At 41.4% G+C, this 72,089-nt stretch overlaps 1 protein-coding gene and 1 pseudogene across 5 annotated transcripts; both read left to right on the top strand.

Moving 5' to 3' along the window:
• Nucleotides 1-9,041: 9,041 nt before the first annotated feature.
• On the top strand, nt 9,042-12,817 carry LOC127755710 (indole-2-monooxygenase-like; annotated as a pseudogene).
• Nucleotides 12,818-51,130: 38,313 nt separating this feature from the next.
• LOC127755429 (glycine-rich cell wall structural protein 1.8-like) lies at nt 51,131-53,665 on the top strand. Of its 5 annotated transcripts, none has more exons than XM_052281106.1 (3): nt 51,131-51,967; nt 52,925-52,977; nt 53,289-53,665. In XM_052281106.1, exons 1-3 carry the CDS (start codon nt 51,541-51,543, stop codon nt 53,409-53,411), a joined length of 603 nt encoding a protein of 200 aa, XP_052137066.1. In that variant the 5' UTR covers nt 51,131-51,540; the 3' UTR covers nt 53,412-53,665. The 5 variants fall into 5 exon arrangements, 3 of the variants coding, with proteins under 3 accessions (XP_052137066.1, XP_052137067.1, XP_052137068.1); XM_052281107.1 differs by having other exon boundaries at nt 53,080-53,665; XR_008013011.1 differs by lacking the exon at nt 51,131-51,967 and adding an exon at nt 52,229-52,804.
• The last annotated feature ends 18,424 nt before the right edge of the window (nt 53,666-72,089 follow it).

Below are 72,089 nucleotides of genomic sequence, written 5' to 3'. Positions count from 1 at the left end.
AGGAGGAGTGGGTTGCATCTCGTTCCTTTGGAGCCAAGCTCTCTAATTTTCTGAAATCTATTTGCCATCTTCTGGTTGTAGCTAATATGCACCAACTTGTTCAACCTATTGTGTTCTAATCAGTTCCTCTTTTTGATATGGATCTGCACATGAAAGATAAAACAAAGGAAAAGTCACATTGGTGGATGCAGTTAGTGACAAAATGCAAACTTTAGCTAGTACTAGTAGTAGTTGCACTTATATGGGCAAATGCACTTCAGTTGCACTCACATCCAGAAGCTGAACATCAAAGACAAATAATCCATTTTGCAAAACTCTGGAGCTCAAGTGCTCAGCCACCATACCGCCAGGGTTTCATTTCTTGGCTTTTCGGAAGTTTGATAATCTTTGTAATCTTCTTGGCGCTAGGACCACCAATGAAACTTTCCCTCACGGTTAGCAGCCAAGAAATCTGGATTTCCACGTCACTCTAGAATTGGCAGTTGGCCGCCAAGATATATTGCCTTGGCAGTTTTCAGGCTATCCTTGGGTGATTTTTGGCCGCAAAGAAAATTACGGATTCTTGTAGTGACCCCACCAAAGAACTGAAATGCAATAAAGCGAAGTGAGCGTAGTTCAACTGGTTAGGTTCCTTGTGGTGGAACAAGCACACTAGGTTCAAACCCTATATTTGACACAGGTGCTCGCATTTACGGCTAATTATTCATTCAATGGTAGGCGACGTACCCATCGACAGTGAGGCACCCGTGGTGACTCCATCAATCTTGAGATATACTAACCTAGTCCTTCGGAGGTGTTCATAGGGGTAGGGTGCGTGTGCGTGCGTTCCACAGCAAAGGATGCACACAACCATGCTCACAATATTATCTGGATATGGCACTCCTTTCCTGACGATATGATCCACTCTGTAAATCTAGGATTTTACTTTATTTTTAATGTTGACCAGTGGCGAATCTATAACAAAATTATAGGGGTTGCTCTTTCGTATTGTGTTATGATCAAAGACATAACACTACAAAGGTACAGCCACAAATTCAATAAAACAAAATTGTTCTTAACTGTTGCATTACTTTGTGACCGAAAACCACTCGACTTGTATAACCCCAAGATCGTTTCGTCCATCGATGTAGAGAAATAAACCAAAAACTAATAACTTAATAAGTAAGGGCTAGTGACTAATCAGTCCACTTAATCACCCATGGACCACTACATGTTGTCTTTGTTTGTTCCTTCTTCCATGTTTCATTGTCGGGTTTTATAATCATCCAGTACTGATTGTTCGACGACACATCAGTGTCGGTTAGTGCCAAGACCCGACACTGATGAGTAACACATCACTGATGAATCTTACCATTTGGAGTGAGATGACTAGACTTATGGTGCGAAAAGATATCAATGCCATTTCTTTATAATGCCTGGCACGGATGCCGATCACATCAGTGCCAGGGCCGAGTCATTAGAATACCCGGCACTGATGACCCTAACCATATTAGTGCTAATTTTGGATATATGAACTTAACTTTTTCATACGAACTTGGATTGCGACAAAGTTTATACAAAAATTGTAGCTCTCGACAAGATCTATGATTTATTAGTTGAAAACTTTTTCATTTGAGTTCTTTTAGATGCTAAAATTCAAGATTCAAATCCCTTTGCTAACAAGATTGATGTATAGATGAGTTGGTAAGAAAAGGTGTATGTGAGGTAGAGGTCTGAGTTTGAATCCTTGCAATGGCAAAAATTATATGCACTTTGCGAAAATAGATATTAATGGTTGGGCTTTGTATATAAATGAGTAAGGATGGTATGAGTATTAAAAAATAGTTTTTTTAGCCTAAATTTTGAATTTGGATCCGTATTATCAGTGCCGTGTTTAGCCCACACCCAGTACAGATAAACCCATATCAATGTCGGTTCTACACAATACCCGACACAGATGAGCCCATATAATTGCTGGGTTTAGAGAATACATGACACAGATGAGTCTATAAAGATTCTGCATAGGTGCTTCTAGGCACATCTATTCTTGATCGGGACCTGACACTGATGAAATGGGTCATCAGTGGGGTCATCAATGCTGAAAGTTTTGTGTCGAATGTATTTCCGACACTGATGCTAGTTACGAAGTAGCACTGATGTCATTTTTTGTAGTAGTGCCCCTTCATTGCTACTAGTGTCTGCTTGCCTATTTGCTGACTTGTCTTGCTGGCCTGGCCTGCTCCTTGCTGGCTGTTGCCACTATGGTGATAGATGGACCGGGACAAGGAAGGTCGGAAGGTGAAGGAAGCAATGTCGCAGATGGACATCGGCGTGGTCATGTCCATGGTTCCGGTTCGCATTCAACGGTGAAGCCTAGTAACATAAGATGATATGTCTTCTGATTTATTTATCAATATTTAAAGATATCTATCATGTATCAACTATGTTTTATGAATTGACTTATATTTGCAAATTGACATGTTTACTATTATCTTTGGTGTATGATGAATTATCTATGACGCAAGGATTATTGTCTTATTTAAAAACAAAGAGACGATATTAAATGCTTGTGTTTGACTTAATTTATTGATTATACTATATTTTTGTGCGATTGTAGTATAAATATGGTATGTGTTATGATTAGTTGTCCTTACGAAGTTAGCATCTTAGCCCCATCTTCTTTTTAATCATGCATCCGCCACTGTGGTTGTTCTGGACTTCTGCTACACGCTACTCCTCACCTAAAGCTGTGCGGTTGCTGCTCTGCATGCAGGGCAGGGGGTTCTGCCGGGATGGAGCTGGGGCTCATGCCCCAACAAGACCCAAAGGTTAATCTGCCCTTGATGTTGATTTCTGATTGTATGCCTGTAAATTTGGATATATAGGATACATAATAATTGTTCGACAACAGGATGATCATAAAAGGCATTGTGATAAAATGTGGCTTTGTAAGGGGGAGAGACAGATTGGATCGATGACTGAACCGAAATGGCCAATTCTTTGTGCACTTACTCTATACTGCCTCAAATATATGGTCTATTTCAAAAATTAAAAGGATCTCCTGAAACTTAAAGTATTTTTCTGGTTATTGTTGAGAAACAAGGTAATGACATCGATATGTGCCTTGTGGTGGATTGTGACAATTCAATGTTGACATATCTTTTAAATGTCGAGTCAAGAGACATGTACTATAAACCTAATGAAAAGGTTAGAACATGATAACTAAGCAATTCTAATATAGATATGTTTTGGAGATGCATAAGTTCATAGCATCTGAAAAGGTCCCATCTTCCTTGTTTGTCTTCCTTAGCAGCTCAAGGATCTTTTTGCTTGTTTTCTCTTTTCAATATTATGAAGAATTTCCTGTACTGTCTTCCCCTTTCTTTCTGTCCATATGTCTGTGCAAGATACTTTCTACTTTATTGTTTGCAGGGTGAGGATATGTCTTTTTAAAAATGCAGTGGGAAAAAAATGGGTGTTACAAGTGGGACAAACCCATTTGTAGGCCAGGCCAATTAAGTAGGCTGGCCCATAAGTCACCCACTTAATTTGCCTATAAGTGGGTTCACGCCTTCACGGGCTCTTGAGCTACAAGCAAAATTATCGAGAAAATAGGATGCAACATTATGTATACTAAAATATTTTTTTATACTTTGAACACATATGTTTAAACCATGGCATTAGCATTGGAGAAACATCAAGATTTTAAATAGTGATGATAATATATGAAATTATTTTTAAAACTCTGTAATTATGTTGTCTTTGGCTCAAAACATTTCAGTTTAAATTACAATTGGACAAAGAGATTCAAGAAAGAAAGATGCTCTTAAGCAATAAAGTAAATTATTTTCAATAGTTCAGGGGTAAAATGAGCCTAAAAATGGTTTAGAGGACTAAGAGAGTAAATAAACTTTTTTCCTTGTAGTTTAATGAACTTATACCATTTCGTTTGAGGTGAATTTTTCGTAATTCAATGAAATTTCTAGTGGCTAGGGACATCAAGTCACAATTTTGGATATTTTTTACTAATATAGCATTTTGAATTTTGAGCATTGTTTTTTTCTTAAAATCCTTTTCTTTTTTCCAAGATAGTGATTTGGTATCTGGAATAGTTCAAATAGTTCAAGGGAGTAAAATGAACTTTGTTCATTGCAATTTGATGAACCTCAAAATTTCATACTAACTCATATACAATTTCCTTTGAGGTGACTCATTTGTCAGAACATCCAATATTTTTTTGTAATTCAAGGGAACTACTAGTTTCTAGGCACATGAAGTCACAAAAATTTGCACTTTTTCCTAACGTAGCATGTTGAATTTTGAGCCTTATATTTCTGTTGTTAAAAGCATTATCTTTTTCTTTTCTCAAAGGTAGCGATTTGCCATGTCGATTTGAAGATTTGTTGTACTGTACAACAAGAAGATCAAGTTTTTGGTTGGCTTTTATTTCTGGACATAGTTAATACGAGGGATCTTTTGGATTGAAAGCATTGTTTCCCAGCTCATGCGACTGTCCTTTGTTCTAGCTACCATTTAAATGTTAGGGAAACTCGATAGCATCTCATCTTCTCATGCGATTTCTGCTCCCTTTGTTGGAGTCAGCTGGGGTGGAATTGGGTTACTGCACAGAATTTTCATCAAATCATTCAATCCCAGCGTGCTTATTTTCCCTATCATTGCTTCATGGAACTTTTGCTCTTGGCAGCTTGGAATATTTGGAATGAGAGAAATTGATGACGCTCTCTCTCTCATGACCCGATCTTCTGGTGAGGGGTAACTCTTACTTTGATCGAGTGCGACGTTTGTGACGTGGCTACCAACTAGAACAAGTCCATGATGCCGTACAATCGCTACACCACAAACGATGTTGTACCAACCGTGATGCGCGGTTGATGATCCCTGCAATACAAACGAGATAACACTGCAAGAACAAGATAAGATGCAATCTAAATATTGCGAATAGGTGATTAAGCACAAGAAATAGTTGCGATTGAAGTGGTAGATCTAATCGACCCGGCAAATCAACACACCAACTATTGGGGGCTCTGAATCTATATACGCCAACTAATCGAGCGAGGACTAGAGACAAGGTGATTTGCACTTGGCAAAATTCAACTAAACAAAACCCGATTGTTCTAGAGGGTGTACACATACATTTATAGATAAAAATAGATCTAGGTTTTAAGTGCTAATTCGTGGAGCTGGAGGGAGACACTTTCGAGATGGGCCTAGTCTATTACAAGGCCCGAATTCGGTTTCAGTAACAACGCTGCCTTATTTTGACGATTTCCGTTGACTCAGAACGAATTTGGATATGAGACTGAATGCGTTTAAAATGTAGTGAGATAAGCTTTCCATCAAGTTCAAGATCACCCAGATCAGAATTGGCATGAAGACACTAGGTCCGTTTGAAGTCAGTGCTATCTCTGGAGGCCGAACTGGATTCCAAAACTTATTGGACTTTAATATCTTGTAGATACTCTATTCATCCGATGTTTTCTTTGACAATGTTTTATATTTCTCATATTTGGTTGTATGCATATACTTGATGGTCACATCATCAATAATTTGATTTTTAATGATGTCCAACCTGTTGTTCTCTCTTGGAAGAGAAACTTAAAGATAGATTTGAGTCTACATTTACCTACACTCATGGAAATTCATCGACCTTTGGTGCAATCATGGATTGACCATCTGTAATTTGATTTGTTTTTGGTTTTGTTTGTTTCTGGTTTTGTTTGTTTCTCTCTCTTCTTTTTTTTACATAAACCTTATTTTTAATATTTATACCATGGAGGCCTCCTCCACTGTACTTTCTTAAAAAAGTAACACTCCAAACAATCCAAGAAATGAAAATACCTACATGACTATGTTATTATTTCCTATATTTTACGAATGCATATATATTTAAAGTTGTAATAATATTATGGGTATACTTTATGCAAAACTCGCAAATTAACGCCACTGAAACCTGGCGATGCAATCTCAGGCTCTCAGCCCAAGGGGGGAGGGTCACTCATGTTCAGTTCATCTGCATGGAAGGTTACAAATCGTAGATCTTGCAGATAATTCAGTACAGGGAGTGGTGGCATGCTTTGGTGATGAGTACCATGGCAATGTGTGGGCAACATTTTGTTTTTCTTAGAGGAATCTGTAATTTTGTTTTGGAACTGTTGCACCAACACCTGCATGAGATTGATGGGAAGTGTCCAGGAAGATGAGCAGAAATCAAACTGGTGCAAGTTGAATGAATCTATCACCACTATAATTGCTCCCATAGCAGCCTGGCACTAATTCCAAGTGAGCACTGGAGCGAGACGTTTACATTCTCGACATTGGTCAATTCTTAGTTTGCCTTTCTACTGTCCCTATCATATTATAGCTAACTAAATATCATGTTTATTTTTTTAGATAATAGAATATAACATCCCGGCTTTTGCTCAAGAGAGCTACAGCCAATTATTACATAGTAGTACTCAAATAAGAGTGTAGTTCAATAAATCATTGAAAACACCCAATCAACAAAATAAGTAACGAAACTAAAATAAGGAGAACACATTATTGAAGTCTATTAGTGAATCTCCAACCATAATTGACAAAATTGCATAATTGTCATCTCAAGCTTGCAACATGCAACTTTTATAAACTCTCCGTCTTCTTCAAACTTTTGTAGTTGCGCCCAGTATCGGAGCCAATATGTTGCCCTGAAAATTACCTGCATATAAGAGATGGATGGTGATTTATCAAAAACCAAATTATTCCTACTCAACCACAGAGCCCAACATATTGCAGAAGCTCCTTTTCTTATCCACCCCCAAAAGCCAACCATAAAAAATGTGGGTTATGCTACTAGGAAGGTATAAACCAAAAGAGAATTGGACTGCTCTCCATAAAAACTTTGCATAATGATAATCAATAAAAAGATGTTGGATAGATTCATTTTTCACGCAGAAACAACATCTCAAACTACCATTCCAATTCCGTCTTGCCAAATTGTCTTTAGTTAATACGACACCTTTAAGCAAATACCACATAAAGATCTTAATCTTAAGCGGCATCTTGAGCTTTCAAATTATCTTGTTTCTCTCAATATAGCCATTATTAATTAAAGCAAGAAACATTGACCTTACCGTGAACATACCATTCTGATTAAAGTTCCATTTAAAACAATCAGATGAGTGATTCAACTGGATATGAACAATAGAAGCACACAAATCATGCTAAGAAACAAGATTCTGATCCACTAATGCTCTCCTAAAAGATACATTAAGAGAAACAGAATTCATAACACTAGCAATTGAAGAACATTTCCTTCGGACAATGGTATACAAGGAAGGATACTTATCTTTAAAAGGCAAGTTACCTAACAATTTATCTTCCCAAAATCTTATTTGTTCCTATTATTCAGAATCCAAGAACCCATATTCAAGAAAGTATCTTTAACTTTCATTAGATCGGACCAAAAATGGGAATCACCATGTTTCCTATTAACTTGGGTTATAGACTTTGTTTCCTATCAACTTGGGTTATAGACTTATTATAAAGATATTTTCTCTTCAACAAGTCTTGCCAAACCCCTTCCTCATTTATTAACTTAAATAACCATTTACTCAACAAGCATTTGTTTTGAATTTCCTTGGGCTGGCAAATAATATCCCATCTAGTAAGTCTGTACCTTTTCTTATGATCATCCCCTTGCCAAAAGAAGCGTGATCTATAATAATCTATTTTTTGAAGAACCCCTTTGGGAACATCAAAAAAGAAATCATAAACATAGCTAAACTTGAAAGTACAGAATTAATTAACACTAATCTACCCCCAACAGACATATGCTTACCTTTTCAACTACTAAGTTTTTTCTCTATTCTTTGTTCAATAACTTTCCAGTCTTTGTTACTAAGCTTTTTAAAATGCATAGGAATACCAAGATATTTTACAGGAAAAGCACCTAGCTTACAACCAAAGATATTAGAGTATTGATCATAATAATCATTTGCTTGACCAAAACAAAATAATTCACTTTTGTGAAAATTTATTTCCAAGCCAGATAGCTTTTCAAACACAGATAAAATCAGTTTCAAATTATTTGCTTGCTGTAAATCATGCTCCAGAAAAATGATAGTGTCATCCGCATATTGCAAAATAGATAAACCATCATCCACCAAATGAGGAATCACCCCATTTATAAAACCAACATCTTTAGCTCTCTTAATATCATTTTTATACATTTATCTTAGTTTGTCTGACGCAAGAGAGCATGTAACCTTTCGGTTACAGTGCTCAAGTAGCACATAGAACCTAGATTTAATTTCATATCGGAGAGAATTTCAGATCTAGTTGAAAAGAATTCACTCGTTAGACCCACATACAAACACATGTTAAGATCAACCTACGGAGGGTAAGCCCTCGTGTAGGGGGCACAGAACTTAAAGCACGGCTTAAGGAACCAGGGTTCATGGCTTTTCTCGGTTGGTTTGGATGAGACTTTTTCTTTTTAATGAAAAGTTGTGTAGACGGTCATTTCCCATTGGTCATGTTTTTTAAGTTTGGCTGACAACCGTATCGTCAACTGCATCAAGATTTAGATTTAATTAAGGTTCTGCTTGTCACGCGGATAACGAGTGTATATAATTTCTTAATTACCACTATTAACTGTGTGATTCAACAAGATTATCCCATTCATTACTAGCATGCATCTTCAGCGTGATCAACAAAACAAATGAAAAAAAAGGAACAAAAAGCTTAATTATCCTATAGCCACTGATAATGACTGCAGATGAGAAAGTCGATTGAATATCTGTGCTTTGTGCTCTGGTTAAGTGACACCGTAGCACCTGCTGATTTTTACGACTAAACTTTGACGGATACGAATCGTTCCAACTATCCAACGGAAGTGATGGATATGCTTTTGTCTTTTTTCTACAATCCGTCTACTAAAAAGCGAGAGACAAACAGATTAGCATATTGCTTTCTTGCCTCTCCATTCATGCTCCATATAACACATCACCAAAAATCATTTCCAAAATCTGTCATGCATGTCTGAACGATTGTATGACTTGACCATGATCATCGAGACGGCTCCAAGAACATGGCTTCTCTTGCTACTGTCCCCTATCTTCCTCCACTACAACAAAAACCTTATATAGAGGCTTTTTGGTAGAGACAATTTTTAAAATGCCTGTAAGTTTTGAAACTCTATAGTCTAGAGACACTTTTTAGAGGCACTTTTAAAATCGCCTAAAATATTTTTACTCTACAGACACATTAGAGACATTTTTAGTATACTTTATTAAATTTATCTTGTAGAGACATATTTTCGGCACTTTAAAATTTGCCTCATATGTAAAGGCATTTTTTAAGGCATTTTAAACGATGTAAAGGCACTTTTTCAAACATTAATATATATCAAGTAACTAGATATAAGTAACACAAATCACTTATTTACATGTAACTAAATGAGGTTGAAATGGTTAGTACATTGAAGATAAAAAAGGTCAACTCAAGAGGTTATGAGTTCAAGGACAATACACCAAAAGACACTTATGAGACACTATTCAAAATGTCTCTATAACACTGTAAAGGCATTTTATAAATGTCTATATAGTATTAGGAAAATGTCTCTACAAGATATATTTGTTGTAGTGCTCCTCCTACTCCTATACTATGCTCTGGCCACATTCACCGCGAGCCGAGCAAGGAAGAACAATAAGGATCGCCTTCCACCTTCGCCTCTAGCGCAAAAGGCACTTATGAGACACTATTCAAAATGTCTCTATAGCACTGTAAAGGCATTTTATAAATGTCTCTATAGTATTAGAAAAATGTCTCTACAAGATATATTTGTTGTAGTGCTCCTCCTACTCCTACACTATGCTCTGGCCACATTCACCGCGAGCCGAGCAAGGAAGAACAATAAGGATCGCCTTCCACCTTCGCCTCTGGCGCTACCGGTCATCGGGCACCTCCTCCACCTCGTGGACTCGCTCCCGCACACGTCTCCCTCCGCCGCCTCGCCGCACGGCACGGGCCCGACCTGCTCCTCCGGCTTGGCGCCGTGCCAATGCTCGTCGCGTCGTCGCCACGTGCCGGCCGCCGAGGCCATCCTGCGCACGCACGATCACGTGTTCGCTTCACGGCCTCGCACGGTGCTGCTGGCTGATATCGTGTTCTATCGCTCCCGCGACGTCAGGTTCGCGCCCTACGGCGACCACTGGCGGCAGGCTAGGAAGCTCGTCACCACGCACCTGCTCAGTGCGAAGAAGGTGCAGTCGTTACGGCTTGCGCGTGAGGAGGAGGTAAACTAGTTAGCTACAATACATGCCAACTTGGCATGTACTCCCTCCCTCAATTCCAAAACATATGTCGTTGTTGACTCTTCGTACAATGTTTGATCATTCGTCTTATTAAAAAGTTATATAGATATTATTTTATTATAAGTTATTTTATCATGAAACAAAATATAATCTTAATTTAATAAGACAAATGGTCAAACATTGTATGAAAAGTCAACGGTGTTATACATTTTGAGAAAGGAGGTAGTCATAATATTTCCCTACTTGTGGTAGACCATGTTTCAGTCACTGTATTATATGTCTTATATCTCATAATTACAACTTGTAAAGATCATTCTCCTGACCAACATCTTTTGCTGAACCCCTGTAATATTGTATAGTTTATCCACCATCTATTATAGTATTAAACTAGAATGAAAACAAAGAGAATCTGCCTTCACTTGCAAAGCCTACAAATTACCTTATTAATTGAAGAAGAAAAAAATCTACAAGATATATAACTAGATGTGTGGTGGGTTGAAAAGAATCTGGTACCACCCTCATGTTTGATAATTGACTTTTCCATTCCAAATTACAAACACTATTTCTTATTCTTGAGGCCACCTATCATGACATTTATGTATATTGGAAGGTGAAATATAAAATGCAGTAAATTTGTGCACAATTTTAGAAGTTTATTGTAGCCTTTTCTACACCAAGTCCAATTAAAAATAGAAATTGTAAAAATGTATTTTACACATTACATTCTTCGATAAAATGCTTATTTTCTCCCAACTTGACCCATTCCCTTATTGCTTGCTCCACATTTTCATTGACATGCGTACATGCCTACATGGGGCTAACATGTCACAGTGCGACAATAGGAATAAATAAGGGATTGTGCAAATATGTTTGGAGAATTAGGAATCCTATATTCTGTGAACTTATTATGATAGACAATTAATGTTTCAAAATAATTAGATTGGTCGCAGAGAAATTGCATAGTAGACATATGGCAAAAGAATTTTATTTAGTCTGCAAACTTGAAAGCTGCGACCACTCTCCGAGTTTTAATAAAGTTGATCTTGTAGACATTTTATATTGGTCTCTAGCCTATAATTGCCCAATGTTAAAACTGTTTCACACAATGTTCTAGGTTAGCTTGGTCATGACCAAGATTAGCAAGGCGGCAACAGCAAGCGCAGTGGTGGATATAGGCCAGATTCTCAGGTCATTTACAAATGACATGATATGCCGTACAGTGTCAGGGAAGTGCCCCCGTGACGACAGACAGAAGAGGATTTTCCAAGAGTTGGCCAATGAGACATCGCTTCTGCTCGGTGGCTTCGACATCGAGGAGTACTTCCCTGTCGTAGCTCGGGTCGGATTGGTTGGGAAGATGATGTGCGTGAAAGCTGAGAGATTGAAGAAGAGGTGGGACGAGCTGCTGGAAGAACTGATCAATGACCATGAGAACGATGATCACAGTTGCAATCTTATCTCTGACCAGAATGACGAGGACTTTGTGGACATTCTGCTCACTGTCAGACAGGAGTATGGTTTCACCAGAGAGCACGTCAAAGCTATTCTTCAGGTAAGTATTCGAAACACAGTTCTTTAAGTAGTAGCTTCCGTTATCTTTAAGAAGATGAGATATAAGTACGTAATGTGAATGGACAACTGGCAACCTTTTCCATACTATTTTAATCAGCAAATGCATAGTTTTTCAATCATACTTTTTCAATACGACCTTGAGGTTAGCAACAAATTCACAAAGCACATACCTTCGAATTCCTATCTAAGATCGATTCCATTTGCCATGTCTCATATATCAATTTACGCTCTCTATTGAAGCCCATAACTAAACTGTACACAAAACTATCGGTTGGATAAATATATAAGAATAGGGAAGGCTGATCGATTATCACCTTGTTATAAATCCTCAAGATGTCTTTTTTGGGGGAATAGACACATCAGCTTTGATCCTTGAATTCACCATCGCAGAGCTCATGCAGAGGCCACGCTTGTTGAAGAAGCTGCAAGATGAGGTGAGGGCATGCATCCCAAAAGGGCAAAAAATTGTTAGCGAAGTTGACATAAACAACATGGCTTACCTACGAGCGGTCATTAAAGAAGGGATTAGATTGCACCCGGTGGCGCCTGTCCTTGCGCCACACATCTCCATGGATGACTGTAACATCGATGGGTATATGATCCCTTCAGGGACACGAGTCTTGGTTAATGTTTGGGCCATTGGTAGGGATCCACGCTTCTGGGAGGACGCGGAGGAGTTCGTGCCTAAGAGGTTCATTGACAGCATCAGTGGTGCTGCTGCAAATGTCAACTTCAGGGGGAATGATTATCAGTACTTGCCATTTGGTTCTGGCCGGAGGATGTGCCCTGGGATGAACTTTGGCATCGCTGTTGTTGAGATCATGTTAGCAAATCTTATGTGGAAATTCGATTGGACGCTTCCACCAGGAACGGAGATTGATATGTCTGAGGTGTTTGGGCTGTCGGTGCACAGGAAAGAGAAGCTTCTATTGGTCCCAAAACAACATGAGTAGCTGTTAGCTACTTCCCAAATCATGAGTGTAGCATGTAATAAATGTTGAATGCTTGTTCATGCTGAACTGTTTGTTTGCATACTTTGTTTGTGCGTGATATGATGTGAATGTATGGATTGATTAATGTTCCAGCCATTTGTAATGTTTACTTCCTGGCTAATATGTGGTAGAAGATCGATAAATTACATAATGCAGTTGATATATATCTTGATCTCAGTGTGAGTAGTATAATTAATATTTTCCATCTTGTAGAAAAAGGAATCATAAGTTACACTAATAGGAAAAGCATTATCGCAAGCTGCCAAAAACTGTCTTCGCAGGCGGGGCGGCCATCCGCCTGTAAGCAAACGACTGTGAAGATCGCCGATCTTCACAGGCAGGGCGGCCATCCGCCTGCGAAGATAATTTTCGTAGGCGGACGTTGGCTAGTCCGGTCCGCCTGCGAAAATAGGAAGCGGCCGCCTGCAAAAAAAAAAACATCCGCCTGCAAAGATAGGTAGAAAATTTTGAAATTTGATACAATAATAATTTGCCCATAAATTAATTTTTAATTATTTAATAGAGATTCTTGCAGGTAGATTATTATGTACATATATTGGAAGATTATCAAGCATTTGGTACTGAGAAATCTACATATATTGCATAACTCAAAAGTGTTGCCAAAATATATATATTACAATATTTTTTTACATTATCACTTCAAATACGCCATTTAGTTATGTTATGGCATAACGGTGTTCCACTCCCGAAGATTCTTGAATTCATCACTTGTCGCTAGGACACCCTCTGGGTCGAAGAAATCTCCTTTGACATGACAGTACTCATGGTGGATGAAGTGGCACAGATCACGTTGGACATTTGTGATGCCTGTATCGTCAAAGCTTGTTCGACGTTCTAATCTTAGCAACTGCATGCATTGAAGATAAACAATATATTAGTATCATAAATATGTGAAGCTATCTAGTATATAGTATAGAGACTTACATCCTCTGCGTTAACCCTGTACCTCCCATTAACCCTAAGGAATTCGTACGCGTAATACCCGCAAATGACAGTTCCTCTAGGTTGCTTGTGACACTTCAAGACATATCATAGAAAAAAATAGTTAAATTTTGCAATTAATGAAACAATTGGAATACATTAAGTGAGTGGAGTATTACCGGCCAATAGGTACGTACTAGCAGCTTCTCCCTTGTTCGGATCTGTTCTCGACCCTTGAACTTGTAGTATTGGTACGCACTGTATGGATGTCGTACCGTTTCACATTAAGGAGGATATTTAATTATAATACATTCATATAAAAACGCAAGAGCAAGAATCATTTACTATTGTAAGATTGTTAGAAATTCTTTGTATCACTGGTGTCTGTAATCGAGAGGGTCCAAGACTACCACGGTTCCGTGTTTAGGATGGATGAGTAAACAGATATAATGATCACTACATATTAACAACAGCATTGTTTGTTACTACCAGCTAAAATAAGACATATGTGTAAAAGATAAATGTACCGAACTTACTCAAAATTATAAGCGGCCATGACAAGTCTCTTATTTTGAAAGTGCAAGAAGGCTCGTCCAATATACTGTGCGACAATAATCAAATTCTCCTTGTGCAAGCCCTTCTTGTATTCAGCTATCTCTTTTGGAGTCTTACTCTTCAGCTGGTTTGACCCTGGTGCTAGCCTCACGGTATGCTGTGTTTGACAGATCCGAGTTGGATCCAAGAAGCTGATAGGTTCTTTTTTCTTCTTAGCATCCATGTATTGCATCCTACAGAAGAAGTTTGTTAGTAACAATCACATGGATTTGTATTGTACATATTTTTCATGTAATTAATTAAAACTCATGCTCACATGCACCAAACACCGACATAGTTGGCGTCCATCTTATCCTGACGATATATGGCGTGGAGATCTGAGAAATCTAGCCATACATAACCTTCGGCGCCGAAACAATCTGCCGGTGATCGAGCTGTTATATTGCCCAAGCCTTTCTTGCTAGCATCCATGTAGAAGGTATCTAACCTTCTCTTCTCCCATGGTCCTTCGTTTAGTGCCTACTTCGGCAAGAGTACTTTCCCATGTTCGTACTTTTCCGGGCAATCATCAGTTGGCAAGTATGTTGGCCCGGCTAGTGCAGCGGCCTTCTGGGGGTCATCATCTCTGAGTTTGGCTCCTTACCCCCTTTGAAGACGGTTACCATGAACTTCTCCTTGTTCTCATCTTTGAACTTGGAGTCGTGGCTCCTAAGCACTCTAGGCACCTCATAACTGGTAGTGGCCTTCTCAGGGACGGGGTCTCTTGCACCTCAGGGTCTTTCGCAGGAGAAGGGTCTTCAAATATTTCTGGCTCTGTACCGTCCCATTCCAATCCTGGTACTTCTCCTATATCTGTCCCGTCTGATGCCACAAATTGCACCTCTAGTTCTGCCACTGTAATCTCCATTTGGACATTCGGCACTGCAATCTCCATGGGCACCTCTGGCACTGCGATCTCTGGTGGCACTTCCGGCACTGGATTTTCCTTATGCATCTCGGGTTCCTCCGCCTTATCAGTCACCTTCCTCTTAGGTGGTCTCGGAGGTTTTCCCAACCCCGGTTTTGGCACGATAGGTTTTCGCGTGGCGTCGGTGCCAAATCCAAAGGATATGTCATTCTTGTGCCAGAGAATTACAAGATCGACCGCATCCCCAAGTATGGATACACCATCTTGAGTAGGGAAGTCTATTTCGTAGGACTCAAACCCTTCGTGGACCACTTGCGGCTGCACTTTGGCATACACATCGTCTATAAACTCTTCATTATATGTTCTCCCAGGGATAGCAATGGCTGTAGCGGCCTCAAGAGATTTCCCGGAGCGTCCAATGGGAATGTGCAATATGTGGGGTGTATTCTCCTTGAGGTCATCGAAGGGGTAATCAGGCTCAGGTTCTTTGGTTTCGGGGGGAGGCAAAAGCATGTGCTTGACGCATAAATCCATCATTTGCCTTTCAAAATCCGCAGCCCCTTCGTCCCTATGTTTATCCTTGTACGCTTCACGCGTCTTGTGGGGGTCATGTTTAAATCCTTCCTTCCAACTCATCTTGGACGACACACCTCGAACCCTACCCTCATGCTCAGGAGTACCAAGCGCCGTACTTAGCACATCTTTCTCCCTCTTAGGCTTACAAGCTCCTTTCTTCTGTGCACTGGATAAATTCTCTATTGTATCGGCCACCACCTGTAGCTCCGGATCTTCAAACGAAACTTTGCCTTTATCCGTGATCTTAGGAGTTCTAGCTCTTACCTAGTTCCTTGATCTCTGTGTCCATTCCTCCATTTGTACTGGAAGCCCCGCCTTCCTCATTTCCTCCACCTCTTTCGTCCACTGCTCCACCTTTGGTGCATATACCGCGAAGCCTAAGCGATGAGGAAATTTGTTCTTCTTGGCCAACTCTGAAAACTTTTTGCTCCTTTCAAGTTCTTCCGGGGAGTTCTAGAACGTCAGAAAGTCGTCCCACTGCTTCGGGGTTATGTTGGCATACGTCGAAAACGGTGTACATACTGTCTTCACGAATTTCTTGTTCAAGGTGGTTTTCCAACCACGCCAAGACTTATCCACTGTTTACAGTGCACAATTCCTCACTGCTGCCTCTGATCCATCCGGGAACTGGAAGATTTTCTTCAACTCTTTCCATAGGTCTTCCTTATCTCCATTCGATACATGATCCCAGTCCTTGACCGTGATGGGGATCTTTTCCCTTACTATTATGCCACACTGTGAACTGAATTTCGCACGTGCCGTCTTAGGGGCGAGCGGCTCTCCTTGTGGCGAAACATGGGTAACATCATGAAACCCTTCGTCCTTTCTATTCACGCTTGTCTCGCCCCTTCTTTTCTTCGCCTTTGCTGACCGTTCGCTTTTCTTTGAACCAGTTGTGTTAGCTGGGACCTCATCGTCTTTCGACCGATCTTTTTTCTTCGGCTGCCATTTTGATCGCCGTGGCGCCATTTCCTACGAGAATGTATATACCAAATTTAATATTAGCTCGGGCTAATAGTTATCATGGTGAACAGTTTACATATTAAGTTTACTCACCCCTTCTTTAGGGGGAATGCAGTCCTTGTCGCCTTCTTCACCGTCGCCCTTTTTTCTTCTCTTCGGGTTTAGGCTTGGACAAGGATCGCTTGGCGACGAGTACTCATCGTCCTCGTCAGCTACGTCGCTGTCGGAACTATCTTCCGGTGGTACCATTGGTTCCGGAGCATCGACAATAGGAAGGGACAGTTCTTCCTCCCCTAAACCCTTCTCTTCAGTCCCTTTAGTATTATCGACCATCGTTTCAAACTTCTAACATAAAAAAATGAACTGTATATGAACACTGCGAAACTATATATTAAAAACTTGTGTACATAATTGCAAAATGTTATAATAAAAAACTGTGTACATAATTGTAAAATGTTATAAAATAGTACAAACTAATTTGCTAAATTAGTACAAACTAATATTGTTACAATCTAATTTGCTAAATTAGTACAAACAAATTTGCTAAATTAGTACAAACTAATATTATTACAATCTAATTTGCTAAATTAGTACAAACTAATTTGCTAAAAAAATAATAAGGTGACCATATCCTCCACATGTTATAAAAAAATTGAACATACCCTCCCAAATGTTATTAAAAAAATTTGACAAATTCACATATCCTGCAAAATTGAACATACCCTCCCAATTTCATTCACATATCACCCACATTCCCAAATTCACATTCACAATCAACATATAACCCCTCATTCACATATCACCCACCCCTCATTCCCATTCACACCCACATGCACACACCTATAAACCCCCTCACAGCCACATGCACACACATATAAAAAACAAACACCCATATGCACACACGGGCGTGGACGACGAACGGCCGAGGATGAGGTTCTCCCGTGGACGACGACCGGCCGAAGACGTCGTTCGGCCGAGCACGTCTTCGCTCGTGGATGACGACCGGCCGATGAAGCCGTTCGGCCGCGAGACCGCTACTGCGAGCGAGAGAGAGAGAGAGAGAGAGAGAGAGGTGGCGGCGGTGGCTATGGAGGGGCCGGCGACGAAGCGGCCGACGGCGGTGGAGCGGGCGGCAGTGTGGAGCTCACGCGCGCGGCGGCGGAGCAGTGGAGCGGCGAGGAGGCGGTCGGTGGAGCTCGGCGGTGGAGCGGCCGACGGTGGAGCTTGATCGACGGCCGGCGCGGTGGAGTGGCCGGCGCGAGCTCGAAGGTCGGCGGCGTGCGGAGGACGATGGTCGGCGGCGGGGAGGACGACGGACGGAGGGTGAAGGTCACAGGCGGGCGGCGGCGGAGGACGGCGGAGGTGTGCGCGGCAAAAAAATTTGGCAGCCTAACGGCGCCAAAATTTCTAGGGTTCCCGCCTGGACTTAGAAATTTTGGCACCGCGGGCTTGCCCTTATATAGGGAAACGATCTTCGCAGGCGGGCGGTCCGCCTGCGAAGATGTAAACCCTACTTGGCATAACAATGTTCGCAGGCGCACCGCCCGCCTGCGAAGATTTTTATAGACTTGAGTATTTTTATTTCAAAAAAAAAAATTAATTCATTTTTGTAATTTCAAAATGTCTACAGTACTTGTAATAGAAATGGTAATTGTACATACAAATATTATTAATTTTCAAATGTAAATCTTACTTAAATGTTTGAAACCTTAATATTACTACTTTAAATTTTTTGAAAAGTTTTCAAACAATGGTAAGTGCACATAAAAAATTGCTACAAAATTTTGAGACCTCTTTTAAAAAAACTTTTATAATATAATATTAGTACAAACTAATATGCAAAATGTTAAGTACAATTGTTCGTCAATTATAACATGCAAATTTGCAATATGAGCACACATATCCCCACTTACATACCATCATTACATAACTAATAACTTCTTAGATGCTTACATGTCACTGAACAATCATTACCCTTTAACATTTTTGCCCACACTGTCCGTGCGCATGTAAGGCTTCATGGTCTTCTGATTAGATGCCCCGACCTGCTTAATCTTTTGTACAAACTGATTATAAAGTGGCATACTATCGTATTGATTGTAATCTTCGACATGTTCAACCCCATCCACTCCCAATATCTTTTGTTTTCCTGGTAGCATTGTATCTTTCTTCAAATTTGAAGGGTCTTTCACATAAAACACTTGTGCCACGCGATTGGCGAGTACCCAAGGGTCATCCTTGTGACCCACATTCGCAAGGTCAACAACAGTAAGACCAATCTTATCAACATTGACCCCGTTCGGGTATTTTACCCACTGGCACTTAAATATGGGGAATTGCATTGTGTGTCCATAGTCGATTTCCCATATTTCTTCAATAAACCCGAAGTATGATTGTTTTTCCCCCGCTTCATCAATTGCCTCCACACGGACACCGCTGTTTTGCGTACATGTCTTACTATCTCAGGCTCTTGTACTAAATGAGTATCCATTGATGTCATATCCCTGCCAAGAATTTACTGCAGTTGATGCACCACGAGCCAACCGCTTCATAGTTATTTCATCGGTAGTTTGTCCCTCAGGTAAGTCTAGGTCTTGCAACCAATCTATGAAGAGACGCTTGTGTTCTTTCATTATCCACTCGGTGGTGCGACCCTTATTGTTAGCTCGTAGTAGTTCGATATGTTGATCGATGTAAGGCTCAACGATAGCAAACTGATGAAGCACGCTGAAGTGAGCTTCCACGAGCCAACTGCTTCATAGTTATTTCATCGGTAGTTTGTCCCTCAGGTAAGTCTAGGTCTCGCAACCAATCTATGAAGAGACGCTTGTGTTCTTTCATTATCCACTCGGTGGTGCGACCCTTATTGTTAGCTCATAGTAGTTCGATATGTTGATCGATGAAAGGCTCAACGATAGCAAACTGATGAAGCACGCTGAAGTGAGCTTCTTAAAATGATTTGTGATCATGGGTGATGAATCTCTTCTTTCCTATGGTTCCCCTGCCACTCAATCTGCCCTCGTGTTGGGGCACAGGTACTCCAATTACATATCCATCTTTGAGGTAATCGATACAGCACTCGACAACCTCTTCAGTACTATAACCCTCAACCATTGATCCCTCTGGATGTGCACGATTTCGGACGTAACCCTTCAAAACCGCCATGTAACACTCGTATGACCACATTTGATAAAGGTACAATGGACCAAGCGCAACCATCTGCGGCACTATGTGAACAATGAGGTTGATAACGATCCGGCCCAGGTGGGGTTGGCCGAGGCCCAATAACTTAAGGTTGTCCGGACCCCAACAGTTCATAGGCACACCCACTCGGGGAAAAGCCCAATCTCCCTAAAAGACTAGTCCAATAGGGGAAAGGTGGCTCTCCCTTTTAAGGTGGCTTCCTCCTCCCAAGCTAAGCAAGGTGAGATTATTCAGAGGCTCACACGGTCTCCGCCCGACTTTTGCGTCTTTGCCAGTGGGTAATAGTGGAGGATGTCCTCATCATTCCCACCTCCTTAACAAGGGCCCAGCTCTGATACCAACTGATGAGGGATGTTAGGTCCTGACCTTCGGATAGGTATTGATAAACAGTCGATTTGGGCGGAGTCGTGACACAACTCGATCCGGCTTCTGAACGAACATGCTACTGAGCCCCGCAATCGAAGCACCACGTCTCCTCTGGTTATCAACCGTACCGAAACCCGGTTGACCTCGCCGAGAAGGCTAATCCCTGCGTGCGAATCGAAGAACACAAGCAAGAACAAGATAGATTGCAACCAAATTGCATATGAATGATTGAGCACACGAATTTAGGGTTCTACAAACCGATCTAGCGGCGAAACTTTTCTTGACAGAATAATCTAAGCAAACCCAACTCTAAACGATGACGGCTATTGAATTAATATGATTAGGGACGTCCTAGGGTTGCCCTAAGGCGCACACTCCCTTGGGCTAAGCCCACGACACAATTGCAAGGCACAAAACACAAATCAGATTTGGACTGGATGAGATATGTGGCTTGTTTTGCAGATTCCTGGCATCTCGGTACGAATTTTGACATGGGACCAAAACCATCTGAAAGTATACTCCATAAGCTTTCCTACAAGTACTTATGAGCCCCAAAATTCCTTCTAGATCAGTGGCTAGATCCGTTTGAAGTTGATTCTGTCAGGAGGCCCGAATCCGAATCCAAAACGTGTAGAACTTTATCTCTTCTCTTCTATGGACCAAAAGTGACGTGGTGAGATGAAAGAAGACTTGGAGAAGTTCTTGGTTTGGTCCCCAATCAGCTTCTTCAATCATCCATACATTCCTTATGCTCGGTCTCTTTTCTTTCGCCCAAGCAAGTACCTCTGCAAACAAAAACACACGAAACTCATTGTATAGCAGCGTTTGTTCAAATATATAACAAGTATATCTAATGTAGAACATATGCACATTTGGTTGATTAATACATAAGGTAATCATGGTTATATCCGAGCTATTTGTGTCCTCATCAGAGGTGCTCCATCATATCACAAAATGATGGAGGGAAACACATCTCAAGTTGGCACTGTGTCTCATTTGCGAATGTACGGAGATTTGCTAACTCTTCGAGACTAATGACCTTCTATGACACTGCGTTGAAAAAGTAGCACAACATTGTGATAGCAACCTTTAAATGCTCCAGTTTTATGGCCCTTATTGCAATTGCAAGAAACACGGTGAGCAAGACATGACAGTCGTGTGAATTATAACCAGATACCGACAAATCTTTCATGGAAACTAGTCGACTGATGTTTGATGAGAAACCTATGGGCACTCTGACATCGCGGAGTGATTTGCAAAATGACTTCTTCTCCTCAGGTGTCAGTGTGAAATAGGCTGGTGGAAGATATACTTTGCCATTCTTCTCTCCTTCTTGATGGTGTAACTCTTTCCTGATTCCCATCTCGACTAGGTCCATCCATGATTGCAGACCATCTTTAGTCTTCTTCGGCATGTCCAACAATGTTCCAACTATGTTGTCAAACACATTCTTCTCTAGATGCATGACGTCTATGGCATGCTGAACCTCCAGATCTTTCCAGTACGGGAGGTACTTAAAGAATATGGAATGCTTCTTGAATGGGGGAGAGAGTTTATCATCTGGCTTCGTACTAATGTCTTGATTCATACTATCCTCTAGTTTCTTAGTCTTCTCGGGTTTCTTGCGTTTTGTCCCCCTTGATGGTTTCTTAGTCACTTTTCCGAATTCGCAAACAATTTTCTCTGTCATTGCATACACTTTTTCCCCCGATGTAGGTTTTGGTGCAGGATTAGTCTCTTCAGTGCCATCGAACTCCGTCTTCATCTTGCGGTACTTGTGATTTGTGCGTAGGAACCGCCGGTGCCGCATGTACACAAGCTTGTTGGAACCCGGGAGATACCTATAGTACGTTCCATTCAAGTAGATCACACATCTTGTTTTACCTTTAATTTGACCTGAAACTGAAAACATTGCTGGATAATCGTTAATGGTCACGAAGATGATGGCTTTCACTTTGAAGTATTCTCTTAAGTACTCGTCCCACACTTTCAATCCCTCTTTCCATAAATTAGCCATATCTTCCAATAATGGTTCAAGAAATACGTAAATATCAATACCAGGCTGACGGGGTCCCTGTATGATGTAGCGCCCGTTCCGTCGTGGCGCCTAGCAGGAAAACTCTCTCTTAAAAGCCCTAATTGCGAAATCTGTTTCTTTGCTTGTTGTCTAGTGTCCGTGCCATCTCAGATCTCAAATCCCCGATCTATCGTCGAGTTCAATCCCGAATCCAAATCCTTCCCAAATCAAATCCCTCCGCAAAAGTCTATTTTGCCTCCCTCGGGTTCGATGGGCCGAATCCCTCTCGGCCCATCTCCCTCTCCCTCCCCGGCTCTCTCTCTCTCTCTCTCTCCCCGCTTTGCAGTGAGCCGCGCCGAGCCCTCCCTCCCGCTCTCGCTGCCTTTCCCGTCGATGCCGCCCAAATCACCGCGCCCGCGCGCGCTCGCGCCGTGGTGGCCGACCGGCCAGTCGCCGCCGCCGTCAGCGCCTGCCGCGCCTGCCCCGCGTCTGCCACCCGTGTCGCCGCTCCACTCCAAATCGGCCCGCCATCATCGCCGTCGTCATCGACTCGGCCCCGCCACTCCCCGCGCGTGCCTCCAAGGGACGGAGGCAGAGCCCTCCGCCCCCTCTGCCGCGTCGCCCTCTCTCCCTCCTCCTTTTCCCGAAATGGCAAGGAGGCAAGCCCCGTTTCCCTCTTCTTTTCTTCTTTTTCCTCTCATCACCAGCGTCACCTCCTGTCGCCATTTTGGCCGCGAGCGCCGAGCGCCAGCTCGCTCCCTTGACCACCCAAGGTCGGTTTCCAAACCGACATCGCCGCCCTATTAACCCAAGCGCCTCCCTTCCTTTTTCCCCTCCCAAATCTTCCCCGTTTTCGCCCGCGCCATTGCCATCCCTCTATCTCTCTCGCCGACCGCCGCCGTCGCGTGTGCCGGAGGAGCCGGTGCGCGCTAGGACGCGGAAGGGGACTCCGGGCGCTCATCTTCCTCCTCTTCCCCGGCTCGAGGCCGGAGAGATCACTCCCGTGCCGTCGGCCCATCATCACTGCGCCCTTCCCCGCACGGTAGTGCCCCCACCCCGTTCTCCCTCCTCGATCCATCTCTTCCCCTTAGTTTTCGGTAGTAGCTTGTGTAGCCTCCCCGTAGCTAGCCGGCGCCGCCCCGACTGCTGCCGTCGCTCGCCGTGTGCTCGCCGCCGTTGCCGCCCGAGCTTGGAAGCGCCTCTCGTCGCCGGCCTCCCTCAATGCGTTTCCTCCTAATCCGACGCTAGCAACGGATTCCCGTAGCTGCGTAGATGCTCTCACCGCCGGGAATCGACCCCTCGTGACCTCATCGCCGTTTCCCCTTTCCCTCGCCGCCGGTTGCCGCCGCCGCAATCCGCCGCTGTCGAGCATCCCCCGGCGAATCCGAGCCGTTGGCTCGTCTCCCCTCGTCCTGTGCAACATCCCGGTGTGCTCGCCTTCGCCTGTATCGCCATGGTTCGCTCCGCCGCTCGCCGCTGTCGTCCGCCGTCCGTTCCGGCTGGCGTCGTCGTCTACCTCCCGCCGGCCCGCGTGGCTGCCACGTAGGCGCCACGTCGGCGCCACCTCGGCCGCGACCGAATCGGCTGACCCGGCCAGCCGCTCCCTCCGTTTCCCTCCCCATGCGTGCGGTCCACCGCGAGCCGTGAGGCTGCGTGGGCCCGCCGCACCGCGTCCTCCGCGAACCGTGCGCATGCACCTCGCGCATGCACCGCGAACCGCGTCCTCCCCAAACCCTAGCACGCCCCGTGTGCACCTCGCTCACGGTGAGCCGAGTCGCTGACAAGCGGGTCCCACCCGGGACCACGCGGGATGGACCCGGCCCACCGGCTCTCTCTCTCCCCTCCCCGCCCGCGCGCGCCTTGGGCCACCTTCTTGGGCCGGCCGGCCCATTAAGCTCGGCCGAGCCGCCCCTTTCTCTCGGGCCGCGTCCTAGCCGCCCGAGGGAAGTCTAATTTCCCTCCCTCCTCCATTTCTTTTCTTTTCTTTTTCAAAAAGGATTTAAATAAATCCTTTTCCTTTAGACCAAAAATCCAATAATCTTAGAAATTCAATATCTTCCCAACCGTAAGTCCGTTTGACTCCGTTCAACTTCCAAAATTCCTCAAATCTCGAGATCTACCTAATGGCACGCTTAGAGGTCAATAATAGGGCTTTATTTTCACCGTTTGCTGAGTTGTCCCATTTCGCGTGTAGTTTCGGAGCCCGAAGACCCGCAGTGCGAGGATTTCGAGGATCAAGCTCAAGATCTCGAGCGAGGCAAGCCACCTTTGAACATCTTGAGCCTATATTTGAACTTAATTATGTTGCTTGAAAAATATTATGCATTGATAGGATCGCACTTAATCTGCTTGTCCCGTCTGCAAGGCAGATTGGCGGACCTACCTAATTTGTTGCATTCGACCCTTCCATTGTTAATTGTTATATCATGTTCCCTTGTAACCACCTAGTTGCGCCTCGGTAATCGTGCACTCTGCACGGGTATCGACGTTCGCCTTCAAACTTAAAATCTGAGAAACATCTTGGATAAAACTTGGGTTTTACAAAAGACTTGGAAAACCCGACACCTGCGTTGGTGCTTGCGAACTAAATGAATTTCCAAAATCGCGGACCGGGGAACATACCAGGTGTACGGTTTCCGCCTTGCACTTAAGGACCGTTTCCTTGGAATTTCATCCGAATATAAGACAAGTACGACCACATGGGTGGAATAGGACACCCCTGGCTGAGTAACTAGCTAATCGGGGGAGCCTTGATGCCAAGAGACATGTGGATTCGCTGGGGTGGTGTCGGGGTGGACCCCTGGGTTTCCTGGCACAATATGGTCTGGGACCTAATCTGGTGTTGGTCTGGGACCCCTCTCATTGGCATATGGTGAACCTGTGTCGGCTTTCGAAATGCCTTGTCATGAAAGCCTTAAGGTCTCTAGTCGTGGCCGTTCTGCACGGGCTGGATGATCCGGGTTAGTAATGTCGTGTGGGTAAAGTGTACCCCCTCTGCAGAGGTTATTAAACTGTTCGAACAGCTGTGCCCACGGTCATGGGCGGATGTGAGGTGATTCCTAGCGTAGTTTTGTTTGACTACTGCCTTGTGAAATTTGCTGTTGTGGAATGGGTCTGATGTTTGGAAAATCTGCGGCTGATGGGATCAGCCAGGCCCGGGTGGCCGTTTGAAAGCTGTTGGTCGGGTGCCAATCTTGATCAATTCAAAATACTGATACATTGCACATACTACGACCGGACGAGACGCACTGTCTCATCCGTGTCGTTTGAGAAGCACTCACTTAGTTGTTTCAGAAAAGAGTTCAAATAAAATCAATTGCAAAAACAACAGCCTTTCCTTGAAGCCTGCATTAAACACTTATTTCCCATGGCTTGCTGAGTACTCCCGTACTCACCCTTGCTCTATATAAATAATTTCCCCCCCCCCCCTCAGTTGCTGAAGAAGATGAAGCGGATCCCGCTGACGAGGAGTTCTTCTAGGAGCAAGCCGGCTACGATGAGTTTTAGGGTTTCGGGCTAGTTCCTAAGTCGCGCCTGTGATGTTTGGTCCAAGTCTTGGCTTTCGCTTCCCTTTTGTAATGCAGTTGTGAGCTCAGGATCTGTCCGCAGCCCAACATGACTGTACTCCTACTCTATAATAAAGAGACCTCTGTTGCTGTGATACTCTGTCTTCCTATGATACCAGCACTGTTTCCTGGGACTGGTATCGATTAACAGGTTAATTTGGAGGGTCACGGGCTAGTTCCGCTCGGGACTAGTTTGGGGCGTGACATATGAGGATACAGAGTAGTACGTATTTTCGCTTTTGACAAAGCCAGGTAGGAAGATTATACATGGTAAGAAGCACTGGCCAAGTACTATGTGAGCTGCTCATGTCTCCAAAAGGATTAACTCCATCAGTACTCAGGGCAAACCTAATATTCCGTGGGTCTTTAGCAAACTCTCTATACTGAGCATCAAAGTTTATCCACTGACGAGCATCTACCGGGTGTTCAATCATCCCATCCTTCTTGCGCCCTTCTTCATGCCAACACATTAGTATATCCGTTTAATGCGATCTTTGACAGGAAGGTACCACATCACAAGCTGCGAGATTTTTCTCTGAGTTCCCTCAGTTGTGTCAGACGGTTCTAGGCCAGTATTGCTATTCGATTTGTACCGACTAGCACCGCATGTTGGACATTCATCTAAAGAAGCGTACTCTTTCATGTATGCAGTGATTAACGCACGCATGAATCTTTTCCACACTAAGTGAAAGGGGACATATGGGTTTCTTCGCTTGATATGTGCTGGATGGTAGTGAGTTAGGCCTCGGGAGTATTTTCTGCAGAAGTTCTAAAAGATTGTCGAAACTGGTATCTGACCATCCATATCTCGCCTTTAACCTCATAAGTTCTAGAACTGACCGTAGTGTTGTGAACTCACTGTCACAGCCCTTCGACTCATCGTACAAAACTTCCTTAGCTGCCTTCTGTAAAGCTTCAAAGTTATTTAAACCTCTAGCCGACCCCATCAGCACCTCGGGATCTGCATGATGTAACATTTCCTTTAGATCGATGTTGTCCTCAATAGAACCATCGTCGTGCACCATGTCTTCAACTTGTGTCGGAACTACATTTTCAGCCCCGTTCACTTGTTCTTCGCCATGACGTGTCCATATTTTGTACTTGTCCATAAATCCACGAGTTACTAAGTACTCCTTCACTGTAGGAGCATCTTTCCAGGCTATTTCATTTTTACAGTCAGCACATGGACACATTATGTTACTCATATTGTTCTTCTCAGCGTGTGCCTTCGCAATACCAATAAATTTAGACACTTCATTCCTATATGGAGATAAAAACCTTGGCCAATGATACATCCATTGCGGCCTTTCCATATCTCTAAAAAAATGAACATACAACATTTGCACTATTAATACCAAATTTTTAGGGTTTATTCAAAATAATATATCGCTATTCAAAACTAACTGAAGGTTAATTGTAAATTAAAAAAAACAAAGTTTATTTTATTTTTTTTAGACAGACATGCCAAATTAGTATATTAGGAAAATCTAACAAAATCATATCATCGGCATAGTACAAACTAATATAATTATTTTTTGATTGCACCAAATAAATAGACATTAAAAATTTTATTCTCTCTCATATATATATGACAAGATCTAGATCTGGATCTAGAACTAGGAGGTGGACGTGATAGCAAAATAAAAAAAAATGAGAATTTATGTTACCACATTAAACCACTACAACAAGAGGCATCAAGTATTACACACACATCTAGCATCAAAATATCAAAAGAAAGTAAATTAAAAAACATGGAGCTTTTCCTTCACAATTTTGCATGCATAAATCCATCACAAATTGAGGTCTAAAAGCTTAAAAAATTGCATACCTAGGGTGGAAATGAGTAGATCTAAGCACCGTAGAAAAATCCCCGAAGATTTGAAGTTCAAAACCTCCCCCTATATTTAAGTCACTTTAGGAGAGAGAAACTTTGGGGAGAATGAACAGGGCTAGGGGAGGAAGAAGACTATATAGGGGCATCTTTGCAGGCGGGCCATGTAAGCGGTGCCTGCGAAGATCGATCTTCGCAGGCGTCGCTTATATGGTCCGCCTGCCAAGATCGATCTTCACAGGCGGACCGCCCCCTCCACCCCGGGTATCGTCTTCGCTGGTGGTGTTTTGGCTCCGAAGACCATACCCGCCAGTGGAAATGGAACCCCTACGATGCTAAAAATGAGTTTTCTAGTGGTGTTATAGTATTTCACAATACCAACACCAAATTCCACTCTCATCCCTTTGCCTTCCTCTTCTTTTTTTTTTATGTATACGCATATTCTTCTGTAAGTGTAAATTAAGCCAACGTTAAATAAAAGCATCTTTGCTTAAGCTTTAAAATAAACTTCTTTTTAATTTAGCAAATCTTCAAGTTACAACCTAGATTTAAAAACATGATATACCAAAAAAAAGATAAATTAAACTGGGTCCGATTAGACTATGCACGTCGCTAGCTAGAACATTATAAGTACTGTACCTGTAAGTGTGTAGTCGATAAAGGATGGTAGAAATACAACACCAGTGTTTATTACAGATCTTCTGCTAGAAGCCATATGTCGTCCATCCATCGAGAAAATCAGAAAACAAACAGCAAGCAAACATACATGCATTGTAGAATTATCCATCTATGTGCCCATCAAAGTCAACATCAAACACAATTTTTTACAGCACAAAAGAAAAGTAAATGTACTATATATATATATATATATATATATATATATGTGTGTGTGTGTGTGTGCGCGCGTGTCTATAGCAAATCTATTTTACACCCATCCCCTTGAATAACTATTCTACACCCCTCTCTCCCATAGGCCAATCCCACCTCCCCCACCCTTCTTAGGGCCCAAATCCCCCCTCCCACCTCAGTCAAAGGCTCATCAAAGCCCCCTCCCTCCGGTCAAATCCGAGTCAAACCCGCCCATTGACTCCCTCCCCCGCCCACCACTTTGTTGTTCACGTCTCGCAGGAATTCCGCAGTAACATAACGGTCATCGTGCAGTAACATGATAACTTTCTCGCAGTAACAACATCGAAAAATAGTCATGATGGATCTAGTTTTGTTAAGCATTTTTTTACGAACATCATGGTGCAAACGGATTAAAAAAATACTATCTAACGTGAGAGATATTGCTCTCTAAAGATTGAGATTTACTTTTTTTTTAGTTCTCGTCTCACTGGAACGGCGTAGTAACACGACGATCAATGTACAGTAACGCGACTACTTTCCGCAGTAACAATATTATAAAAGCATCTTTGTCTCGATCATCGTGCAGTACCAGGACTATTGTCTCACTGTAACATCGTTTTAAAGCATTATGGTGAAAATGGTTAAAAAATAATATCCGATGTGAGAGATATTATTGTTTAAAGAATAGAATTCTAAAAGTTTACTTTGCATTAAGCTTGCTATTATGTATTTTTTATGGACAAAGAGAAGTACTTTTAGCACTTGTGTTAACTTGTATTTTGCACAAGATTGAGATTTAAAAATTTACCTGTGCACAAGCAGTGGTACTGTAGTAGTACCGTTACTACCATATATGTTCTCTGCTACTGCAATTGTCATCATGATGTTACTGCAAAAGGTGCAGTAATGACCTATAAATTCCGTAGTAACGACCTATAAATTTCGCAGTAACTTATCGTGTTACTGCACTTCTACGATAATGTTACTACCGAATAATAGTAACAAATTATGGTTCCTACAGTAACATAACGGGTTTGTGTTCACAAAATTTGAACAGCTATATAGATAAAGCAAACAATGATCTTATATCACATTGTGTCATAGAGTGAATTGGTTAGAAGAGTTTCCTATGAACCATGAGATTATGGTTCTAGTCTTGGATTCACCAATTTTTTTCTTTTTTCTAAAAAAGAGAAAAAATAGGAGGAAAAATAAGAAAAGTGAGGGAGAAATCGATAGAGAGAAGAAAAAGAAAAGAAGAGAGGGAGAGATTGGGAGGTGGTGGGGTCGCCCGGAGGAGCGAAGGGAGGGAGGGGCGCGCGTGGGGGAGGGAAGGAGGGGTGGGCTGGATAGGTAGGTTAGGAGAGGGGGGTGTAGAATAGTTATTCTAAGGGAGGGGTGTAGAATAGAGCTGTCTTTTATATATATATATATATATATATATATATATATATATATATATATATATATATATATAAAAGACAGCTCTATACACGCGCGCGCGCGCGAAAAATGCCCGTGCGTTGCTATGGGAGGAAAAGACCGTGGCAGCGGGGTGTCGTTCTATGGCGGAGTCCGCAATGTCAACGAAGGAGTAGTCGTGGCAGAGCTGGTGGCGGTAGTGTCCGGACACCTCGGTGGTTGATGGCGCATCGCCGACGAAGCTTAGTGTGGCCGACTACAGCTAAACGGCGTCAGGAGCTCTCGCTGGCATGGCAAGGAGAAACTCGCTGGTGGCGGCAAGATAACGACACACAGCTTGGGAGAGACAGAGCAGCACGGAATGAAACAATTCACGTCCTTGGTTGTATGTTTTGAAAGTGTTGCGATTTGGGTGGCACATCTTGAAGGTGGTGCAAATCTGAAAATCGTCCACGGTATTTGCTCCATTTGGTTAGTTCTTTTGTTACTGAAGCCACTCATTTCCTATCGCCAGAGTTCTTTACATCATGTTAATCTTAGTTTCCTTTTTAACTAAAAAAGAGAGTTAGTTTTGATCGAATGAATAGCAGTAGATATAAATATATAGAGGAGAAACTGGGGGAAGCAATATCTGTCACTGTACTGTCAGATGCCATGGTACTGCTAATTATTTTAGCAGGTGTTTTATTGTAAGCTGTTTCTTGCAAATTAAAGGTCAAAATGGAGCAGATATATATGGAGCACCACATATTTGGCAGAAGAATGGATAGTACTTCACATTTGTCAATCTGCAGGATCGAATGCAAACCTAATAACGCAATACATCGTACATGGATGGCGATACTTGACTTGTACATATATGGCAATTATTACTAATTATGTAGTCTTGGTCATGCTTCAAAAGAGTTGAGTAATAAAGCTTTTCATTGTTTTTGTTTCGAAGTTTCAAGTTTCTTCTTTGCGAGTCGACTAGTTATAGCGAGGAGTATCATTCAATTTTCTAAGACCCGGTTTCAGACAGTGATGAACTGGCCTCCTTTGAATTTTCCTCCGACAACAATACATTCTTGAGTTGGCCAACCCTTGTGCGGGAGCTGTACGTGCAGAGATTTTGTTCCCATTTTGTTCTTTCTCTCGCGCGCGGTTTGTTGCTTCAATTTGTGGTTGCCGTTGTGGGCTACTTGAGTAAATTTCTGTATGATGTGAGGGTTTGTTTTTGAGTAATTTTATCATCCTTAAAAATATACATAGAGGTAAATATTTTCTAGTGTAAAATTTGGTACCTCTAAGTACTAAGTATCTCAAGGTATCAAAAACTTTAGTGTAAAAATTAGGTACCTCAAAGTGCTTTCTCATCTATGGTAAAATTTCACTTGTTTTTGCTGTGACCATGCATGGTTGATGCGTCCACCGGTGGTGGTGATAGAGGCACTCCGCCACACACTCTATGTTCGGTTGCTTTGGAAATAATCTCCATGGGTAACATATCCAGGGAGGGATTGGATGAATCCCTCCCATATCACCTAATCCCTATAAGGTTTGAATCACTTGCTGTTTGTAATCCCTTTCATAGTCTCATAGAAACCCTGCCTTTCGTTTAGCACAGGGGAAAATAAAGCAGCGGCTGTATGTTCCAAAGCAAGCAATTCCCAGCCGACCCCGGGCTAACCGAACGAAGCCTCACAGCTAGGCTGACAGGCAGTTGCATTATGGCAGATCAATAAGAGTTAGCGAGAGACTTGCTGTGTGTGGCCATGGTCGCTGTTTGGCCTTCAGTAGCAACGGCTCATCTCAAACGACATTGCCACTGGCTCGGCACCATGGCAACAGTGGCAACAAAGCGAGCACAGACACATACCTGATACATGCTGGGCGCATATTCTTTACGGCCGTTGATGAAATCGACTCAAGATCAGTCGCGTACTCACGTTCATGCCCGGAACTGCTTGTGACGACAAAAGTTCATGCCATACGGAACATCGGCTGCACCCACAGATCATGCTTGAGTTAGTAGATGTTATGTTCCAGATGCTACTCATTCCCTATTGCAACTTTGCTCAATACGAAGGTCGAGTTGTTTAGTGGGGAAAAATGGGAGAGAATATGACAAGAGCATGTTGTGGTCATTTCATTTTAGCTAAAAAAAAAAACAAATGTTGGTATTCAACTGAAGCGTTGTTGCAAAATTGCTTATATATGGGATCGAAAAGCCAGAAAACAATTAATAAATGCAGACCAGCCAGTAGGTTGCAAATATGTGATTGAGAAAACAGTCCAGTAATCAGTTCAATTTTTAGGAATAAAATAAATTATGATTTTGCAAACAAGTTCGAGAATCAAGTAGATGTACTAGGAGTACTGCTATACATATGACCCAGTAACACAACTCATGTATAACTAGAGACATACACTACTACGGAAATCATCTTTCGTGGCGACCATTTTAGGTTTTCCTTGGCGGAAATTGCAGCCGCCACAAAGTAAAGGCCAGAGAAAATATCGATCTTCGCTAGCGGTTATCGGCCGTCAGCAATAATCGATTTTCGCTGGCATCTGTGTTATACCGGCCGCCAGCGATAATCGATTTTCACTGGCGGCTGTGTTATACTGGCCGCCAGAGATAATCAATTTTGAGACGAAAAAAACCCTATCAAGCTGTCCTCCAGCCGCCAGCAAAAATCAATATGCCCACATGTTGCTACCTGCATTCCCAAATTCACATCCCCAAATCTCGAATCCATAACAATTCAAATCCACATCAAATCGAACCTCAAGAGAACACTACATCAATTTCTCACTTCATTCTCAACAAACAAACATCAATACATGCATATATGAAACATCAATACAAACAAACATCAAAATCACCGTCGCCCGCTTGCCATCGCCACCGCGGTGGCCACCACCCCCCTCTCTCCGGCTAGATCTGGGAGAGGGAGAGGGAGGGGAGGGGAGGAGGAGGAGGCCCTCCGGTCGTGGCACCTCTCGTGGCCCCTCTGCCCCCTCCCGCCACCGCACATCCGCCGCCCGTGGCCCGGCCCGTCGTCGTGGTCGCCGTGGTCCCATGGTCGTCATCGTCGTGGCCCGGATCGTCGTCGTCATCGTCGTGGTGGTCGCAGTCGCTAGTGGGGGCGCAGGGAAGGAGGAGGGAAGAGAGGTGGGGGAGGGGAGGAGGAGGAGGCCCTCCAGTCGTGGCCCCTCCGCCCCCACCCGCCACCGCACATTCGCAGCCCGCGGCTCGGCCCGTCGTCGTGGTTGCCGTGGTTGTCATTGTCGTCGTGGCCCGGCCCGTCGTCGTCGTCATCCCCGCGGCCCGGCGGCGGCTGATCCGGCCTCCTAGCCTGCGCCCGAGCGCCTCCACCCACGCCCGAGAGCCGCCGCCCGCCGCGCCCGAGCGCCGCCGCCCGCTAGGTCCGGCACGTCGTCGTCGGCGTCAGCTCCGCCGCTACCCGCCTGCCGTCGCCACCGCAGCGCCGCCGCCCCCTCCCTCCGGCTAGATCTTGGAGAGGGAGAGGGAGGAGGACATGCGGTGGGTGGAGATGAGAAAGAGATAGAGATGAGAGATGAATGCAGTGGGTGGGTGGGTGAAAATTGGTTTTAAATGCGTGGGTGGGTGAAGGAATCGATGGCGTGCATGGTTTTAAATGCCACGAAAATTTTTTAGCGAGCTTTGCTTTTCACTGGCGGATCGCTTTAGTAGCTGCCAGCGAAAATCAGCTTTCGCTGGCAGACATTTAAGAGGTCCGCCTCGAAAAATATAGTGTTTCTTATGGCGGACTTCTTAATGTGGCCACCAGCGAAAATCAGTTTTCTACGCTGGCGGTTTTTTTTAGCCGCTACGAAAAATATTTTTCAAACACCATGAAAAAATGTTTTTCTAGTAGTGATACAACTATACCAATCAAAAGAGAGTATATTTATATGTAGTGGAACCATTTACGAACATTGATCAAATTCAGTCGTAGATCGTATGCATAGCAATTTCAAAACACTAAGGTACCTTGTTAATCAGGATGCCTTTATAGACTTGAGCTGAACTACGTTTAGTGTATTTTAATTTCCGGACGCACAATTGACATTCAGATTTAAGATTGGACGGAATCTTTGTCACTGTTCCCTACAATGCATTGATACATCAGCGGATGACAATAACGGACATAGAAGCACCTAGCCAAGCTTTGAAGATTGAAATTTGGGCTGTCTAATCTTTCCTTTTTTTTTCCGAAAGAATGGGACGGACGAGCACTATAGATTCATGTTTCAGTTGGTTGGTAGCATAGCAGGTTACTGGACTACTATAGCTGTGGAGATTGTTTTTATCCCTCTAGATTGCAGTACTTCTAGTCGTGCAATTTTAGCTAGCCATAGTTCTCACTAGTGATGAATTGATCAATCAACTAGTTTTATAGAGTTAGGAGGAAGTTGAAGCCAGAAAATAATGCATGTCTGCTGACCGGCCGATGGATGCAAAAATGTGATGTTTTATCAATTACTAATTAAGGAGAAGTACATTCCTTGGCTTTGTTAGAGGCTTTGTCAGATGCTTCAAAACAGTCCAGTAGTAAGTAAGTTATAACTATATAAATATTTCGTCAGTTTTGTTTGTGAACTCTTGTATGGTTTTATACAAATTTGAAGTTTCTCGCTAAGGCCCCATCCTTTGGCTTGTCCCCTAATAAGCCAAAACGGCTTATTAGAGAATAAAAATGAATTTGTAAGTAAAACTTATATATATATATATATATATATATATATATATATATATATATATAATGGCATGGTTCTAATTTACCATATATGTATTTACCACATATATATATATATATATATATGTATATATAGAGTATCTTATGCACACAGGGGTATAGCTGCACTCATGTACATGTGCATCTGGAGACATTCGATCGACATCCCACGGCGAACTTTCTAAGAGTGGCGTTTTACGAATAACCGCCCGCCTCCTCCACTTCAATTTTGCAAAACACTCCTTACAACTTTCTGGATTAGGAGTTCAGGACCAGTCCCAATCGTAAAGCGCCCAGGCCGGCCCAGCGACACGCGGAGTCTTATCTTTGGCGAAATATATATATGTATTATGTGTGTGGTTTGATAATAACTTAAAGATTGTAAGGGTAGCCGGCGATTTGTCTGGTTTATCAAGCTAATGAAATTAATTGCTATTCCTCTTGAAAGAACTATGTTATCATGGATGTTTGATTTGCAGATACTCTGGAGTAGCTGTGGGAAAAAAAATTTGGTCATTGAGCATTCAGGTTACTTGAGAGTTTTGCAGTGAATGGAGTGAGTGAATTGCCATGGAGCATTCAGATTTTTCTAAAGCGATTGTCACATGTTGTCAAATACTTCCTCCGTTTCACAATGTAAGTCATTCTAGCATTTTTCATATTCATATTGATATTAATGAATCTAGATAGATATATATGTCTAGATTCATTAACATAAATATGAATGTGGGAAATGCTAGAATGACTTATATTGTGAAACGGAGGGAATATATCAGAAATAATTGTGGTAGTAGAACTGCACATCTTGCTCAGTTATGATCACAGTTTCAGTTTCTATGTAGTCACTGCAGAGCTTGTACTTAAGCTGTGATTTTGAATTGTTCCTGGGCTAAGCAATGACGTTCAATATAACTTTAAAGCATTTCAGTCATATGAAAAAGGCAGACACGGTAGAACTAAATTAGTTCAGAATTTGTACATGAGCATATATGAACTTTGCACTAATTAGTTACATTTTTTCTGGACAATTACAACTATCATGAAAGACCATCTGTTTGCAAATCTTGCAGGCCGTGGTGTTCCTTCCTTGCCACTCTGCTTCTTTACCAGTATTATCATCCTTGCGTCTTGTTCTGCAAAAAAAAAAAAAAGAAGAAGATATGAATGAGTACAATCTAATCTAATCACTTCAGAAACAACTACATAGAGCAGCCGCACGCCAACACCATCAATCTTGCAATTGGTTAGACCTAAGCAGCCAGTAGGAACAGTATGAATGAGAAGGACTTGAGAATACCGTGGAATCTCTGGGGCATATCGATGAATGGAAGACATCTGAGAAGAAGAACAACTGTGAGCAGTCCCCTTCGCGTCCCTGAAATTTTGCCGGCGGCGCACCGCGCGCAGATCCGCGAGTGGAGGCAAAGAGGCGCGGGAGATCAGCGCGCGCCGTGATTGATGGGGTCAGCAGAAGAGGCAGTACCAGAGAGGGTGTTTTGCAAAATTGATGTGGGGGAGGCGGGCGGGTATTCGTAAAATCGTGGCGATTAGAGAGTTGGCCGTGGGATGTCGATCGAATGGCTCCAGATGCATGTGTACATGAGTGCAGCTGTACCCCTGTGTGCATAGGATATATATATATATATGTATGTATGTATATATGTATGTATGTATGTATGTATGCATGCATGCATGCATGCATGCATGCATGTATGTATGTATGTATGTTCTTGATGACTTAAAAGCCAATGCTGAAAAGAAACTACGTTGAAAATATCTAAAAATCAATCTCAAAATTAAGTTTAGAAAATTTAAATTTTGGCTTTTTCTTTGGCTGATTAGACCATGCAATGGGACCTCTAAACTCCAGTTGTGTACAGACTTTTCATCCGAACTGAATAAACTAGCTGACTGGAGAAAGTGCTCAATTACTAAAATTCTGAATTATCATCACAAATTGGGAGAAGTTAGTATTGTTTCACCCTGTTGGCAGAGAACATTATAGTGGACAAGTAAACTCCTTCAGGCAGAACAAGAGAATTGAATGAGCTCATTGCTGCTCAATGGAAAACTGCACGGAAAATTGTCTGGAACGCAGGCACGGCTGCTTTGCAATGGTGGTAACACATCCAGCACAGTGACTGCTCCCTGTGCCCTTGTTTCGTTCAGCCGAAAAATGGGAGGTGGTACAATCAGGGGTCAATCAGGTCCGTGCACAATTATATTTGGTAGGATCACATGAACATGCCATACAGAACGAGCATACTGGAATGCACTGACGAATCTTATCTAATGAAAGCTGAAACCTAAACTGACAAATAAATAAGCCACATCATCTAATAAATATTAGATATTAGATTCACTAAAAATCAAAAGAGGGTAAATGAATCTTGACCGTTGGATTAGATGGATGATAAAAAATATCATTCAAAAGACTTTCGGAAGCTTCTAGAAGAGTAAAAAAAGGAAAAAAGGAAAAAAGAAAGCCAGAAAATAAGTAGAAGAAGATATAAGATTATGTATATATTTATATGATTTACACCTAGAGTAAAATTATTTTTCAAATGAACCTCATTTTTAGGTAAGATTCATTGGTAGGGATTGAACTATTAAGAGCATATATAAAATGTATACTCATATGATTAATTTTGTTTCTTGAAATCAATTGTTAATATGCCTAAGAAAAAAATTGCTACTGGGAGATACATTTTACTTCCAATGAGAGGTCATGGTCATGATTTTCACACTGATTTAAAACAAAACAAAAGTATTCCTTAAATACAAACAAAATATATGTATGTGGGCTACAAAGGGTGCACATCAAAGTAAAATAAAGGGATGATTAGGGGGGTCATGCAACGATGAAAACAACTGTAGGATGATATCTAAAGTTTACAATAAATAGTAAGTCATTTATTATATCAGCATAATATCACTCATCCTGACTCTTATTCTTTTACGAGCACCGAGAAACCAAAAAAGATGGGTCTCCACTCTCACGTACCACGAAACAGGATTTTAGAATCGCGCATTAATGATGTGCTAGTTACACTGAATGCACTAAATGTTGTGTTCCTGATACCACTCAATCCTGCTATGACTCGAAATCAGAGGCAAGTTGTTTTCTTTTAGTGGAAAGAAGGGGAAGGACTATGAATAGAACAGGTGGATGTTTCTTCTTTCTCTTTAGCCAAACAATAGAAAACAGGTAAGTTACACTTGAAAAATTACAGAAAACTACACAAGTACACAGAGGAGAAGGTTGCAGCGCAATAACAATTTCTGCATACCGGCAGGTGTACACGTTTAATATCTGTTATATGTAATCCAAATTTAGGCCGATAATATATATTCGGATTATTTTTCTGTTAGGACTCTATCTCTTTTTCTATTAGGAATCTTTCATTTTATCTCCTATATATATTCTTATAAGCCATATGGGAAGGACTGATGTTCCCATTGTTATTCCCCTATGTTTGTAATTAACTCCTGAATAGTGATCATTGCCGGTCAGTGCCCATGGTTTTTTTCTGCAATGGTTTTCCATGTAAAATTCGTATCTCTGTTATGCTTCTATTTTTTATAACAATATCTCTACTAATTTAAGGAAGATGAGTGTGTAATGCTAATTGAAGTAGGTGTTTCTTGGAGCTTATTTCTTGGAAGGGATGTGAAATACAGTGTCACATGGAACACATAAGTATGGAGACTACATATCAGCCAGAAGAATTGATAGTAGTTCAGATTTTTCGTTCTAAATGACCAAGTCACTAGCTAATTAATATATACAGCAAGTATACTGAAGCATTATATTAGTGTGTTGATAAATATAAATAGAGTCGGGCAGTGCAGTTTTTCAATTTTTTTTTCCCAAGTTTCAGTGTTTATCTGCAAGTTGACAAGCAAGGAGATAACTTCAAATGACTAAATGTTCCGTTTTCCAGATGCCTGAACTAAATGGACAAACTAACTGTGAGTGTGCAATAAAATCCTGCCTGAACAAATGTACTCAAGTCTAACAATTGTTGTAGGAGTGTTCCCTTATTAGAATAGAAACGAGCTAAAATTTTTTGGTCCAGAGGTTTCCACTACAATTGACTAGTAGTGATCATTCCCTCCATAGTTGACGGCACGATTTTGTCGATCTACGGATATGGTGGCAAACATTAGGGAATGCAATTTCAGTTTGAAATTTTGGAAATTTCTGAAATTTTGCCCCCCCCCCAAGTTATTATATATCTCGTCCGAAATGTTTTCCTTTTTTTTTTAATTTCTTGTGAATTTAGTCAAAATTTATTTAAATCCTGTGAAATTGTGTTAAAATTTCATACTATTTTAGTCCAAAACGTGCTGAAAATACCAAAAATCCGGATATTTCGGTGTTACCGAAATGGCTGAAGTTTCAAGCGAAATCAAAACCGAAAACCTAAACGACATGAATTTCACTGCCTGCGCTGCGGAGAAAGATCGATTTTGCCACTGGCCATGGTCTAACGCAGCCGATACGACGCCACCATGAATCTGTTAGTGCAAGGCAGAGGCAACTTCCTAGAGTGGCTTGACGGTCTTTGGCTATGTAATTTTTGTTTCTTTACATCACGGATAGTAACTTGAGATGTTGCCGACAAGTAGTATTCTCCATGCCACCCATTCCCATCACAATGTTCATAGGTTTCTGGTTGTATATGTCTATCATTCATGTTTGGTGTTGGGTATGGAGAGAGAAAAAACAGAGATCAGGTAACACGACCAGTAATAAAACGATAAATATAATGTAGAAATAGTCAATGTATATGTAGGACCATAAGATGGGGGAGGGGGACAAATGATGTGCACGTGGTGTAGCTGTTATTCTACAACATTAACCTAGAACATCAACTAAAAGATAAAAGAAACAGTGGAAGAAATCAAGAACACATCAAGAAACCATGTCCTCCTGCTTCTCCTTGCAGCAGCGGCGAAGCTTCAACGGCCATAGCGAGAGGGTGTGATGCGCTGGTGTCCCCCGCCACACCTGCCATCGCCATGCGCCATCACCGCCGCAGCAGCAACGTGCGCATCCGAGAAATCCTAACCCTAGAAGAGGAGGGGAGAGGGGAAGGTGAGGAACTCACCGGGGAGAAGGTGGCCACCAAAGGAGACAGCTGCCAGAGGAGAGAGCATCCTGTCGCCATTGCGTCCGAGTCACTCCATCCGCCAGGCGCCGCCCCCGTAGCCACATCTCCTCTTGTTGTGCCGCCGCCTGTTGCGCTGCCTTCTCGAGGAATTTTTCCACACCTGATTTTTTCCTAGGCCAGGGTGAGGGGGAAGGCCAGGATAGGCCGGGTTACTATCCACAGCGGGCTTTAACCGAACATAGAAGAAGTCGTGGGCCAGTATTTTTACCAGGCCAGGGTAACCCCCGCGGGTCGGGCCACATTCCCGGCCGACCCCAGGCTAACCGAACGAAGCCTCACAGCTAGGCTGACAAATGGTTGCACTATGGCAGAATAAGAGTTAGCGACAGACTTGCTGTGTGTGGCCATGGTCGCTGTCTGGCCTTAAGTGGCAATGGGCAGGGGCAGAGGTAGAGCCCGGTCAAAAAAAATTTTTTAGTTATAACTCACCGATTTTCACTATGTATCCCTCTCAATACAAATTTAGACACACGCGTCAACTTAAACTTGATATAAAGTAGATTAAATTAAACGAGACACACCCTCCTCTATTTCGTTCTATCTCCGCCCCAACGACTCATCTCAAACGGCATTGAAACTGGTACAGCACCATGGCAACAGTGCGGCAACAAAGCGAGCACAGACACATATCTGATTTATGCTGGGCGCATATTCTCTACGGCCGTTCATGAAATCAGGAGACTCAAAATCAGTCGCGTACTCACGTTCATGAACGGAACTGCTTGTGACAATAAAAGTTCATGCCACACAGAACATCGGTTGCACCCACAGATCATGCTTGAGTTGGTAGATGTTATGTTCCTGATGCCACTCATTCCCTATTACAACATTGTTCAGTATGAAGGTCGAGTTGTTTTGTGGGGGAAAATGGGAGAGAATATGATCGACTAGAGCATGTTGTCGTCATTTCATTTTAGCTAAAAAAATAGCAAATGTGGGTATTCAACTGAAGCATTGTAGCAAAATTGTATATATATGGGATCGAGAGAAGCCAGAAAACAATTAATAAATGCAGACCAGCCAGTAGGTGGCAAATACGTGGTTAAGCAGTAGTAGTGCTCTGATCTTTTTATATAGTTGAGAAAACAGTCCAGTAATAAGTTCATTCTATTAGGAATAAACTAAGCTATGATTTTCCAAGCAAGTTCTAGATTCAAGTAGAAACTCTAATAGTACTGCTATACGTACAACTTAGGTGTACAACTCATGTACAACTAGAGACATGCAACTACTATAGATCAATCAAAGAAGAAAATATTCATATGTACTACAGTCGTTTATAACCGCTGATGCAAATTCAGTCACACGCCAGTCGGACGGTTGGATCGTATGCATAGCAATTTCCAAACACTAAAATACACCTTGTTAATCCGGACGCCTTTATAGACTTGAGCTGAACTACGTTAGGTGCATTTTGATTTCCGGACGCACTATTGACATTCAGATTTAAGATTGGCCGGAATCTTTGTCACTGTTTCCTACAATGCATTGATACATCAGCGGATGCTTTGAAGATTGAAATTTGGCTTGTCCAATCTTTCTTCTTTTTTTTTTGTCCGAAAGAATGGGACGCACAAGCACTAGAGATTCATGTTTCAGCTGGTTGGTAGCAGGGTTCACTTTATCGGTTAGGCCGATCGTGTCAGAGGTCACAGAAATCCCGAAATTTCCAAAATTTCGGTCTGAAATTTTCAAAATTTTAAACAAAATTTAGTTAAATTTGAACAATATCACCAAAATTCATGGAAAAATTTAAAAAATTAAAATATTTTGGCCGAAGTGATATCATATCAGAGGGGACTGAAATGACCGAAATTTCCAACCATGGCTGGTAGCACAGCAGGTTACTGGGCTACTATAGCTGTGGAGATTGTTTTTATCCCTCTAGATTACAGAACTTCTAGCCCTGCAATTTTAGTTAACCATAGTTCTCACTAATGAGATGCATTTATAGGGTGAGTATAGCAATGAATTGATCAATCAATGAGGTGTGCAAGGAAAAGACCAAACGCGAAGCCTCGATTCTATGGTAACATTGGATGCAACTAGTTTTATAGACGTAGGATGAAGTTGAAGCCAGAAAATAACGTGTGCTGACCGGCCGATGGATGCAAAAATGTGTTGTTTTATCTAATTAAGGAGAAGTACATATTAAATTGCATGCACCGATCAGTTCAACCAAAAAGCTTAAGCTGATGAGAAAAGACAGGCAATTCACTTTATATTCCAACACTCCCCTCACGCGAGGCCCCCTCAAGCCTCTAGCGTGGAATAGAAGTGGGCTGCAATTTTTATTTAATTGCGCGCCAACCAGATTCGAACTGGGCTGCAATTTTTATTTAATTGTGCGCCAACCAGGATTCGAACTCGAGACCTCTAGCTCTGATACCATATTAAGTTGCATGCACCGACCAGTTCAACCCAAAAACTTAAGCTGATGAGGAAAGGCGGACAATTCACTTTATATTCCAACATTACATTCCTTGGCCTTGTCTGATGCTTCAAAACAGTCCAGCAGTAAGTAAGACGTAACTATATAAATATTTTGTCAGTTTTTTTAACTCTTTTATGGTTTTATACAAACTAGGAAGAAAACCCGCGCAAAATGCGCGGGCATCTGATTTATTCTTTTATGAAAATAATGCTTACAGAAGTCATATATCACCATTTCTACTCCGTGAAATAGATTGTATATTTTAATATATTTAAATGATAAGGAGGTCTCCTAGATTAAATAAAATCATTTTGCCCCGATTACATATAAATGTTCTTAGGACCCGTTCTATACTCCAACTGCAAACTTCAACTTTCTCTTTTTCATTAGCACGCTTCCCAAATTACGAAACGATATATTTTTGCAAAAATATTTTACATAGAAGTATAAAGAAACATCAAAATTTCAAGTTTACAATAATTAATATCTAATTAATCACTTGGTAATGAGCTTTCTATACCTAATCACTTCAACTTACTACATATGTACCTATTCATGGATGATACTACATATGTACCAAGAAAATACGCTTAATACATCATTAAAACATCCAAATATCCACTACATGTAAGTGTTTCATGCCTCATGTACAAATGTACAAATTAATGGGATGGCATCATTAAAGTTAAACATAGATGCCTCTCTAATGGGTAAAGATGGATGCGATCAAAATGATATTTTTAAAAAGGTTTTGAGTAGATTTGTGTTATAGTGTAGATACCATTTGTTTATCGTGTTAATCATAAATACTCAAGTGGTTATGGTATAGATATAGGATACTCTAATTTGAAAATGAGCGAGGTTATCATTCGGTGGTACTAAAAAAAATTATAACTAAAGAGACATACTACCATGATAATTTCTAGGGCACCATATTATTATTTATATTTTGACAAATATCTATAGTTTAACCTTAGTTCATTTTCAACACCTATTGTTGGTAATCACATGAGACACCTTTACTAATTTGAAAAACATATTTATTTTTTAAACTTATTAACAATAACTAATTTGTGGGAGAATATTTATAGTCACATCGGTGAGGTATGTGACGTACATCCATCAAACATGCCTGAAATGTTGAAATTCCTTAAACATAAGAAAATATAACATGAGTAGTTCATTCGACATGTTACTTGATTGTTCATTTGTTGTCAAAACTATTTGGCAAAGGAAACAAAATATACATATACGACCATAAATCTCATCATGGATTAAGATGTTATATTATAGCAATATTATTAACTTAAAATATTTTTTATGATTATTTTCACATCTACGTACCATGTATGATTCTCACTTCTCAAATACCAAGTAGTATTGAAATATTCATAAAAAACTTTGAGAATATTAATCTCGAACAAATTAAAATTATAGTAAATTTCACAAAACGATAGGTACTTTGATCATCTGTTGTTTTGTGAAATTTAGCCTTAAATCTACATTCTTAAATCATGTCTACTTGAGAAAATATGCAACTAAATTTTTGTGTTTTTATTTTTTGTTTTACATATGTAGATTTAAATTAGCGTCATATAATTTTGAAGTGATTTTTGAAACCCTAAATTATGATGTGAAATTATTTTAAAAATTATCATGATATTAATTACTATTTGTCAGCCCCAATGCGTCATGATGTATTTAGGATAACAGACTTTGAAAATATTTAACTAAAGGAATACAACGGGATCACACATTAAATATATAATTTGAAAATATTTTAAAATGTGAACATTTATAGAACGTTGATTTGATATTTGATATTTGTATCCTAGATCTAGTTCATGGAATAATATATTTTATTTTTATATGGTATAAATTCTATTTTAGAGATCCTCGATTTTCTATGTACGTATGTTTATTTTCGCTTTATGTTATATATGTAGAAAGTTCTATTTTTGATTTTTTTTATACTACATACATATATTTTTTTGGCTTTATCTTTTTCTTTTGCATATGGTTTTATTTTCTTATCGTAAGAACGTGGGCATGTTTTTGTTCTTGCTGCCGGAATGTATGTAACGTTTAATGATCTTTCCCAATCTTACGTACTTATGTTTTTTGTTTTTCCCGACGAACCTATTTTCTCTCGTACATACAAATGGAAGGTATTAGTATTACATATACATACATACATACATACATACATACATACATACATACATACATACATACATATACATATATACATACATACATAAATAAATATATATATATATATATATATATATATAATGGGTCCACTTATTTAAATGAAAGTCAATGGTATATCATATAGATATAATCTAATGGTTTAAAATAACGGGTCCACCAATTTAAGTGAAAATTAACAGTGAGATTAAACAGTGTCACATGGCGGTTTGGGATTGTTTGTACAAGCGCCATATGACTGTTTAGAAATGTTTATAAGAAGTTTAATAAACTTTTAGTATTTATGTTATAAATTGAAGAGTTTGTTCTAATTAAAGTGCTTATAGGATTAGCTACTCCTTTATTTGTAGCGAGTATGATCATCAAACGGATAAATGGTGCATTACATGGTGCGTGCTTTACAAATACTTTCTATATTAAAGTTTTTTAAAAACAAATAATTCATTTTTGTTTTTGTAATATTTAATACTCAATTAATCACATGATAATGATATGTATCATTTCGTGTCCTGATAAGGTCACTTAATTAGCTAGATCAAACAAAGCCTTAGTATTCCTTAAAGAAAACAAAGAGAGTAATTATTAAGCCTATTTAGATGAGTAAGACAAAGAGCTAAATATGATTTTTATGTGATAATTTTTTAATTAAAATATAGCTAATATGTGATGTACTCGTAATATTTTTTAATATAGAAAGATCAGATACCTCCTTTTCTTTTTCTTTTATACAGTAGGTTCATATATGTACTTGGAAACATATATCTTCCCAATCGTAAGTACATTATGCTCTTATTCTCGTTTTTTTAAGTAGTTTACGTATGTACACGGTAATTTTTTCCCGGTAATAGAACGTACATGTTTTTCTCCGGTGAATAGTTGTATGTACACGGGAGACTTGTATTTTTCTTCAGTTTTTTTATTGTGGCAGATTATCTAAGATAATGGGTCCACTAATTTAAATGAAAATCAACGGTACACATAGATATGATCTAATGGTTTAAATTAATGGGTCCACCAATTTAAGTGAAAATCAATGGTGAGATTAAACAGTGCCACATGGCGGCTTGGGAGTGTTTATAGAAGCACCACATGGCGGCTCAGGAGCGTTTGTATGAAGTTTAATGGACTTTTTAGTATATAATAGATAGATAGATAGATAGATAGATAATAGATAGATAGATAGATAGATAGACAGACAGATAGATAGATAGATTTGAAGTTTTGTACTAAACTCCAGTTGTGTACAGACTTTTCATCCGAAGTGAATGAACTATCTAACTGGAGAAAGTGCTAAATTACTAAAATTCTGAATCATCATCACAAGCTCGGAGAAGTTAGTACTGTTTCACCCTGTCGGCAGAGAACAATATAGTGGACAAGTAAACTCCTTCAGACAGAAGTTCAGAACAAGAGAATTCAATGAGCTCATTGCTGCTCAATGGAAAACTGCACGAACAATTGTCTGGAACGCAGGCACGGCTGCTTTGCAATGGTGCCAACACATCGCACAGGCGATGTTCCCTGTGCCCTTGTTTCGTGCAGCCGAAAAATGGGAGGTGGTACAATCAGGCGTCAATCAGGTCCGTGCACAATTATGCTTGGTAGGATCACATGAACATGCCATACACAACGAGCATACTGAAATGCACGGACGAATTACACTGAATCCGCTAAATTTTGTGTTCCTGATACCACTTAATCCTGCTATGACTCGAAATCAGAGGCAAGTTGTTTTCTTTTGGTGGAAAGAAGGGGAAGGACTATGAATAGAACAGAACAGGTGGTTGTTTCTTCTCTCTTTAGCCAAACAATAGAAAACATATAAGTTACACTTGAAAAATATAGAAAACTACACAAGGTCACAGAGGAGAAGGTGGCAGAGCAATAACAATTTCTGCATACCGCAGGTGTACATGCTTGATATCTGTGAAATATGTAATCCGAATTTAGATCTATAATATATATTTGGATTATTTTTCTGTTAGGACTCAATGTCTTTTTTTATTAAGAGTCTTTCATTTTATCTCCTATATATATTTTTATAAGCCGTATGGGAAGGGCTCACGTTCTCATTGTTATTGCCATATGTTGTAATCAACTTCTGAATAGGGATTATTGTCGGTCGGTGCCCATGGTTTTTTCCCATAAGGGTTTTCCATGAAAACTTCGTGTCTCTGTTATGCTTCTATTTTCATAACAATATCTCTAGTAATTTAAGGAAGATGAGTGAGTAATGCTAATTGAAATAGGTGTTTCTTGGAGCTTATTTCTTGGAAAGGGATCTGAAATGCAGTCTCACATGGAATACATAATTATGGAGTCGACATATCAGCCAGAAGAATTGATAGTAGTTCTGTTTTTTCGTTCTAAATTACCAAATCACTAGCTAATTAATACAGCAAGTATACTGAAGCATTATATCAGTGTGCTGATAAATATAAATATGGATGGTGAAGCTTGAGTTGTACATTGCAATTAGATCTGCAATGGACAAATTGAGATTGGTCAGATAGTTCAATAGAGTCGGCCAGTACAGTTTTTCAATTATTTTTTCCAAAGTTTCAGTGTTTATCTGCAAGTTGACAAGCAAGGAGATTCCTTCGGATGACTACAGCACCCCTTTTTCCCGACTCATCTCCCTCGTTTTCTGCGCGCACGCTTTTCAAACTATTAAACGGTGTAATTTTTACGAAAGTTTCTATACAAAAGTTGCTTAAAAAAATCATATTAATCCATTTTTTTTAAAAAAATAGCAAATACTTAATTAATCACGTGCTAATGGACCGCTCTGTTTTCCGTGTTACTGTTCTGTGCTGGGAACCCGCATATGCAAAATCAGAGCCATTTGTCGACCGCAATTGACTAGTAGTGATTGTTGGAGGCATTCCACGAAGGGCCTTCAGCCGGACCTACCGAAACTGAGGGCTTAAGCGACAAGCTTAGACCGGAGGCAAGCGGCGAAGATCGAGAAGGGAACCGTGCGGGCGAAAGTCCCATGGCGAAGGCCATGGCTCGGACACTCGGACTTCCCAGACAAGGACTTCATCAGAAGGCGCTGCGGGTGAGGGCGATAAGGCAAAAGCCCTGGCAGGAGGGCCCGGGCTTCGCCAGGTGCCGAACCTCACCGAAAAGTGGCCCAGCGGGCCACTGAGCCCAGGAAAGTTTCGCTAAGTAGATAGGCCGAGCCATTTAGCCCAATAAGGGCCCATACATGTAAAGGACACAGTGTGCCCTTAATAACGTCCCTATCGTAAGGGTAACCATGTAAATTCCCCTGTAAAACCTAAACCCTAAAGAGGGAACCTGTAATAGAGCTATAAATAGCCCCTAGGGTCTTATAATGGGGGGATCCAAAAAAATTTTCACTAATCAATACAATTGACTTTACTTCCAACTACTGTTGAGAGAACCACGCCTTTCGGCGTGATGCAGTTGTCGGTTCGACAACATTGGTCATTCCCTCCATAGTTGAAGGCATGATTTTGTTGGTCTACAGATATGGTGGCAAACATCAGGGAATGCAATTTCAATTTGAAATTTTGGAAATTTCGGACCCGAAATTTTCGTTTTCTTCTCAATTTTTTATGAATTTAGTCAAAATTTATTCAAATTCAGTTATACTGTGCTAAAATTTCAAACTATTTTTGTCCAAAAAGTGCCGAAAATCCCAAAGCTGGCCAAAGTTTTGAGCGAAATCGGAAGTGAAAACCTAGACAACATAAATTTCGCTGTCTTCGCTGCGGAGAAATATCCATTTTGCCACTGGCCACAGTGAAACGCAGCCGTTATGACTTACGACGCCACGATGAATCTGTTAGTGCAAGGCAGAGGCTACTTCCTAGAGTGGCTTGACAGTCGTTGGCCATGTAAATTTTGTTACTTTAGATCACGGATAGTAACTTGAGATGTCGCCGATAAGTAGTATTCTCCGTGCCACCCATTCCCATCACAATGTTGATAGGTTTCTGGTTGTATATGTCTATATCATTCATGTTAATTTGAGGTTGGGTATGGAGAGAAAAAAAGCAGAGATCAGGTAACACGGCCAGTAATAAAACGATAAATTTATATGCAGAAATAGTCAATGTGTATGTAGGACCATAAGAGGGGAATGGGGACAAATGATGTACACATGGTGTAGCTGTGATATGTTTATCCTACAACATTCACCTACACCATCAACTACAAACAACAAACGGAGTATGTAACATTAAATTTAATTTAATTTAAGTATGAAACAGTGGTGTTTGTATTAAAAGAGTAGTGTCTAGTACCAGTTTTTTTAATAATGTGGAGTTTATTTAAATTATATCTAGCGTCTTGGGGGGACTGGCCTAAGCTGAAGCCGTCCACTCGAGGAGACGTCAGAGGCAGTTGATAAATCATGTGATTAAGCAGTACTGTGGATAGAAAATGAGAAGGAGAAAACGAGGAGGAAAAGGCAGTACGATTGGTTCAGTTGTTAAAAGAAAAAGAAAATTAATTACGCCGTATTAAAGAGATCTAGTGTAGCCCACCTAAAAAGATATTCATTGCAGAACAGATTTGTAATCGAAGACAACACTCTTTTTGGATTTACGGATTAGGTATTACTGGATTTTTCTTGTTCATGAACCGATCGGACGGGCCAGATGTGAAATTCTAGTCTTCAATTTCAGGATTTCAGCACAAGTATGGATCAAATTAATGTTTAACTTTGATTTGCGGGCAGGTGCTTCATTTGCGTTGCGAGAGACCATCGCGCCACACGCTGTCGTGACCCCTGTCCGCTGCTTCAACTGCCTCCACTCCGGACACAGTGCGAGGGATAGCTCCTGCCGACAAGCCCGACGCGAGCTGCGTCTGCGTCCACCTGAAAACTAAAAAGCTATTCGGCAATCAGTCGCGCGCCCCTCCCCGTGTGACTGGACACGTGTCGCGTGGAGAGGGGCGGCGGACGCGAAGTTTGTATACGCATATGCAAAGTTTGTATACGTGATGTATTTTCTAGTTTTTATTTTATTTTTTAATACGTACGTATATAAAGTTTGTATATATCCTATATAAAGTTTGTACACATCGTATATAAAGTTTGTACACATCATATACAAAGTTTGTATACGTGTATATTATTTTATACATCAAAAATATATATATTTTTATAGTAGTAATACTAGTAGTAGTATAACAACAATAGTGTAATAATAGTAGTATAGTACTAGTACTGGTACTGGACTAGTACTAGTACTACTACTGATCACGCGCCTGGGGGGGCAGCGCGACTAGGCCCCCACCTGAAAACGCTCCACGCTGATGATCGTTCTCGGATTGAAGCCCATCTAAATGAGGCAGGGGGTGTCTTTCCAAAAGACAAGTGACCTTGCTGTAGCTACATTCTTGATACCCCTCAATTCTATTCATGCAATGACCTACCTCTGTTGTTGTGTATGATGTGCTAGCTAGCTAGCGACATATTGTGCGAGCATATACTGTTTGAGGTTCAGCAGCGTTGCTACACATATAGAGTATGACAGGCGATGAACCAGCTAGTCTGCAACCCAAACATTCGCACCGGCTACATAAAAAATACATTGATAATATATAACTCATATGTTGTTAATTAACGGGAATGTTTGACATACGACAAAGCTAATTTGAAAAGGAGGGAGTGTTTGCAGGACTTTCATAAGGTGCTGTGGATACAACACTTACCATTATGTACAGCTTCAATGCTGCAGGCAAACATAACATGGTTGGGCTACTTGAGACGGGTTGCCATCTACCAAAAGAATGTATCAGAGGCCGGACTCCAGCACACCTGTGTCCATAGTTCTGTTCCCGACCATAATGATTATGTAAAAGACAGTTTTTTTCTTCAAAACAAACATACACTTCCCTATTTACAATTACCTTTGATAATTATGGCATCAGTTACAAACAAAGTACAGAAAAACATTTCAATAATGGTCAATGTAAGAACGGCCGTTCTAAATTTTATTTTCCCCAGTTCCTTTGATCTGAATCATCGATCTATAGCACTTAGGTTTGCATTCCGTAGCTTTTTATTTGGGAAATAGATCACTGTGCATGGTATGCTGTTCACTGGTATCTCGAGGTATTTTTTATTGGACCGGAGTAAATTTTTTCATAGTAACAGGATATCTTAAATACAATATAAGGGAGGGAGGGATTAACTATCTAGCCAGAGCATCATATAATGATGTGACCATGGCTCTATATTTTTATTGGCGAGATTGCATGAAAGGTGAGCATAAGATAGGCTGAAATTTTTTAATAGTCTTTATAATGATTCATAAGTAAATAACAGGGTTGAACACACCTTCAGTTCAGTTTGGATGTTAGTATTATAGGTGTGGAAATGAAAAGGAGCTCCAATTCAATACATGTAGTCAAGATTACTAGAGAAACGAAGAGAAAGCGGACAGATGATGAAAAAAGGATAATTAGTAGGAACAAAAAGATGCATCGGCCGGTTACTTTGGCAACTTCGTTTCAAAAAGCAAAGAATGTCTGACTAATTAATCAGTACCCACCACTCACGGGAGAGTACTAATATTGACTAGTTTGATGATCAGCCTGAGAGATTTCGTTTCGCCAGGGAGGAATTCACACTTTATTTTCTTTCTGCCAAACATTACGCGGTTAGGTGCACCAGCAATCCAGCCCAAGTGTACACACTGACTTTAGAGGCAACCAGACAGAAATCAAGTTGTTGAAGAACATGGACAACACCAGACCAGCAGATCCGGCAGAAAGTATACAAATTAACTGTAATTATATGTTACTATAACTATAACTAGCTAGACGGTTTTTGACCAACAGGATAACACACATCTATAAAATGAGGTATCCGTACAATGTTTATATGAAGAGTAGCGTTCTCTTGCTGTAAGGCCTGTGAGGTACATATAACACCAGTATGAAGGCTGGTTTACCTCTCCCGGCCCTGCTGCTGGTGGTCCAACTAACTATGGCGGTTGCTAGCCATGGTGGAGATGGAGCTGCCTTTGTGGCTGCCCGACCAGGCTCTGTTCACAGTGCTCTCGATGACTCTGCCTATGGTATTCTCAACGATGGGGAGGGTGCAGGCAGAGGTGGTGGTGGCGAGCAAGGTGGTGGTTGGGCAAACGGAAGTGGATATGAAAGCAGATATGGAAACAGTCATGAGCAGGGGGCAAGTAGACGTGATGGTGCCGTGCTAGGTGAGGGTTGGGGGGGTCCAAGTGGATACGAAAGCACATATGGGAACAGTTATGGGGAGGCGGCAGACAGAGGTGGTGGTAGCGGGCAAGGTGGGGGTGAGGACGATCGAAGTGGATATGGAGCCGCAAGCAGATATGGAAACAGTATGTATCTATACTACATCTCTATCAAAATAGTTACATGTAATCTTTCTAATACTTATAATAAAACCTTGAAATCTGAAAAATACTAATCTATTGTAGGAATAATACAATTGGATATACAAAAATGATATTGATATATCTGTAATTGAGAATTTTGTTGATGCATCTATGTTTTCTATAAAAAATATCCTGAAAAATTAGTGCTCTGTGAAGGAAGCATATGCATATTAACTCTAAAATAGTTGAATCACTTAATTTTACATTGAAGTCACCAGCACAGAAATAGATCCAACAAACTGTTTTTGGGCCCAGTTATCGTAACATAACCGACGTAGTCGCATGCGCTCAAAACAACATCCACACATATTTTTAAACCAATTCATTTGCAAAGCCAATCGTTTGTTACAAAATATAAACTGACTCAATTATGTCATAGCTTGTTTTGTTGTATTCCCCCCTCCCTACCCCCACACCCTCACGAAGTATATTCGTAATGATTATGAGATCTTTTACATTGCTTGTGAGGTATCACAGGTACCTCTTAAACCATTTAGTACCCATCATTGATTTCTAAAGGGTAAATTAGGAATTGAAACTAATATTAGCATGGGTTATTTAGTAATTCCTCAATCACCATCCCTCGGCTGTGACTGGCGGGCGCAGAGCGGTCAGCCGACCAGCGGGGAGGCACCCTCAAGGCCTCAACTCGCTCACCTGTGAACGGGTATTGAGCACACAGACAGTTTGTAGGTCATGGGTGCTTGCTGGTTCGAAGATCAGATCCGATGCTGAGGAGCAAACTAGAAGTGGGCTGCCATTTCCCAGGATTTCTGGCCGGTGAAGAATGATTTTCCCCCTCTCTTATATTTTTGAGAGGAAAATTGAACAGTATATATTTTTTTAATCACTAAGCATTTAATTAGCCACCGTATTAACATAGGAATAACTCCTACACAGACACACCCTATCGGGACTTCACATTGCAGGCTGGACAGGATCATATGAGGGTGGTAAGCTTTTGTCCTTAACCGCACTAATTAACCATGGGAGCTAATTATCATTTTAACCTTTCACTTTTTTATGTGGCCCACTTTTTTCATACCTTTTCACAGGTGCCTTTCATTTTTTGCGCGTTAGATTAAGTGTGATCAATGATCCTAATGAGCTCCAAGCACCCAAGAAAGTCTCAATGAGTATAAATATGACATGTTGTGCAAAAATTGACTAAACTGTGTGGCCTTTGAGCTGAATTTTCTGCATGATTTATGATCCAGCATTATTATTTTCTGAATTGGCTAAACACATATTATTTCTTCTGCAGATTTTGATCCTTCGACGGACCCTCGTTCCCCTTATCACCGTCTATCTCACTCTTGCAATCATCTACCATGCCCTTAAAATGGACTGGCCACCATTTGAAAACAAATTAACATGCAATCTTTGAACCTATAAATGAATAATCTGTGTCGTCTGTTCTATATTTGACAGACAACAATGATCTCGGTGAATTCTGATGGCGTGTGATAAGCTATATAATTTTTATCGTGAGCAACATACATGATATAATTATCTCATTTTATACTTCTATGGGTATGATTATGTTGTTTACGTCTGTCGCAAAACATGCATGGATATTTAGCTACCTAGTTTTGTATAATGAAAGATCGGTGAGTTACCCACGTTAGCTACGCGTTTAGTCTTTTTTATTAAACTAGAAAGGTTTGCACGCACATTTGCATAGGCATATGTCATACGCTAATTAAGTTTGAGATACTTGAAATATTAACAAGAGAAATCTGCCATGATTTTTCATAAATTATTCTTGTCGGTATTAATTGCTTTAATAATTTTCTAATCTATTAGGTTTATACTATAGTGCTTTTATAATTTTCTAACCTATTAGGTTTATATTATAGTATCATCTTTAAGGTACAGCTATTAGCAATTATTTCTAATATTCTTCATCAATTGAAAAGAAGGTACGTAGACTTATTTGTTGGTATCTCTACTAGTGAAAAGTGAAACTCAAAATGGAACTAGAATAAGCCACGTAAGCAACAAAAGATGGGCCGTCAAATCAGGAAGAGATAAAACGAGAACCCTTGGATGATACGTACATGTTAAAAATCTAGACCCCTCCAAATGTCCAATTAAACAGAGGGAATGGAAAGCTCTCAAAGCACTATGTTCACACAGGCCATATGGCACAGGGCATATATCTCAGTCTCTCCTGGAGTCCTGGTCTTCAGGAAAAAGGAACAAAAAGAAATGGAAAAAAATCGACCACCTCAAGGCACGCTGCAGAGAAGCTCATTGCCTTCGTGTTGGCCATGGCACCCTGTGGAAGACATACGAATAGTCGGCGGCTGTGGCGCGATGCACCGTGGATGGGGAAGATGAGTCGATGTCGGCCAGTTGAAGGTATACTCAGTACTCTGCCCACCTCCGAGCTGAGGTGCCATCCCATACGCTGCCTCCGATCAAGCCGCTGCCCCCATCCAATCTGCTGCCTCTAGGCTGCGTTCCCGCCCAATCTTTCGCTATGATCTTCCTCCCCCCATGGGCCGGGCCTCAGGCTGTTGTCGGTGAATGGTGATAGAAGGAGAGATCGAGGACACATGCTGCCGCCGTTGAGATAGTGAGATCGAGCTAGAGGGGTCGTTTCTCATGCCTCATGGTTAAGTTGAAGCTGTAGCAAAAATGGCATCCGTCAGAAGAGCAGTGGTTGTGAGAGAGGATGAGAGCTGACGAGTGAGAAAGAATAGATAGATAGATGTAGAGGATGCAATAAAGAATAGGATAAGGATAGGTAGTAGGAGCTCTAATCTTATCTTACTATAAAGTTATCCCCCACTAACTCCTTAAGCTTAACATGCAAAGACGCCACATCATCATCCACTAACAAGATGCTACATCATCATCCACTAATTAACAAGATGCCACATCATCATCCACTAACAATCATCACATTTAAACATCATGCAAACATGCTATATCTTTATAGTTTTTATAATTTAAGAGCTTTTCAAATACAAACATGCTAAATTATCATCCAGCATAATTCACCTAATGTTTCAACGTATATCTTTATTATGTTTTATGATATCCTATATACTTATATAGTTCATCCTCACTTAGTGCTTAAATGATTAATCTGTGATCCAAATTATCTTTCTCCTTTTTTCCTTTAATTAAGTCATATCACATCAATTGTTTTTAGCCTTTAGATGATTAATCTATAGTCCAAACTATCTCTCTACTTTTCTTCTTCCATAAAGTCATACCACCTTACTTTTTACGTTTTAATCACCATTCTACATACTATTTAAATTTAAATAATCATAAACCACATTAATTTACTTAATCTGATGTTATCTAGCTATCTTACACATTATTTTTTTATTGTTATCATACTAAATTCCCGTAGCAATGCGCCGGGTTTCACCTAGTTATTCTGACACTAGCACACTCCTCCTATCCTTCATGCTCTACCAGCTGCAGATCGCGCTCCTCTAACGTAAAGTAAGAGAGACGTGGGTCACTTATGTGCGGGCCCAACCTTTGTGGGTCCCACATGTCAGTGACAATGTCCCTATGACTTTACGTCAGAGGAGACTCATCCTACCAGCTGCACTACATGCTAGCTCCTCGAAGATTCCACGTTAATTGACCCGTCCGTCAAAAAGTCACTACTGTACAATAATTTCTCGCTTAGAAACAGGAGGAAAGTTTCACTGTTCATGTCAAAGATAAATAATTAAGGGTAAATAGTTAAATACCACTGATTTCCTGTATTATTTCATATTACTTTTAACTAACTCCTAATCAAGCCAATAAAACGATATGAGGATTTATGGTACTACGGTTATTTTTTTTCCCAAGATGAAACCAAAATAAGCCACGTAAGAAACAAATATAGACCGTCAAACTGAAAATATGGTGAGATAAGGAGTAGAAACGAGAGCCCTCGGAGTATGATGTTAAAAGAAATAGATCCATTTGACCAAATAGAGGAAACAAAAGATGCACAAAGAAACCCACATGGCAAATAAAACACTATGGTGAATCGAGAAAGGCTTAGCCCAATTCAGAAACATTTGAAAAAACCCATAAATTTTGCATAATCTAAGAAATGGCTAGTAAAACAGTAAATTATTGTACTGTACTATCTGATTAAGTCCCTAAGCTTAAAATACAATTGGGCAGAGTAAATCAAATAGGTTAAAATACTTGTAAAAAAATGTGCATGGAAAAAGAGCTAAATATTAAGGATGATCTCATAATAAATACACATAGCTAATTGATTTAATGTAAAATAAAAGAATTAGTAAACATATCCTTCCAAAAACAGGTGCAAGAGAGGATAAAGGAGCATGCAGCACTGGAGATGGTAGATGGTGCAAATAATAATAAGATATTGTAAATGTAGATTCAAACACAAATGTAAAGTTTACAATAAACTGTTTATTACATGCCAAAATAAATTTGACATCTGTTAGTGTTTTAACTAGATTCTTCCTGCTAATCTTGTTCTCTGAAACATTAAACAATAAATTCAAGCAAATGAAAAAAAATATAAAGAACGGTTATCATGACTATATTAATAATAAATTGTTCATGCACCTAATATAATTTAAATATTTTCATATATAACTAGGGACATGATGGTTAGAGTCGCGTGAATGCACGACTTTATATGCTAGTATTAATGAAAATTCTTAAGGGAACATATGAATTTCTAAGTGGAACAACAGCTTGTCATTGGTATATCAACGAAAATGACATCCCTAAAATCAAGATGTTTTAGAAATGGTAAGTACAATTTAATTCCCTGCATATCTTCTTTTACTTTATGGAATCTTCTATTTCTAACATCTTATATATGTAGCCTTCCACCACATGCTGGGCCAATACAAAAGCTATACATGCAAAGCGATGAAGATATGCAACGGAGCATTGAACACAAAACACTTGCAGAATTGAAGGAAATTGATCCTTTTGTTAACATGGTTAGACTTATGTAGCTAAATTAATATGGTATTAAATTCTTTCATTGAACTAGAACTGATACCTTTCATGTATACATTTACATAGGATAAAAAATACCAGTGCACTGCTACTATAATTGGAATTCAGGAAAGAAAACTTGGAGTTATCAAGCCTGTAAATTGTGCAATTGCAAGATGATATGGGATGGTTCTATATTAAAATACAAGAAAGAGAACTGCCCATGCAGGCAGTATGAGTACAAGTGAACATTTTTTTTTCAATCGTAGAATTAAGTGTGGTTATATATAACTATATTTTGCAAATAACTCAGCACTTGAACAGGTACAAAATACCATTTCATTCCAAATGATGGCGCAGCTAGCCTTGAACTTGTGCTATTTGAAAAGAAAGGTTCAGAGCTTATTGGTAGGACTGCTGAAAGTATGAAAAGGCAATATGATATCAATCAAACACCTCCAGAAATAAAAGCATCGAAAGGACATAAATTCACATTCATAGTGAAGGTTTTGCCGAACATAACTATCAATGCTGATGAACCTTCATTTGAGATGCTGACAATTAAAGAAAGATTTGGAAGGCAACATTCCAGTGAAGGCTTTAAGGCAACTAAGAATCTTCCCATCAGTTCAAGTTCAATTCCACAACTACATAATTTACATCCACTGGTGCCTATACTATCCAAGAAAATACAACATGAGGTAAAAGAGGTAAAAGAGTACTACTCTTTCTTTTATTCATTTTCGTTAATGCTACATAATATTTACTATTCCTTTCTTTTCTAATTTCTTATTTACTGCTCATCATCCTAGATAGACCACCCTAAGTTATTCAGAGCATAGAATTTAAGCCATATAATTTAGAGACAAACACTTTGTCAGTCAAAAGAGCTTATGAACATCCAAACAGTAATGATCAGGTAAACAACTGCTCATATTTAAATTCATTTGTTTTTCAGTCATACAATTAACCTACTTCCTTTCCGTCAAATCTATGTATGCCACGATCATGAACTGTAATGTTCAGATAAAAAAAGAATTCTGTGGGACTTAAAAATTCCACTAAAGATCAAGGTTTTTATGTGGTTTCTTCACGAGAAAGTAATTCTAACGAAAGATAACCTGGCTAAAAGAAAACGGGGCGGAGACAAACATTGTTCTTTCTGCTATGCACAAGAGACAATCCAACATCTTTTCTTTGAGTGTCATGTCGCTCAGTTTGTTTGGAGATGTGTGTTTTTTGCTTTTAATATCCCCCACTCCGTAACGCCAAAAACATTTTCGGTAATTGGCTTAGAGGGGTATCTAGGTCCATTAAGAAGATGATTCTAATTGGAGCTAGCGCTGTATGTTGGTCAAATTGGCGTTGTCGCAATGATAAAGTTTTTAATGGTAAACAATTATCTAACCCTATGTAGGTTATCTTCATGTCTTCCTACTGGCTCCACTTCTGGTCTACAATGCTACCACAGGAGGAGCAGGATACTATGCACAATGGTGCTACACTCTTGGAATCGGTAGCCATGAGTCTCTTATTCCACTATGGGTAGCGTAGTTCCATAAGAATTGCTAGCTAAAATATTTTATGTGATTTAATGCTAGTCAATAATAAAGGGGAGTTGGGGATTTGTCCCATCACCTTATTTCTCATTTTGATTTACTTTTATCTTACCTTTTTATTACTATTAAACTTATGGCTGTGTGTCTTATGACAGAAGCCGGAAATGTAATCCATTTCCATTATCTAAAAAAAAAAATAACCTACTACCTGTACTGTTCACAAATTTGGCACCATTTCGAGCAAGTGTATAACCTTATATGGCCACTTCAACTGATCAGGTTTACCTATCACATACCCTGTGGTCTATAATTATTCTCGGTTTACATGTACTATTCACATATATGGCTGACACTACATAGGGGCCTCGTACTTGCCAAACCTACTGCATTGTGTTAAGTATTGCATGAGAAAGAATTGTTGGTTCCTTAGTAATATACTCCCTCCGTCCTAAATTATAAGCATTTTTGGACTTTGACGCAGTCTCCGAGAAATTACTTTGACCAATAATATCTATAGAAGCAAGATGTTTTAAATAAAATGAGTTGCATATTATGATAGTTTGTTTAATGATAAATCTAGTAACATTAATTTCACATGATTGATCATTTTTATATTTTTGTTATTAATAGTTAAAGTAAATAATATTTGACTTGTCACTATCCTAGAAATGCTTATATTTTGGGACGGAGGGAGTACTTTGATAAGGATTCTGATTTTTTTTTTAGGAAAATGATGAAGAAGAAAGCACTGACTATGGTTTCATTCAGACAAAGGGAAAAAAGAAGCGTTCTACTTCATAAAATGTCTTCTCCAATCAAGACAGCCTACTTTTGCTATCTACAACCCAAGATGGACACTTTTGTTATCCTCTCATCTACTAGCCAATTTACTTTTGGTGTATCTAGAACTGACCAAGAACCTAGAGTCATCCACTAGCCAGTTGCTCTAATACAATATTGATATGGAGCTTTATTAAAATCTTCCATTATTTAATATCTAGATCAAATGTCTATAATATTGACTACTACGAACTTCCAGTTCTTATGTTAAGTAATCTTTGTTACATAAATAGCCACTGTGTCTTGTTCAGATCATACGGTCTATATCACACTATATGTCATAAATTAATCTTCTAAATTTAGTACTCTACTATAGTAATGATGATTGTGCAATATAGTATTATGCTATAACTTGCACTGTTGTTACACTGGTCATTTTCAGCGCACTGATCATTCTTTCTCAATAGGGCCAAATAGCATGGACAATCAAGTGTTGCACGCGGCAACGCCGCTTGTTTTTTTTTCTAGTTTGATGTCTACATTCCTTCCCTAGCAGGCAATGCCATCCAGCTATTCTCCCAACGCTATCCCATCGGTCCAATGGCCATGACAATATATAATTCATATGTTGTTAAACTATGAGAATTTTTGAAATTAATGAATGGGTTAGGAACTAAAGGCATATGACAAAGCTAAAACAAAAGTAATTTGAAACGAAGGGAGTTGAAAGACTTGCATAATGTGTTGTGGAGAAAACACGTACCATTATGTATAGTTTCACTGCTACAGACAAACTTGTCATGATTGGGTTATTGAGATAGGTTACCATCTACCATAAGAGTATACAAGATACATGATTCCACCACCACTACTGTGTCCATTTCTGTGGCAAACCAAAAACTTCATGTGCTGATACCGTATCAAAGAGACAACTTTTGTTTTCTTGAAAACTACCATATTCGATACTTCCCGATTCAAAATCACCATTGATGATTGTAACATCAGTTACAAACAGAGCACAGAAAAACATTTAATTAATCATTGATGTAACAAAAGAGTAAAAAATGATATGGAGGTAATATGATTCATCACATTATTTATCCATGTATCAATTGAACACAGACGCCGTATTATTTATCGCGCAAATTACGGGAACTACGTACTTAGGAATCTCTCCAAGTTACGGGCTGCTGATTCTCCACGTTGCTCAACAGGAAGGAAGCTTATGGCATCCACAATGATGCATGATCGTTCCAGGTCAGGAAATGTGACCTTCTGTAGGATGTCTTTGAGGAGGTGTATGCTGAGAGGGTGTGGAGAGAACGGCAATAGTTGTTCCACAATGATGTACTACAGCATGACCTGGAGTTCGCCGCTGTTGGCACCAGGATTTTGCCGCACTGACTCAGGCAGCCCACCGACAGCGGAAGTTCCATGGCAGACAAGCTATATGGTCGAATCAAGACATTCTTCCCTCTGAATGCTGTCATGTCCAGATAGAACAGCACAGGGTTTTTCCAGATGACTCCTAGTCCTAGCTGCTTCTGAAATGCACACTTCTTGAAATGCAAATACATAGTGGGGGAGTGCTAGCTATAGTGGTTTTACTGTATATTTATTGTGATTCCAATATCCTGACTGATGTGTGCTACGTACTACTAGTGGGTGTGCTCAAGACTCAAGAGTAGGGAGACTCTTGGATTTATGGTGGTTCCTCTCAGCCTGCAAGTGGGACGGGTCGACCCGTTAGGTCCATGGCCCGAACCTAAATTTGTGGCACCAATAGGTTTTCGGGCCGGCCATATTTTCTTAGGTAACAATGGGTCCAGGAGTCAGTTGACCCTAGGGGTTTTCTGGTCGGCCTTGTTCGAACGCTCCGCTTGCTCGCGTTCACATGGCGGCGGCGGCGAGAAAATGGACATTTTGCCACTTTGAAAACATGGTTTCGCTGAAATGCCATTCCGAAAACGTGTTTCGCTAAAATGCCAATATAGAGCGCGCCATCACAACCACTTTGCCATTTTCTCCTTTTTCACCATTTTGGATATCATTTTCTCTGCAAAGCGGCTTGAAAAGACGAGAATGCCCCTCCTTCTCCGACGACGAGTTCTCCCGTCGAGCTGTCCGACGATGCCACCCCGATCAACGATGCGTCCGACACCGCTGTCCCCTCCTTCTCCACCACCGCCGCCTTCCCCTTCGCCATGCGGAGGACCTTCACACCGAGCTCATCGCACCGCGCCTTGAACGTCGTGTTGCCCACCCTCAGCCCGCCGTAGGAGAAGACGGTGACCAGGCGGCGGCGGCGGCGCCGCCGGCGATGCCGAGCTCGACGAGGTCGTACGCCAGGAGCAGGGCAAGCGCGCTGCCCATGCTGTGGCCGGCGAACGTGACACTCACGTCCTCGCCGCTGGAGAGGGAGGCGACGAGGCGGGACACCTCGCGAAGGAGTTGGTCGCGGCAGCTGTTGGCGCAGCCAAAGCGGCGCGTCTCGTTGGCGGAGGTGTAGATGTTGAGGAACCCCGACTCGACCTTCACGTCGCCGCCGCCGCCGTCGCCGCGGCACGGGGGAGCTCCTGTGTTTGGCCATCCACTCGGCGGGGGTGACGGTGCCGCGGAACGAGACAAGCACGTCGCGCCGCCCGAGTCACCGCGTCATCTCTTCGGTGGACACCGCAACGTACCCGGCCCAGCTGGCGCGTCCGCTGTTCGACGCCTCCATGCCCGGCACGGCGGCGATGAGTAGATGTACCTCGTCACCTCGTACCCCGCCCCGGCGTCCTCCAACATCTGGAGCTTGCCGTACTTGCAGTTCATGTACCTCGGCAACGAAGGGTCCTCCTCCAACGCCGCGTAGCATGCGCCGACGAGCTCGCCGTACCGCGCCACCTCACCGCGGAGCACCGGGTAAAGCGGCGAGCATGCCGTCCCAGTCGCCGGAGTCCTGGACCTTCCTCTACATGCGGGTGACAGAGCCCACCGCCGCCGCCGCCGCCGTGGACCCCCTTGCCACGCTCATCCTCTTCCTCCCATGAACTGGATCGATCCCCTTTCAGCCAGCGAGCAAGGGCAATTTGGTCCCATCAAGCCGAAAATACAATTGAAAATGCACAAAATGGCCAAAATGGCAAAGTGGCGGTGAGTGCACGCTCATATTGGCATTTTAGCGAAACGCGTTTTCGGAATGGCATTTCAGTGAAACCGCGTTTTGAAAGTGGTTAAATGTCCATTTTCTCGGCGGCGGCTTTAGGGCTCCCGGCCTGAGGCGGTGTGGCTCCACAGCGGATCGAGCCGGCGGCGGTGGCTCCCGGCGGAGGCGGCAGCGGTGGCGGCGCTGCTCCACCGCGGATCGAGGTGGCGGCGGCGGGTCTCGGCAGCGGCAGTGGCGGCTTCGTCTTCGCGGTGTGCTCCACCGCGGGTTGAGGCGGTGGCAGCTGGGCGTGCTCCTTCAGTCCTCCCCCCGTCTCCAACTCCCCCCAAGACTGGTACTGTGGTTCACATCGTAGCAACTAGCAACGGATTCTTTGGTTCTTGATTTTCTTTTTCTTTTCTTGGGTTCTTGATTCTTTGATTCCTCTTCTATGCAGTTCCGATGGAGGCACCGGCGAGCGGCGGCTACCTGCTTGGTGGCCAACCGGCGAGGTGCTCCGGAGGACACTCCATCGGCTGCAACGGCGAGGGTTCGGAGGACACCCAGCCACATCGCCACCTTCGTCCAGCTAGGTTTCTCTCCCTCGTGAGCACAGGTATGATTTCCTCCATGAACCCTATCTTGTTCATCTGTCTTGCTCGGTTTTGGTTTGATTTGTATATATAGTTCATGTCTCATTCAGGAGAAAGTTTAAAAAAGCTAAGAATGTCTGACTAATTAATAAGTACCCACCACTCACGGGAGAATACTAATATTGACAAGTTTCATTATCAGCCTGCGAGATTTCGTTTCACCAGGGAGGAATTCATACTTTATTTTCTTTCTGCCAAACATTATGCGGTTACGTGCACCAGCAGTCCAGCACAAGTGTACACACTGACTTTAGAGGCAACCAGACAGAAATCAAGTTGTTGAAGAACATGGAACACCAGACCAGCAGATCCGGCAGAAAGTAAACAAATTAACTGTAATTATATGTTACTATAACTATAACTAGCTAGACGGTTTTTGACCAACAGGATGGCACACATCTATAAAATGAGGTATCTGTACGATGTTTATATGAAGAGTAGTGTTCTCTTGTTGTAAGGCCTGTGAGGTACGTATAACACCAGTATAAAGGCTGGATTACCTCTCCCGGCCCTGCTGCTGGTGGTCCAACTAACTATGGCGGTTGCTAGCCATGGCGGAGACGGAGGTGCCTTTGTGGCTGCCCGACCAGGCTCTGTTCACAGTGCTCTTGATGACTCTGCCTATGGTATTCTCAACGATGGGGAGGGTGCAGGTGGAGGTGGTGGTGGCGAGCAAGGTGGTGGTTGGGCAAACGGAAGTGGATATGAAAGCAAATATGGAAACAGTTATGAGCAGGGGGCAGGTAGACGTGATGGTGCCGGGCTAGGTGAGGGTTGGGTTGGGGGTCCAAGTGGATACGAAAGCACATATGGGAACAGTTATGGGGAGTGGCAGACAGAGGTGGTGGTAGCGGGCAAGGTGGGGGTGAGGACGATCGAAGTGGATATGGAGCCGCAAGCAGATATGGAAACAGTATGTATATATACTACATCTCTATCAAAATAGTTACATGTAATCTTTCTAATACTTATAATAAAACCTTGAAATCTGAAAAATACTAATCTATTGTAAGAATAATACAATTGGATATACAAAAATGATATTGATATATCTGTAATTGAGAATTTTGTTGATGCATCTATGTTTTCTATAAAAGATATCCTGAAAAATTAGTACTCTGTGAAGGAAGCATATGCATATTAACTCTGAAATAGTTGAATTACTTAATTTTACATTGAAGTCACTAGCACAGAAATAGATCCAACAAACTGTTTTTGGGCCCAGTTATCGTAACATAACTGACGTAGTCGCATGCGCTCAAAACAGCATCCACACATATTTTCAGACCAATTCATTTGCAAAGCCAATCGTTTGTTACAAAATATAAACTGACTCAATTATGTCACAGCTTGTTTTGTTGTATTCCCCCTCCCTACCCCCTCACCCTCACGAAGTATATGCGTAATGATTATGAGAACTTTTACAGTGCTTGCGAGGTACCACAGGTACCTCTTAAACCATTTAGTACCCATCATTGATTTCTAAAGGGTAAATTAGGAATAGGAACTAATATTAGCATGGGTTATTTAGTAATTCCTCAATCACCATCCCTTGGCTAGCCCAACATCTCTCTTTCTAACCCTAGTGAACGAGTGAACGAGGAGCAGGGGCGTGGCTTTACTGGCTTAGGCAGCGTGCGCGGCTGTGACTGGCGGGCGCAGAGCGGTCGGCCGACCGGCAGGTGTTGAAATTTTAAGCACATAATGATTTAATTTATTCCATAAATAAATCATGACATTACAGATGTAAACTAGATTGAACGCATCATTAGATCTACACATGTAAACTAAGTAGTAAAACATGAACATATTAAATATGCGCAACATGTTGAACACGTATCGAGGTGGCGGAAAGACCGGTTGCTCGGCAGGAACTACTCGCGGTTGCGAGCGTCGATGAAGGCGCGAAGCACGCGAGCGGAGAGGAAGGCGAGCCGTCGCGGACGAACAGGGAGCAGTCGTGCGAAGCGCTTCCCAAAAACCTTATTGCCGCCTTCTCCCGGTGCAGGATGTCGATGGCAGAGGTTCCGGAGACCTGCTCTCCCAATCGCCAGTGCACGCCAGTGAGCGGGATGGAGTAGTCTACGAGCGATGGCGCAGTACAAAGTAGGAGGCAAACCCTAGATTGATTTCACGTGTGTTGCGTGAAGGTGGCGGCTCGGTTTATATAGAAATAGGTCGCCTGATCAGGGCGCCCGCGTAAACCGAACCGGATAAGTCGCGCATAACCTATCCGGACTCCACGCCGTTTTCGCGCACCGGATTTTTCGGAATGTTTCCAAAACAAAACAAATCTGAATTTCCCGCAGCAAAACAAAACTGCAAAAGGAGGCAGCATCTGCGCTCTCTACCACACATGCTTCAAGTGGCTAGGAGGGCATCCTCCCTTTTAAGGAGGTCCCCCTCTCCTAGAATAAGCAAGGTGGTACTAAACTCCACATGCATGCCATCCCATAAGGTGGGCTTTTGTGATTTTCCAAAGAATTAATCTTCGAGTGGGCCTTAGCCCATCTATTAATTCCAACAATCCCCCACCAAATCTCAAAATCCCACTGAGATTCGCCTTTTCCAATGTACTGTTTATATACGAGCGGTTCGATGGAGACCGATTAAGGTTGAACATCCACCTAGAAATCCAAGCTACACTTACTCACAACTTGAACAATGGACTACGCCTTGAATTGCAAGTCTTGTGTAAGCAAGTTTCACTCAGAGTCTTATCTGGTACTAGACTGTCTGCAGACTACCCCTCGGGTGGAGCGTATAAGTCATACTCCTAGGTCTTTAGTAAGCTTCCTAGAAGATTCACCCAAAATCTCCATAGACTGTGACCAACAGTCAAGCTTACAAAGGCGAGTTCTTTCAAGAATGCTCTGCAGGACAGCATTTTTGCTAATTAAAGCCAACAGAACTCATTAAGGCATAGCCAACTTGCCTTGCAGCTCACGAGAGTACATGCATCTTCACTTAGAGAGGGTATAGATTGGTACTCTCCTCTAGTTTACTAATGGTTTGTTCTTCCCAGGTTCTAATTCACGGGATCTTCGATCACATAGACTGGGTTACCACCATAGTATAACTCACATGGGTCTCAAACCCATCTCCTTCGATGCATTGTCTATCACATTTCATGATAGTCCCTTCGTGAAGGGATCTGCCAGGTTTCTAACTGTTTGGATGTAATCCAACGTTATAACTCTGGAGTTTCTCAATTTCCTGACAGACTTCAATCGTCTTTTCACATGTCTAGACGATTTCATATTATCCTTAGAACTATTCACTTTGACAATTACCATTTGATTGTCACAGTTCATAAGGATAGCTGGCACCGGTTTTTCAACAATAGGCAGATCCATTAATAGATCACGCAACCATTCTGCCTCAACAGTAGCAGTATCCAGTGCCGTCAGTTCTGCTTCTATGGTTGACCTCGTCAAAATGGTCTGTTTGCAAGACCTCCACGAAACAGCACCACCACCAAGTGTGAAGACATATCCACTAGTGGCTTTGATCTCATCCACATCAGAGATCCAGTTAGAATCACTATAACCCTCCAGTACCGCAGGATACCCAGTATAGTGAAGCCCCAATTCCATAGTACCTTTCAGATAGCGCATTACTCGCTCAAGCGCACGCCAGTGATCATCTCCCGGATTAGAGGTAAACCAGCTCAACTTGCTCACAGCAAAGGAGATATCAGGCCTAGTTGCACTAGCCAGGTAGATCAGCGAGCCAATGATTTGGAAGTATTCCAGTTGATTCCTAGCAATTCTCTTGTTCTTGCGAAGCAACAAGCTAGGATCATAAGGTGTTGGAGAAGGTTTAGTATCAATGTAGCCAAAGCGATTCAAGATCTTCTCCACATAATGGGACTGCAAGAGTGTAACCCCATTCTCACCTCTAATTAGCTTAATGTTTAAGATAACATCAGCTACTCCCAAATCCTTCATATCAAAATTTTGAGAAAAAAATGATTTAACCTCATTTATCACCTCAAGGTTTGTCCCAAATATCAGTATGTCATCAACATACAAGCACAGAATAACTCCCTCACCCCCACCATGGCGATAGTACACACATTTATCTGCCTCATTGACTGCAAAGCCTGCAGATGTCAATATTTTGTCAAATTTCTCATGCCATTGCTTAGGATCTTGCTTCAGACCATACAAAGACTTCAACAATTTGCACACTTTGCCTTCTTGACCTTCAACTACAAACCCATCAGGTTGATCCATATAGATCTCCTCATCCAGCTCTCCATTAAGAAAAGCTGTCTTAACGTCTATTTGATGAACGAGAAGACCATATGAGGCTGCTAGGGAAAGTAGCACACGAATTGTATTCAATCTAGCAACAGGTGAGTTAGTGTCAAAGAAATCTTCGCCTTCTTTCTGAGTATAGCCCTTAGCAACAAGCCGAGCCTTGTACTTTTCAATAGTACCGTCAGGCCTAAGCTTCTTCTTGAACACCCACTTGCACCCCACAGGTTTACACCCATAGGGTCGCTCTGTCACCTCCCAAGTTCCGTTAGCGATAATGGAATCCATTTCACTAAGGACAGCCTCCTTCCAGTAGTCTGCATCAGGAGATGCATATGCTTCTGAAATTGACTTAGGTGTGTCATCCACGAGGTACACAGTGAAATCATCACCAAATGACTTAGCCGTCATTTGTCTCTTACTCCTTCGAGGAGCTTCACTAACATCCTCCTCAGTGACATGTTCATGTGTATGTTCAGTTTGTTCTGGTGGTGTGATTGAACTGGGAATTACTTCAGAGGGTTGGCTCGAACTACTATGTATATCCTTTATTGGGAAAAAGCTCTCAAAGAAGGTAGCATCACGAGACTCCATAATTGTACCAACATGCATGTCAGGTACCTAAGATTTAACTATTAAAAATCTATAGGAAATGTTGTGATGAGCATATCCCACAAAGACACAGTCCACAGTCTTAGGTCCCAGTTTGCGCTTCTTCATTATTGGTACATTGACTTTCGCCAAGCACCCCATGTACGCAAATAAGAAAGTGATGGTTTTCTCCCAATCCATATCTCATATGGTGTTTTGTCCTTATTTCTGTTAGGAACTCTGTATAACACATGATTCGAGGTCAACAATGCCTCCCCCCACCATGCCTTAGGTAGTCCCGCGGTGTACAACATGGCATTCACCAAGTCAGTCAGTGTGCGGTTCTTCTTTTCAACAATCCTATTAGAATAGGGAGGCGTCCTCTCATGTATGATGCCATGTTCCTCACAGAATAAGTCAAACTCATTTGAGAAAAACTCTCCACCATGATTAGATCTGAGCCTTTTTATCTTTCTGTCAAGTTGATTTTCAACTTCTGCCTTATAAATTTTAAAATAGTCTAGAGCCTCGTCTTTCGTTTTCAACAAGTACACATAGCAGAATCTAGTAGCATCATCAATCAACATTATGAAATATCGTTTTCCACCCTTCGTCAACACCCGATTTATTTCACAAAGATCTGAATGTAGGAGTTCTAGTGCTGCCAAGTTTCTCTCCTCGGCAGCCTTGTGAGGCTTGCGAGGTTGCTTTGATTGCACACAACTATGGCACTTAGAACCTTTGACAATGGAAAACTTAGGAATTAAACACATGCTGCAAAGCCGAGACATCAAGCCAAAATTAATATGACATATACGTGAGTGCCAAACATTAGCCTCATCATCCACACTGCCACAAATATGGTTCACAGACTTATTGCAGAAATCAGAAAGGGAAAAGCGGAACAGGCCTCCGCACTCATAACCTTTACCAATAAAATATCCATGTTTAGACATGACTACCTTATTAAACTCAAAAACCAACTTAAATCCGTCTCTAGTTAGACGGGAGCCACTAACAAGATTCCTGTCGATAGAAGGGACATGCTACATGTTCTTCAGCTGCACGATCTTTCCCGAAGTAAACTTCAGATCTACCGTGCCAACACCATGAACAGAAGCATGTGACCCATTCCCCATTAGGACGGTGGAACCCCGTGCGACCTGACAAGAAGAAAACAATGAGATGTCAGCACAAACATGTACATTGGCCCCAGTATCAACCCACCAATTAGTAGACTGATTAACTGAAGAAACAGTAGGAAAATTATCATACCCGCTTCCATCTCCAGTGTTGCCAATGGTCACATTAGCAGACATAGAAGTCTGCCTTGCAGGTGCCTTCATCCCCTTGCGCTGTGGACACTTCCTAGCCAGATGACCAGGTTGCCCACACACAAAGCAAGTCCTCTCATCCTGGTTAGGATTGTTGTTGTTCTTCTTCTGCTTCTTGAAGTTGGTAGTCTGTTGAGCTTTGTATTTCCCCTTACTCTTGTTCTGGGCCTTGTGCACAACATTGGCACTGGACTGCCCACCATCGCCCTTAGACGCGGCGTCTTTTTCCCGAGCTTTCTCCTCAACATCAAGAGACGCTATCAACCCCTCAACGGAGTATTCCTGTCTCTTGTGTTTGAGTGCAGTACCGAAACTTCTCCATTATGGAGGTAGTTTCGCAATAATGCACCCGGCCACAAATTTGTCGAGTAAGACACACTTAAGGAGTTCGAGTTCCTTAGCCATGGTTTGTATCTCATGAGCCTGTTCGACTACAGAATGGTTGTCAGCCAACTTGTAGTCATAAAACTGCTCCATGATATATAGATCATTGCTAGCATCAGTAGCACCGAATTTAGTATTCAGTGCATCCCACAACTCCTTAGCGTCGGTCATATGCATATATACCTCGACCAGACGATCGCCAAGAATGCTAAGAATGCATCCCACAAAGAGAGTAGTGGCTTCCTCGAATTGCTTCTGCTGATCAGCAGTAAGAATTCCTTTAGGTTTGCCAGTACTCACCCAGAAGCATTTCATAGCTGTCAGCCACAGAGTGACCCTGATCTGCCATCTCTTAAAGTGCACACCGGTGAATTTATCCGGCCTCAGTGCATCGGCAAAACCAGCCATAGTAAAATCACAGCGCCTATAATAAGGTTTTTGGATTGTTGAAATTATAAGCACATAATGACATAATTTATTCCATAAATAAATCATGACATTGCAGATGTAAACTAAATTGAACGCATCATTAGATCTACACATGTAAACTAAGTCGTCGCGCGAAGCGCTTCCCAAAAACCTTATTGATGGCACAGTACAGAGTAGGAGGCAAACCCTAGATTGATTTCGCGTGTGTTGCGTGAAGGCGGCGGCTCGGTTTATATAGAGATAGGTCGCCTGATCAGGGCTCCCGCGTAAATTTTCGGAATGTTTCCAAAACAAAACAAATCCAAATTTCCCGCAAGAGGCTACATCTGCGCTGCCCTGCCAGGCCAGGCCAGGCGAGCGAGTGCGTTTGTTTCCCCTCTTCTCTCCACCACACATGCTTCAAGTGGCTAGGAGGACATCCTCCCTTTTAAGGAGGTCTCCCTCTCATAGAATAAGCAAGATGGTACTAAACTCCATATACATGCCATCCTATAAGGTGAGCTTTTGTGATTTTTCAAAGAATTAATCTTCGAATGGGCCTTAGCCCATCTATTAATTCCAACAGCGGGGAGGCACCCTCAAGGCCTCAACTCCCTCACCTGTGAACGGGTATTGAACACACAGGCAGTTTGTACGTCATGGGTGCTTGCTGGTTCGAAGATCAGATCCGATGCTGAGGAGCAAAGCAGAAGTGGGCTGCCATTTCCCATGATTTCTGGCCGGTGAAGAATGATTTTTCCCCTCTTATATTTTTGACAGGAAAATTGAACAGTATATTTTTTGTTAAAAAAAAAGTTCTGCTGCAACACCAATATGAAATTTTCATATTGATAGTACAAACTTGTCCCAATTTTACTGTTGTTTTTAATGTGCTTTTAGCACTACTAATATTGTTACTGTTGTTTGTCGCAATTTTACTGTTGTTCTTCACATATGGGAAATGCTGAAGCACTGATTCATTTTTTGTGAAGTATTGGTTAGGTCGAAAGCTGTCAAAAGGAATTAAAAAGTTTAGAGTAATAATTGATTACTTGCAAAATTGATGCGCTAACTAGTTTGGAGTATTCCATAGTTAATCACTAAGCATTTAATTAACCACCGTATTAACATAGGAATGCCTCCTACACAGACACACCCTATCGGAACTTCACATTGCAGGCTGGACAGGATCATATGAGGGTGGTACGCTTTTGTCCTTAACCGCACTAATTAACCATGGAAGCTAATTACCATTTTAACCATTCACTTTTTTATGTGGCCCACTTTTTTCATACCTTTTCACAGGTACCTTTCATTTTTTGCGCGTTAGATTAAGTGTGATCAATGATCCTAATGAGCTCCAAGCACCGAAGAAAGTCTCAATGATTATAAATATGACATGTTGTGTAAAAAATGACTAAACTGTGTGGCCTTTGAGCTGAATTTTCTACATTATATATGATCCAACATATTAGTTTCTGAATTGGCTAAACACATATTATTTCTTCTGCAGATTTTGATCCTTCGACGGACCCTCCTTCCCCTTATCACCGTCTATCTCACTCTTGCAATCATCTACCATGCCCTTAAAATGGACTGGCCACCATTTGAAAACAAATTAACATGCAATCTTTGAGCCTATAAATGAATAATCTGTGTCGTCTGTTCTATATTTGACAGACAATGATCTCGGTGAATTCTGATGGCGTGTGATAAGCTATATAATTTTTATCGTGAGCAACATACATGTTATAATTATCTCATTTTGTACTTCTTTTGGTATGATTATGTTGCTTAAGTCTGTCGCGAAACATGCATGGATATTTAGCTACCTAGTTTTGTATAATGAAAGATCGGTGAGTTACGCACGTTAGCTACGCGTTTAGTCTTTTTTATTAAACTAGAAAGGTTTGCACGCACATTTGCATAGGCATATGTCATACGCTAATTAAGTTTGAGATACTTGAAATATTAACCAGAGAAATCTGCCATGATTTTTCATAAATTATTCTTG

This window comes from Oryza glaberrima, chromosome 11, assembly GCF_000147395.1.
Source record: "Oryza glaberrima chromosome 11, OglaRS2, whole genome shotgun sequence".
Classification (NCBI taxonomy): Eukaryota; Viridiplantae; Streptophyta; class Magnoliopsida; order Poales; family Poaceae; genus Oryza; species Oryza glaberrima.
Note: the sequence above shows the minus strand (reverse complement) of the source record. Positions and strands in the feature narration are given on the sequence as shown.

Coding starts and splice junctions, on each gene's coding strand:
- LOC127755429 (XM_052281106.1), top strand. CDS start 51,541: ATGAAGGCTGGTTTACCTCTCCCGGCCCTGCTGCTGGTGGTCCAACTA. Junction 51,968..52,924: donor CGCAAGCAGATATGGAAACA/GTATGTATCTAT, acceptor ACTCCTACACAG/ACACACCCTATCGGGACTTC. Junction 52,978..53,288: donor GACAGGATCATATGAGGGTG/GTAAGCTTTTGT, acceptor TTTCTTCTGCAG/ATTTTGATCCTTCGACGGAC.